General features: G+C 46.8%; 1 protein-coding gene and 1 non-coding gene across 2 annotated transcripts; both read right to left on the reverse strand.

The window, feature by feature from the left end:
• Positions 1-9,562: 9,562 nt before the first annotated feature.
• On the reverse strand, positions 9,563-39,727 carry Fam3d (FAM3 metabolism regulating signaling molecule D). Its single transcript, XM_042679871.1, has 10 exons — positions 39,542-39,727; positions 27,749-27,798; positions 25,155-25,262; positions 21,435-21,458; positions 17,926-18,043; positions 16,163-16,221; positions 13,755-13,805; positions 12,348-12,432; positions 10,909-11,035; positions 9,563-9,923 (listed from the first exon to the last, which is right to left on the reverse strand). Exons 2-10 carry the CDS (start codon positions 27,759-27,761, stop codon positions 9,834-9,836), a joined length of 675 nt encoding a protein of 224 aa, XP_042535805.1. The 5' UTR covers positions 27,762-27,798; positions 39,542-39,727; the 3' UTR covers positions 9,563-9,833.
• LOC122108290 lies at positions 34,016-34,122 on the reverse strand. The gene has a single exon (XR_006147524.1). It is a non-coding gene; the product is annotated as a U6 spliceosomal RNA (small nuclear RNA).
• Positions 39,728-66,012: the final 26,285 nt, after the last annotated feature.

Raw genomic sequence — 66,012 nt, forward strand, 5'->3', positions numbered from 1 at the left:
CTGATTTATTTATTTATTTATATTTATTTATTTATTTTTAAGCCACTACTGGGCTTGAATTCGGGACCTCTGGATCTTGCTTGCCTTTTTTTGCCCCTCAAGGCTGGTCCTCTACCACTTGAGCCACACTTCCATGTCTAGGTTTTTGGTGCTTGATTGAAGAGAAGAGACCCTCAGATTTTTCTGCCCAGGCTGGCTTTAGCTTTGAACCATTATCCTCAGATCTCAGCCTCTGGAGAAGCCAGGATTACAGGCATGAGCTGCTGGTGCCCTGCTCAGCCCTGATGTGTGTGTGTGTGTGTGTGTGTGTGTGTGTGTGTGTGTGTGTGTGTGTGTGTGTGTGTGTGTGTGTGTGTGTGTGTGTGTGTGTGTGTGTGTGTGTGTGTGTGTGTGTGTGTGTGTGTGTGTGTGTGTGTGTGTGTGTGTGTGTGTGTGTGTGTGTGTGTGTGTGTGTGTGTGTGTGTGTGTGTGTGTGTACTGAGCCTGGGGCTTGAATTGAAGGCCTGGGTGTTGTCTCTGAGCTCTTGTGCTCAAAGCTAGCCCTCTACTAGACTTTTGGTGGTTAATTGGAGGTAATCGTCTAATAAACTTCCTTACCCAGGCCGGCTTTAAACTGCGATCCTCAGACCTCAGCCTTCTAGGTAGCTAGGATGACAGGGATGAGCCCCAGTTTGAGGTTGACAGTGCAGCAGTAGTTCCGGGAAGCTTGGGGCTCTGATCAGGCTCTATTCTGGGGTGGGGAGATGGAGTTCCTGGACTCGGCTGGTGTCTGTGGTCTACGAAGGCTGCTTTTTAGGCCCCTTTGCTACCCAAGAAGCTGCAGCCTCACCAACGAGGCTCCTTATCAGGCCATCTGACTTGTACTCATCTCTAGTATCAAGGCATAGCTTCCGGATTGATTTTTGAGCCTTCTAGAACGTTGTAAACCATATTACACACTTGGCCTCCATGTATTAAACACATGATTTGACTGTCGCAGGAGTCAGATTAAAAATACCAAGGCCCAGAGAAGTCGGTAACTTGCCTACGGTACACAGAAGCAAGGAGAGCTGCGTTCTGATTCATGGCTCCAGGCTCTGTGTTGGCTCAGACTTTCCCTGGTCTTCTCTCTTCGCCCACACCTGGCTGGAGAGGCCATGTCTGTGAGCAGCCCTGTCACCATCATCCCCAGAGGAGTGGAGCCAGGCCTCAGGGACGCCAACCTGGGGTCAAGGCTGTGTTCTGATTGGCTCATCCAAACACTTGCTCCCACCTGGCTATGTTCCCATGTGCTTGGCACCCCCCCCCCCATTCCGTGAACAAGGGTGGGTCACCTAACACACTGATCTGCCTTATCACCCTTGCATCCCTCCCCCCCGCCCCGTGCCTCACTTTCCCCACTAGCTCCATGACCCCTTCTAAGCAACCCCTTCTTACCTCTGGGCCCAAGTTCCCTCATCCTTCCCAGAACAGGTCCTTGCAGTGTATTGATTCATATATTGGGGCTCCTCATATGTTGGGGGCCAGAGGACATCAGGCAAGGTGTTAAGTACATCATAGGCTTCCTCTGGTGACCTCCAAGGTGGGGGGCGGGGAGTAACTGGTCAGCTGCCTTTTACAGATAAGAAGCTAAGGTCAGAGGGGTCAAGCCCTCATCGCAGGCCACGGGTCACAGGTGGTGGCTGGGACCTGGCAGCCTGACCATGGTGCTGGGACTACAGCCTGGGACCACGTGGCTGAACAGTGGCCCAGGCAGCATCCCCAGAGAGCTGCCGTGTACATGCCCCACCCCCATCTTAGTCTGATCCAGAAGGTCTGGGTGCCCCCAGACCTGGAGACTTACTTATGCCCTCTGCCCCCAGCATCAAGCCCAGACCTGGAGACTTATGGATAATAGCACGGATATAATTTGAATGGAACAAATGTGTGTCAGACACTTTTCTTTCTTTCTTTCCTATTCCTTTCTTTCTTTCTTTCTTTTTCTTCCTTCCTTCCTCTTTCTCTCTCTCTCCTTCCTTCCTTTTCTCTCTTTTTTTTTTTTTTTGGTCCAGTAGTGGGCCTGAACTCTGGGCCTGGGTGCTGTCCCTCAGCTCTTCAGCTCAAGGCTAGCGCTCTACCACTTAAGCCACAGCGCCACTTCCGGCTTTTTTCTTTTTGCTTATGTGAATCGAACCCAGGGCCTCATGCATGCAAGGCAAGCGCTCTACCACTGAGCCACCTTCCCAGCCCCCTTCCTTCTCTTTTTTTTGTTGGCCATGGGTCTTGAACTCAGGGCCTGGACTCTGTCCCTGAGCTCTTTCACTCCAGGCTAGCATTCTACTACTTAGAACCATAGTGCTACTTCCAGTTTTCTGGTGGTTAACTGGAGCTAAGAGTCTCATGGACTTTGCTGCCCAGGTTGTCTTTGAACTGTGATCCTTAGATCTCAGCCTCCTGAGTAGCTAGGATGATTGGCTTGAGCCACCAGCACCCGGCTGCCAGGCACTTTTCTAAACATTTTTTCATTTGCTTAATTCTCACAATGAGCTTCCTAGGTAGTGATTATGACTTACCCATATTTTGTAGATGAGGGAATAAGGAACAGAAGACTCAAATAATGTGCCCACAGCCCAACATCTGGTAACAGCGGCTCAGTGTAAGAATAATAATAATAATAACAACAATAATAAAGTAATAATAATAATATTATTTTGGCCCAAGTCCCCCTGTGTGAGCCCCTCCCCTGGGGCACAAATAGTGGGTGCCCCAGGTGCCAGAAAGTAGGGGTGTGTATGTTTAAAGACAAGAATCTGGAGAGACGATCAGCCACCAGCTTTGCCCTGAATACCAGCCAGATTTGAGAGACAGCTCTGACTGCGAGCTGGAGGAGGGAGGCCGGTGGGCAGAGCTGGCCGAGGCTGGACCCCTTGCCCCCAACCATGGGTCCACCCCCCCCCCCCTTCCCACGCCCAGGGCCCCAACAAATCAGGCAGGGCCTCCTACCTTCCTCTTCCCCTGGACGGCTCCCATGGCCAGAGCGCGCTGCGGGGCCTGCCAGCTCCTCCCCGGAGCAGCTGCTCTCAGGAGCCAGGGCCTGAGGGGTGTCCGGAGCCGGAGCCCCCCATCTCCTCAACGCTCATTCTCCCGGGCACACAGGCGACGTTCAGAGCAGTTCCCAAGCCTGGAGCGCCTCAGACAGGCTTCCGGTGACTGATGCTCACAGAGGCTGCGCGTCCCCTGCTGGCCCACAGGGCTTCTGAGGGCCCGGTGGTCCTTCCTCTCCCTGCCCCTTGCCTCTCTCAGGAAGGGAAACTGAGGCCACTGGGAGGGTGGAGGGGAAGCAGAGCCGTGGCAGGTGAGCGCAGGGGAGCTGGCCCCGCGGCCAGGACCTGGCCTTCTTGCTTGACTGGGCAGACTGGGGAATTACCCAGGGCGGCCGCGGTGCCTGGCTGGGGCGGGCTTGTGCGGCTCAGCCCTGTTATTAACAGATCACTGAAGAACCCTCTCCCTGGCAGGTGTCCCCATCCATGGGGCAGCTGTGGACAGGACCCGGAGGCTGAGGGGCAAGTTGGCTTGGGCTCAGGCCAGGAAAGTATCTGGAGGCCAAGTTCTCAGTGTGCCCCTGGCGGCCACCACCTCGTCTGAGCACCCCCTGCCTTTGTCATGCCAGCCTGGGGCAGAGATGAAGGCTGGAGTCCCCTTGGGGTTGAATTTGATTCCTCAAACCACACAGCTGTGGAGTCTGAGGGATATAATTTGACCTCTTGGAGCCTCAGTTTCTCCATCTGTGTGTGTGTGTGTGTGTGTGTGTGAAAGAGAGGAAAGAAAGTAGCACACAGGGAGGGAAAGGAGGAGAGGGAAAAGAAGGAAAAGGAGAGGGGCAGAGACAACAGTCAGACGTGCAGACAGACATGCTCATGGGCACAGTGCTGAACCGGTGAGGTGTGTGCTTCTGGAGTGCCCATTTTAGTAAAGTGCAAACGGGGGTCCCATCACTCACTTATAATCTTTTGCTGGACCCAAGGGGGCTCAGGGTGGCCCACCTCATGGGCCCATGGGACAAGGTGAGCTCTGGCAGCGTCTCTCTGTAACAGTGAGGTTCTACCTGGTGACGCAGGTACTGAGAAGGGGAACAAATGCTCTGCTCTTGGACCCTTCCTGTTCGTCTAGCACAGAGCCCGCCTGGAATACATACCCAACGCCGCACATGGGGGAGAACCAACGGAATGACGTGGCTCCTGTTCCCAAGGGCAGAGCTGCCAAGCCCCACTTGCTTTGGGGACCTCCTTTCTCATTCCCTTCTCTTCTAACCGTGCTGAGATCACAAGGTCTTTGCACGTGCTATTCATAGTGCACTGCTCTGCACTATGAATCTTTACATCTTATCTTTTTTTTTTTTTTTAAACTTTTGATCCTTCAGACTCAGTCATGGCTTCTACCGAGAAGCCTTCTGAGACCTTCTGTATTAAAGTGACCTCCTGGGCTCTCTGTTTATTCTCTCCCTGCTACTTGTCCTGGGTCCAGCCCCTGCCAATGCTGCTTCCCATTCTTTTCTTCCCTCTTGCAGCTTGAGTTGATTATGAAGGATGAAATAGACAGTCAGTTGGAGCAATCTAAATGTACGTCAACTCGGAAGGCCACATTATTTCCAGCCAGCCCAGAGTTAGCCACCAGGTTGGCTCTTGGAGGGAGAGAAGAGAGAAAAGGCTCCGTTTCTCTCATCTTCTTGGAGTCCTGCTGACATGTGACTTCCAGGCTGCTTGGTGATAGAGTTCCCGGTGGGTTTCTGAAGCCCAGCTCAGGCAGGACCAAGGTTGGACCACATGGCATGGGCAGAGCTTGTAGGGGTGGCCCTGCGGCCTAGCACAGAGCCTGGCACAGCGAGGGAACGTGAGATACATATAGGTGCCATATGAGATGCCCATGGGTGGTGGAGGGCCAAGATCAGGCCTAGATCCCTCTAGATCCCTCTGTGGGTGTTCTGGGTATCTCTTAGCCTCTCCTACATCTGAAAAGTGCCTACCAGCCTATGGGAGGAGGCCAGGCCTCCAGTGTGAGAGGACTTTCAAGAGTCATTCCACACAGAGTTGGGTGCTGGTAGCTCACACCTGTAATCCTAGTGATTCAGGAGGCTGAGGTCTGAGGCTTGTGTTTCCAAACCAGCTGGGGCAAGAAAGTCTATAGGACTCTTATCTCCAATTAACCAGCAAAATGGTAGCCATGGAGTTCTGGCTTAAGTGGAAGAACACCAGCCTTGAGCAAACAAAGCTAAAAGTCAGAGCCCAGGCCTTGAGTTCAAGGCCCAGTACAAGCATACAAAGACTCACTCGGATTCTCCACAGCTTATCTCCCAGAGCAGACGTGGGGTTGGGGACGTGGGGACACATGGGGCCAGAGGTTAGATGCCATCTTCAGAGGTATGTGGGAAGAGCAGGGTGGAGATGGGTAGAGAAACGGCGTTTGCCTGCCTGCAGTTTTAGGTAGGGCAGGCAAGTATCTCTTGAAGAGTCAATTTGAGGTAGTGTCAGGGGCAGACTGGGATTCCAGTCCTGATTTTCAGATGCCACATCTGCGGGACTTTGGATGAGTCATATGACCTCCCTGGTCTTCTCATATGTAAAAGAGGGCTGAGGTAGCCCCCTACCCTGTGGTGCTATGAGGAGGGAGTATGTCAAGCTCTAGGAGGATCTGGGAAATGGTGATTTCTTACAGCTGGGAAGTGCTGCGGTTACCATGCTGTGACAATACTAAAGCTAACTGCCCGGTCCTTGGTGAGTGCCAGGTTACCAACCTGTTCCACACCACACCCCCTCTCTAGGAGGAGGTGGGGTCTGGGCCACCCTTCCCTGTCTATCTTGTGCTGCCACCTGCTGTTGAGAATAAGAACTGCACCTTCTGAAAAAAACACTGTCACTGAGGGACCCAGGTACCTGCCCTTTACCTCCCCGTGCTGACTATTGGGGTGGCCTGGTAGGCACCAGGGCGGGGAACATGGAGATGAATGCAAGCCCCAAGTTCTGAGGCCACCATGAGTTTGCAGGATTCTTGGAGGCTGTTCTGAGTCGCCATATCCATTTTACCTTCTGAATATTCCTGGGATGGCAGCTTGCTTTGTTTTCCAATGCAACCTCTCTTCCGGATCAAGATTCACTTTCTGCCCCTTAATGGTACAGCAACCTCTCTGCCTCCATTCTCTTCAACATCACGCAGGCTTTGAACTCACCATCCTCCTGTCTCAGCTTCCTTAGTGCTGAGAATAATTATAGGTGTGTACCAGCAGGCCTGGCTCAGCTAGTAGTTTGTGTGTGTGTGTGTGTGTGTGTGTGTGTGTGTGATATTCCTGGGGCCTGAACTCAGGACCTGAGCTTCCCTCCCCTAACCTCCCCCCACACCCAAGGCTAACACTCTACCACTTGAGCCATAGCTCCACTTCTGGCTTTCTGGGGGTAGGTAATTGGAGATAAGAGTCTAGCTAGCCTGGGCTGGCTTCCAACTGCCATCCTCAGATCTCAGCCTCCTGAGAAGCTAGGATTACAGGCATGGGCCACCAGTACTTGTCCTCAGCCAGTAGTTTTTTTTTTTTTTTTAAGTAGATCTTTGTGTTATTCCTTATATTAAATCTCTGTGTGTCTCCACCATCCCAGGACAAAGTCTTTACCCTCTTGTCCAGCTCAGAAGGCCTTCCCATAATTCCCTGCCCACTGTGTCCTGTCTCCTCCCTCCCCGCCCTCCCCTCCTGACATCCCCTCCCCCTCTAGCCCTTGTGTGCTGTTTCCCTGCCTGGCACACCCCTCCTTATCAATTTCTCCCTAAGCCCTCAGCCTTGGGACCTCCTCTGCCCCTCTCGGGCTGCGCCAGGCATGTCTTCTCAGGCTTCATTAGTGCTGGGCCACGCCTCCTCCATGTGTCACCTTTTGTATCCTGGTGGCTTCCTAGGTCCTTTTATTTATTTAGATTTTTTTGTTTTTGTCAGAACTCAGGGCCTGGATACTGTCCTTGAGCTCTATTTTTTTTGCTCAAGGCTAGCCCTCTGCCACTTTGAGTTTTCCACTTCTGGTTTTCGGGAGGTTACTTAGAGATAAGAGTCTCATGGACATTCCTGCCTGGGCTGGCAGATCTTAGCCTCCTGAGCAGCTAGGATTATAGGCGTGAGCCACCAGCTCCTGGCTCCAGAGAGCCTTCCTCCTTGGCCATTGTCTTGCTTGCACAGTCTCTACTGGTTCCTTTAAAATTTTATATGGTGTTCTAGCTTGTCATAAAGAAAACTTTCCAAATGTACAAAAGTGTTTATGGCAACTTCCTGCCACTTGGATTCCAGCATGGCTTCTGGCCAGGTATTTTCCCAGGCATTCACTGACATGGGTGTAAAGTGGTTTTGGGGGAAGGGGCAGGAAACTCCCCATTTGGCCCCTGAAGCTGGTCTAGGGTAGGCTGGGAGGAAGGGGCTTGTGGGATGGCTGGGTGGGAGCTCTTTCTCACTTCTTCTGCTTACATTGCTCATGGCTGCCCCACCAGACTCTGGGCATTGCCCTCCATCCACCCCTCCCCCACCCCGCCCACCCTGGCCAAGAGCATTTAGATCTTATATATATCATTTATATACATACAGATAGATAAATATAGATATAGATTGATTGGTTGTGGGGCTTGAATGCTGGGGCTGGGCGCTGTCTCTCAGCTCTTCAGCTCAAGGCTAGTACTCTACCACTTGAGCCACAGCGCCACTTCCAGTTTTCTGGTGATTAATTGGAGATAAGAGTCTCTCTGACTTTCCTTGCCCAGGCTGGCTTTGAACTGTGATCTTCAGATCTCAGCCTCCTGTGGAGCTAGGATTACAGACATGAGGCACTGGCTAGATCAAATATTTTAATCATTAATATAAAAAATAACATTCTTCTCATTTCATATTTTGCTTTTCAAATCCCCAAAATATCTTCCTTTTGTTATCCTCCTGGCTTCACATCAGGCCTGAGGCCAAGATGGTTATTATCGCTGCTTTATAGATAAGGCACCCAAGGTTACTTTATGTACTGATTTCATTTTGTGTGTGTGTGTGTGTGTGTGTGTGTGTGTGTGTGCCCATATCAGGGCTTAAACTCAGGGCCTCAGTGCTCTCACTCAGTATTTTCAGTCATGGCTGGCACTCTACCACTTGAGCCATGCCTCCTGTTCTGCCTTTTGCTGGGAAACTGCAGATAAGACTCTCTTGATTCTGGGCATTGTTTTTGACCTCACTGCCACTGGAGCCCACGGTGGTCCCTGGTGGGAGGTGCCCACGCTCTGCTTCTCCACCCAAGGCCTCCCTGTCTCTTCTCTACGCAAGGCCTCCCTGTCCCTAGGACTTGGAAGCTGTGCCTCTGCTCCCTGTGGCTGGGGTCCCTTCCCCGTGCTGCTGCCGCCTCCCTGGCACCAGGCTTTCTGCTCCCATAAGCCCCTCTTGGACCCCATCAAGAGCCCCAAGATTCATGGTTGCACCCAGCGCCCACCAGCAGCTGGCGCTGCCAGGGCTTGGCTGGGAGCTCACTGTGAAGCCACAGGTGGGCGCTGTTCTCCGCATGGGGGGCAGACAAGGAGAGCCTAGGAATTCATGTCACCACGTGCCAGCACCCCTGAACAGACGGGGGGGGGGGGGTCCCCAGCGCCCTACAGGCCCTCAGGACGCTTCTGAGGTGTATGCTCTAAACAGATTCCTAGTGGGATTTTGCCTGCGTCTCTGACAGAGGTGCTGGGTTGACAGCATGCCCCTTATTGGCTGCTCCTTTCCTGACGTCATTTCCATGTCTGGTCTCTTATTGGTGTTTCCTGGCCCTTGCCCCTCCCGCCGACCCCCGGCCCCCAGCACAGAATCCTTGACTCAGGCTCTGCTCCCAGGAAGAGGGACTAAGTCAGGCCGCTGTTCCCCCGGACTGCCCCCCATCTGTTCCCTTCCCAGCTCTACCAGCTCCTCCTTCACTTGTTCACACATTGGGTTGGGCCCATGTTCTCTGCATCCGGGCCTCTGATGCCCCTGTTCCCATTCACCTTGCACGGATACAGGGAAGGAAAGATTTAAAAAGCAAAAAACAAAAAACCCACCTAACTGACATTCCTATGACACGCAGCTCCAATCCAGCCACCCTATGCTGACCCCAAGCCTGTCCAAATGCAGGGCCTGCGCTAACTGCGTCTAGAACAATTGCAAATGAGGCAGCTTCATGGTTAGAAAGTCCGTTCAAGCCAGGCACCGACGGCTCACGCCTGTAATCCTAGCTTCTCAGGAAGCGGAGAGCTGAGGATTGTGGTTCAAAGCCAGCCCAGGCAGGAAAGTTCCTGAGATTCGTATTCCAATTAATCACAGGAAAAAAAAAAAAAACAAACAAACCTGGACGTGGCATGGTGGCTCAAGGGGTAGTGTGCTAGCCTTGAGCAAAAAAAAAAAAAAAAAAAAAATGCTCAGGAGACAGCATCCAGGTCATGAGCTCAAGCCCCAGGAAACACACACACACACACACACACACACACACACACACACACACACAGACGTCCATTCAATATCAGCAAAAATAGAATTTAATCTTGCTCAAGTCTGGGCAGCCAGTCCTTCTGGGGGGATGACCACCCACAGTCCCTGACAGAGAACCCCTGTTCTCTCCACAGAGCCCTGACGCTGTCATCGCCAGGCAGAGGGAGGGGGGGCAGGGGACAAAGGACAGGGGACACTTCGTTGTTGCAGAGGGGTGGCCGTTCATATGTGCAGGGCAGCGAGCACTGTCCACACAGCTACTTCCTCCTCTTCCTCCGGATCTGTCCCTGCTGGCGCAGCAGCAGCCCACCCTGAGCTCTGCTCCCAAGTCAGCCAGAAAGTTCTTTGGGCTCCTGGCCCAGGAAGGGCTGGCCTAGAATACCTTCTGGGGCACACAGCCCTCCAGCTCCAGCAGCTCTGGCCATCCCTCATATTTGTTGGTGTCTGGGCTATTCTTCAAGAACTAGAGAGGAGAGAGAGGAAGATGTAGACAATGGCAGAGGCTGGCATTTGCCTGGCTTCTCAACACTTCAATGGATCCCTTGCTTCATCCTCACCACAGCTGCGTATCACAGATAGGGGAAACAGAGGCTCAGAGGGGAGCTACAACTTCTCCAGAGTCTAAGAAATGGGATTAGAGCTCAGTTATGGTTGGTTAGGCTCTGTATGTGTGTGTGTGTGTGTGTGTGTATGTGTGTGTGTGTGTGTGTGAGAGAGAGAGAGAGAGAGAGAGAGAGAGAGAAAGTTAGCTTGTGCTACATCATCTTTCTCTTCCCTCTAGGATACCCCCAGTAGCAATAGTAGCCTGAAAAGAAGAAAAAGACTAGCAATTCGTGAACACTGTTGGATGTCTGGCATAATCCTGAACTCTCTTATATGTTTAATCGGCACAGTGGTTCCAGGAGGTACAAACCGTGCCCACTGCATTATACAAATGGGGAAACTGAGGCCCAGAGAGCCTAAAGTCACTGCCCGTGGTCCTCTGGCAGAGAGGTAGCAGAACCCCTGTGAAATATCAACTCATTACTGCCAAGAAATCCAGACAGAGAACAAAACCAGGTTGTATTTTAAATGCTGGCTCAGGCTTAGTTTATGACACACACACACACACACACACACACACACACACACACACACACACTGAAATAATTGAGCAATGAGGAAACAAAAGATAAATTCTCCAAGCTGCTTCCCTAAGGCCCAGTTTCCTGTGTGTGGGGATATGGCAGCTTGGTCCTGCGAGGGGCTTGGCTACTTCTGATAAGTCTAGACCTTTAGCTAACAAGGAGGAAGAGCACCTGCCCGGCCTGTACAGCTTCGGCCTCAGCCTCTTCCCAGACTCTTGTCCTGGGGTCTCATGGATGCACCATCTTGAGTCACAGTGAAGGCCAGTGGTGGTCCTCGCTACCCCCCACCTCTGGCTGACAGGGAGGCAGCCAGGAACTTACCTGCTCAAAGGGGCTTTTGTTCTTGAGGTCTCTGGCCCCTAAGAAGACCCAGCTATCCCGGAAGCCCAGATTCTTGGCATAGACGCTCCCCAAGTTGGAGAAGAGCTTCCTGATTTCGTCATTCATTCTGGAGAGGAGCAGAGGACATCGACAAAAGGGAGAGGGAGGGGGTGAGCTCAGGGACACCACCTGCTGTAGGAACCCCTGGCCCCCAGATGGAGCCCTGAGTTCATGGGGGTAAAGGAAGGACCAGGAGACTCATTCTAGGTGTCCTTGCTCAGGGTACAGCTGGAGAGGCACAACGCCAGCACTGCTCTGTTTATAGTGATCATACAAGTTCCTCAACAAACACAGGGTATTACCAGGAAGCAGCTCCCCTCCCTTGATGTAAGTGTTGTAAGGATTTTAGTATTAGCATGGTTGTATTACAGTAGGATGGGTTGTGTAAAGTGCATTGTTAGGCATTTACTTAACAGGTGAATATGATAAAGTGTATTTGCACACGCTCAGAGGGCTGCAGTGTCACTACACAGCCTAGCTTTGTGGGACCGCGTTGCATGCAGTTCACTGTTGCATAACGAACTGAGGTCGTACATCTCATGACTGGACATAGTTATTTTTTCTCACTTCACTCTAGAGGTTGAATATTCTTCCAGGTAGATGTTTTCCACGTCATTTGTGTGTGTGTGTGTGTGTGTGGGGGGGGTTATGGATGGGTAGTACTGGGGCTTGAACTCAGAGCCTTGTACTCTTGCTTGCCTTTCTGCTTTCTTGGATAGTGCTGTATCACTTGAGTCTTGCCTCCAGCCTGACATTTGCTGGTTAACTGGAGTCTTGTGGACTTTGTTGTTGTTGTTTTATTTTCTGCTTAAGCTGCCTTTGAATCTCAATCCTCTGGCTCTCAGCCTCTTGAGTAGCTGGGATTACAGAGAGAGCTGATACCTGGCTTTGTTGTTTTTGATGCCTGCCTGCCTGCTTTTCTTTCTTTATCTCTTTCTTTCTTTCTTTCTTTCTTTTCTTTCTTCCTTTTGGTTCAGTTGTTGGGACAGAGCCGGGGCGCTGTCCCTGAGCAATTCAGCTCAAGGCTTAGTGCTCTACCACTTTGAACCACAGCTCCACTTCTGGTTTTCTAGTGGTTTATTGGAGATAAGTGTCTCACAGACTTTCCTGCCCTGGCTGGCTTTGAACCATGAGCCTCAGATCTTAGCCTCCTGAATAAATAGGATTACAGGTGTGAGCCACTGGAACCCAGCTAGTTTATCACTACTTTGATGGAAACTGCGAAGAATCTGTCAGAACATCTCTTTGCACACTCACCCGCTGATTTCTTTAGGATCAGTTGCCAGAGGTCTGGCAGAGGTGGTAAAGGGTGTGCAGGTGTATATAGATATTTGGTGTGCATCACACCGGGGAGCCAGCAGGTGGCGTTGCCCACTTACTTGGTCCCTGGGTCATCATAGGAGGCCACCAGCACCAGCACACCCTCCCGGATTTCTACAAGGAATTTCTGTAGGAGTTTGGGATCTGAGGAGGGGAAAAAAGGGTTGTTACTCAGGGGAAGTGGCTGCTGCTCATTCTCATTTTCTTGTGCTGTCCGGAGGCCGGCAGGCTCGTACCATGCTCAGAATCCACGGGAACATCCTGGGCTCTGCCCAGCCTTGACCTTTTCCTCACAGGTCACTGCTCACATTGTGTTATACTGACTTAGAGGATGTACCAGGTGGCCGTGAACAATTAAAACCCCTAGAACAGAGCCCCAATGTCCTACCCGGAACTGTGTCAACCATTTGTTTGTGTCTTTTTTTTTTTTTTTTTTTTAAGTACTGGAGAATGAGCCCAGGATGGGTGCTTTACCACTTGAGCTCTGACCCCAACCCCACTATTTGTTTTTTAATGCTTCTTGAAACCTATGATCTCACAGAACAGAGAACAGGCCTGGGTCAGATGTGGGTGTGAGCTCTCTGAACTTTGCTGATATGTTTCTATTATGTTTATTTTGCCATCTATCATCCATTCATCCATCCTCCCATCCATGTATTTTTGGTCCAGCAATGGGGCTTGAACCTTTAGTTCTTGTTTGCCATTTTTTTGCTCACAGTTGGAGCTCTACCATTCGAGACATGCCCCTAGTTCTGACTTTTTCCTGGTTAATTGTAATTAAGACTCTCCTGGATTTGTCTGACTACCCAGGTTGGCTTTGAACTGCAATTCTCAGATCTCAGTCTCCTGAGTAGCTAGAATTATAGGGAGACACCTTTCTGGACCCTTTTTTTTTTTTTAGTCAGGTCCTTTCTGGACCTCAGCAGATCCTTTCCTGTTCCTGATTCCACTGTGAATCAGCATGACCTTGGAAGAGACCAGCTTCCCCAGCAGAGCTGAGTGGGGGTACTCGTGCGGACCTACACCCATCTCCTCAGCACATCAGTGAGTGAGTGTCTGGTCCCAATGCAACACTGGACTCTTTGGTCTGGTCTTTCCAGTCCTCCAGAATCCACTGGCCCCTGGAAAACGTCCTGGGAGGTGCTGAGGAGTCAGGATTGTGATTTTCCTAATAGTCCTCAGCGCCTGGCTGGTCTGGGCCATGTCTGAGAAATGTGTGGAACTTGGGATTCAGTGGGAGACTCTGTGTTAGCTTCCTTCTGTTGATCAAACCCCTCCACCCCCATGGACATTTCCTGATACCAGCTCCCCCCTTCCCCAACCATTGTACTTAAATCCTTGTCTCAGGATCTACCACATGGAGATCCTCATAAAGACTACAGGAAGGAATTTCAAAGGCTGCAGGATGACCCAGAGCCCCCCCACGCCTTCCCCACCAAGCTTCCCAGTGCCACAGAGATGCCTACCTCCAGAGTACATGTCGAAGGAGCCCTGTCTCAGCATGTGCCCTGTGCTTCCTAGTGGATAAGAGAGCAGAATGGTTACTTCCTGTAAATGCCACTCATTCTGATGGCCACTGTGCTGAAACCACAACAACAAACAAAACAGGATGAGAATGAATGGAATCGGGTCCTGCAGAGTGCATGTGAGACCAGAGGAGGTACCCAGTAGCTGCTGGGCTGATTCAAGAGCTATAAGAACATGTGCCCAAGGGGCTGGGAAGGTGGCTCAGTGGTAGAGCGCTTGCCTTGCATGCCTGAGGCCCTGGGTTCGATTCCTCAGCACCACATAAGCAAAAAGAAAAAAGCCGGAAGTGGTGCTGTGGCTCAAGTGGTAGAGTGCTAGCCTTGAGATGAAGAACTGTGGGACAGCACCCAGGCCCAGAGTTCAGGCCCCATGACCGGACCAAAAACAAAACAAAAAAAACAAAAACAACAACAACAACAACAAAAAGAACATGTGGCCAAGCATCCAGAATCAAAAAGAATTTAGCCAAGGGACTCTTGTGTGTGAGTTGTCTTGCCTATTGCTAACACGTGACTTACTGTGTGTGTGTGTGTGTGTGTGTGTGTGTGTGTGTGTGTGTGTGTGTGTTTCTGCTCAAGGCTAGTGCTCTAACACTTAAGCCACTTCTGGCTTTTATTTTATTTTTATTTTTTAGTGATTAATTGGAGATAAATGTCTTATGAACTTTCCTACCACGGCTGACTTTAAGCCGTTATCCTCAGAACTCAGTCTCCTGAATATCTAGGATTACAGGTAGGAGCTACCAGTGTCTGGCAAGAACGAGATTTTGAGCAAATAGAAAGATACCTATGGGTACATTTTAGCTGCCAAACAGTAATAAGGACTTTTTGTCATAATTGTCACCACCTAACTAGAAAATCTGCAACTTGAGCCTTGCAACTTTTGAGGGCCAAGGATTTTGCATGGGGTTCAATGGTACCCAGGAGCCCAGAGTGCAGTCACTGAAATTGCTTTTGCAGGTTTTGAGAAAAAGGCTCAAGTCCGTTAGGGCACCTGGTGAGTTGGAGGAAAGGCACAGTTCTCACTTCTCACCACTAGATGGCAATGTTGCAGAAGAGATGGCCCCTCTGTAGCTTTTGGAAGAGGGTGGGTACAGTGGCAAATGGCTGGGCAGGTGCCAGCAGGTTCACTTGGCAGCCCCTTCCAGCTTCATGGAGCTCCATGGAGCTTCACCCAAGGTCTTTGGAAAGCAGTAAAACTACTTTTGTGATTGTGCAGGTCTTTCTGGAATTGGTACGTGGTAACATACAATAAACTTTCTCAGAGGAAGCTTTGCCCACTAAAAGGTTAAGCATCTCACTTAAGCAATGCTTTTGTTGTTCTGGCTCATTATGTAGATGGGATGAGCCTGGGGCCTGGGGATGATTTGTGACACTCCCTGAAACTGTCTCACAGTACTATTTACATGCCCAGAGACTCTTCTAGCCTAAGGAGGTGCTTCACCTGAGTGATTAAGACCCAGAGTCAGCCTGATCTAAGTTCAGTTCTAGGTGATTCTATTGGCTGTGCGACCTTGGGCATGTTGCATAACCTTTCTGAGTCCGATTCTTTCCTGGAAAATGGAGATTTGAAGATACATCCATTCTAGCTAGCCACCTATAAGTGCTCAACATATTTTAGCTGTTACATTATTTAAAAGACAAAAAGTCATGGCTTGGTGAGAGACAGGGCAGGAGAGTTTCTCAGGTGTCCCTTGTTTAGGAGAAGTGGCATTCAACATGTTTTAGCCAGAACCATTTTCTGCCCTCACTGCCAGGAGTCATGGAAACTGAGATCTTCACTGTCCTCTAGGGTCTGGCATACATGGAAGGGTCGACCCTGCAGATTCCCCCAACCCCCAGGCTTGGCAGATTATTGTGACAGTGTTCCAGCCTCCCTGTCGCAAGCCTCTAGTCTGAGATGGAGGGAGGTCTCTAGAATGCTGGGCTGGCACCTCTGCCCTATGCAGAGGCCTGCTGTGTTGATCATCAGAGCCATACTACTTCTGCTAATGCTTGGTTCTGCACCTGCCAGAGCCGGCCTCCTGATCCCCAGGTCTCCCTGCTGCCTGCTTCCTCATCTCAACCCTTTCCTCCTCTCCCTTCTCTCCCCTGCCTCCACTGCTCTCTGAAGTGTTGCAGGAACCTCCCTGATTTTTCTCCTGGCTACCTGAGCTGCCCATCATCAACCCCACCTCTGGAACCTTCCCTGGCTGCCCCTTACATGCTGGCTCCCCTCAGTGCCACACCCACAGGAGCTGCGAAGCCAGGGCCTGCCCTTCTAGTTCATGGCTGTCTCCAGTTCTGGGTAGGGCTTGGCCCACGCTGGTTGCTGAGCACACCTGTTGAATGACTGTGGGACCACTCACCGTTCACCAGAGCGACGTTCAGGCCTCTGCCCACGTTGTTCTTCACAGGACTCATGATACTGAAGGTGGGGAAGAGAAACAGAGTGCAACTGTGGACTTCAAGTGAGGAACAATTACTCGGCTTTTGTCACAGGAACTCTGAGGGGAGGGGGGCCAGGTGGCTCAGGGCAAAAGCTCAAGGAAAACACAGGGAAGATCTGGGCTGTTGGTTTCCTCCTGGAAGCTGGTGGTGGGCCAGATTCTTGGAGCAGTTGTCTCTGAGCAGTGTGCTCAGAGAAGATTCAGGGCCCCTGTCTGGGGACTCCAAGGTGCTGGAGTTAGAGGAGGCCTCCTTCTCCAGACCAGAAAGTTAGTGCCATCTTGGGGTGGCAAGATCCCCTCATGACCACAGCTGTGCTCCTCTTGTTCCAACGTGTACACCCAGTCCTCTGGAAAGTCTATCCTTCTCTACTTGGGATGGTTGGTTCTTGGGATTCACCTGTTCCAGGGCTGGGCAAGCAAAGCCTCCTGGGCCCTTGGTCCCAGTGATTGGAACCCAGGGTAGTCAATGAGATTCACTGGGGGGCTGGGCTGGGCTAATCTGTCATTCCAACCAGTGACTCTGTCTTTTACTGCGCAGAGAAGTCTGTTTTCAGGAGAGAGAAATGAAGATAGAGGAAGTAGAGTTAAAGAGCATGTAAGAGGGAGCCCTCATGAGCTAGATTGAACTTCTGGATCCAGCTGATCCTGAAGCTCATGTCTTTTGGCCTTTTAGATACACGAGTCAGTAAGATCCTCGCTTTGCCTAAACAAATTGTATTTAAGTTCTGAATCTTGACTTTATAAGACTCATCCTTCCTTGTCCCCGGGCCTTTCCTATCATCTGGGTTAGGTAAGGGGTATACCATGGTTCTCCTATGTCTAGGTGGCAGCTCGGCTGCCAGCTTCACCTGGGCTTTTCATGCCTGGGTCTTGATCTGAAACTTTGTTTGTAGGCATCCCTTTCTCTTTTTTTTCAGAAGGCCCAACTTGGCTGTTAGATGGATCTGAGTTAAAAAGTCAGGAACTCTTACGTTTATCTTGGCAGATGACCTTCTCTGAGCCTCATTCTCTTGTTCTTTTTCTTTTCTTTCTTTTACTTTTTACTTCCTCCTCCTCCTCCTCCTCCTCCTCCTCCTCCTCCTCCTCCTCCTCCTCCTCCTCCTCCTCCTCCTCCTCCTCCTCCTCCTCCTCCTCCTCCTCCTCCTCCTCCTCTTCCTCCTCCCCCCCCCCCTTCTCCTTCTCCTTCTTCTTTTTCTGGTCCTAGGTCTTGAACTTAGGGCCCAAGTGCTGTCCTTGAGCCTCTTTGTGCTCAAGGTTGGCATTTTACTACTTGTGCCCCAGCACCACTTCTGGCTTTTTCTGAGTCGTTTATTGGAGGTAAGAGTCTTACAGACTTTTCCTGCCCAGGCTGGCTTCAAACTATGCTCCTCAGATCTCAAGCCTCCTGAGTAGCTAGGATTACAGGTGTGAGCCACCAGCACCTGACTACTTTCCTGTTCTTTACAGCCCTCTCCCAGTATGCTGGGGAGGAAAAGAGACAGTATATTCTGAAGGGCTAAGCAAGGTGGGGCAGGCTGGGCGTTGTCAGGATGATGATGACTTGTGCCACACACCTGTCCCCTGAACTTGCTAATGAATAAATGAATGGAATGGAGGAATGAATGGATGGAAGAAATGCAAAGCTGGAACCGTAGGCCCTCTATGCCTTTCACACCCTTCCCCACCAGCCCCCAGGTACTTACATCTCATTTTCAAAGCATATGGAAGGGCCCACGACGTTGGCAGCCCCACTGCAGATTTTAAACGCAAAGAAGTTGTCTGGGCAGGGCTTGCTGAGCCCACACTTGTTCTTTTCCACCCCTGGGGGAGGGAACAGACCAGCCTTGGTGGGCTGCAGCTTGGGAAAGGCCAAAATCTGGGTGATAGGACCTTTTACTAGTGCCCCTACCAACCCCATCAAAGCACACAGGAGCCCGTGTGTCTGGCCCATCTGGGATTACTTTAGGGGCCACCCATCGTAGCTTCAGTCCTGCAAGAGTGAACACTGGTTGGTAATACCAGGCACCACGAGGTAGGGATTCTCATTAGAAACTCCCTGGGGTCACAGAAACCTTCTGAGTATCCCCAGGGCTCTGGAGACAACCTCGCGGCCCAAGCCAAGATGTGCAGGCCTCTCTTTGACTAGATTCCTTTGAGGGAAGTCTCTAAGTTCCTCCTGCCTCATTTTCTTCATCTATACAATGGGCACTGATGGGCTTTTCCTGGTGGGTTCTTGGGAACCCCTGAGCATGGCTCAGTGGATTGGATGTCAAGAGCCCTTTACAAAGCCAGGGGCTGGTGGCTCAGGCCTGTAATCCTAGCTATTCAGGAGGCTGAGATATGAGAATCGAGGTTCAAAGCCAGCCCTGGGAAGGAAAGTCTGTGAGACTCTTACCTCCAACGAATCACCAGAAAACCAGAGTGGTGTTGTGGCTCAAACTGGTAGAGGGCTAGCCTTCAGCAAAAGAAGCTCAGGGACAGTGCCCAGGCCCTGAGTTCGAGCCCCATGACTGACCCAAACTAAAAAAGCCCTTCATAAATCACTGATTTACTGAGTACCCACTAAGACCAGCACCTAGTGGGGAATGCCCTCCTTAGAGCTCCACACAGCACTTGCAACCCATTGGGTACTCTGAATGCGGCACCATCCACTGAGGCCTGGCACCAGAAGAACACGTGTATAGGGCCCCAAGCTGCAGAGTGAGATGTTTGCGAGCTGGGATGCCACCTGTGCCTCCAGCTTGGAAGGTTCTAGTTTATCCTACTGAGTGCTTTTTAGCACCATGTGGCAGGCCTGTGCAAGGGATTAGCGAATGTCCACCTGTAAGGGACCCAGGGCAGATGCTTTCCCTTGGATCCTGTGCCAGGTATTGAGCCGCTCAGCCAGTGTGGTGTTGGAGCCACTTTCCAGGCTTTCTGGGTGCTAGGTAGGGTGATACGCACTTTATATTTATGACTTCATTAAAGGAACCCAGTAGCTGTCCTGCCTAGCTGGATGAATACATGGCCTTGTGCCAGGTCAGGCCTCGGGCTGGGCCGGATGATATGGCTGACACACAGAGTTCTCTGAGGCAGATCAGGAAACTAGGTTCCTGCAGGGAGGCCCAGCCCATTGGTAAAATAAGGCTGGCAATTTCGTGACACTTCTAGAACCAGGGCAGCCCACGCCCAGCTGCCTGCTGGTTTTGGCTGTCTGGGCTGACCGGCTAGCTGGGATGGTTCAAATGGATTGTCTAGATGGTTCTCTGTCCTCAGTGTCAGCATCTACCTGATGTTGCTCCTGAGCTCAAACCAGGGATAATATTGAGAGGGTAAAGGTAGGGACCCCTGGGAAGGACTGTGGACTGTGTCTGGCTTGCCTTCCCTTCTGCCCAGGCAGAATCCCCAGGCTAGACCCTCCCCCACTTCCCCCCCTCCCCATCCTGCTGATGGTGTTGGGTGGACATGCCACCTCCTCCCCGGGGAGCCTTGGAATCTACCTTATGCACCTGCTCTCCTCCAAGAGAGGCCTTTTCTCTTGAGACCAGGAGTGCTTACCTCTGTAGAGAAGAGGAGTCTGGGGCCCTGGGGCCCTGGGGCCCCCCTTGGAGTTTGCCCAGAGATTCATCAACTTACAGCTAAGTCTGACAAACCTGCTGTCAACAGCTCAGCTTAAGCAGCTTTTCCAGAATTGATTTTCTGACCATCCAGCCTTCATGGTCAAGCTGCTGGATGAAGAGAGGCGATGCCCCGGGGGAGGTAGGGAGAGAACTTAGCCACTTGGAGTCAGGATTTGCTTTCTGAGCTTTGAGAGGCTGCCTGCCCACCGCCCCCCCCCCCCCCGTCCCCCACCTGCCACCAGCTGACCTAAACCCTGGGTCCCACCTCTGTGGGGCTCTAGTGTTGTTGTTCAGGACCTGGATAGAGCCAGCCTGCTGTCATAGCATTGGATGGATGGGGGTGGGGGAGCAGTCAGGAACCTCAGCGGCTCCTCTGCCAATCTGCCGGGCAAACTGCCAGAAATGTTTTCCAACTGTGAAATTGGGGAGTTGGTTTAGATCAGAGTGGTCAAATAGTTTTTCTCTTAAATGTCAGTTTGGACCTACTGCTAGAGGCTTAATGGTGAAGCTTCTGAGGCTGCCTGTGGGCCTGGCTGGAAAGGATGCTGAGATCGATTGGTGATGTCTATTGTGGAGCAGCAGGATGCAAAGTAGCATGTGTGCTTGCATTTGCCATTCTCCTAGAAGATGAGATCTGAGTGCTGTTTTCCCAGATGCTGTGGTTTCTGTGTCTGTACCAGTGTCTGACTGGGAGGCTTTGGGAAGATGGCATTAAGGGCATTAATGGTTTGTCTTCTTCCTTCATGTAGACTTGGCTGAGCTACCATGTCTTTCTTAAGTCTGTAAAACTCTATCCTTGGAGCTGCATGCAGCCTTCTTCAGAGTTATCACCATGTTGGAATGGGGATTGGGGGCTGTGGTCTCTTGCTGAGAGCTGTTAAGGTGCTGGTCTCTGGACTGGCAGCATAGGGGTGTCTGGCCCCCTACTCCCCCTTACAGCTATGTGACCTTGGCCAGGAGGTCTCAGCTCTCTGAGCCCCACTTCCCTCATTTGCAGGGAGGGAATAGTTACAGCACCTACTTAGGAATACATGCAGGATCACATGAGACGTCTTTGAAGTTGGGAATACAACATCTGGCACATGACTGCTACCCTTCCAGAGTTCTGGCCCTATTGATTGTGTGGCTGCTTTTCCCTCCTCTACCCAGGACAGCTGTCAGCCACCTCCTCCCTGAAGCCCTCCGTGGGTGCCTTTCCTGGAAGCCAGACCACTTCCCCCTCATCTCTTGGCACAATTGCTATTTCTACCCCCCCCAAAGACCATCAGTGCCCCTTCTTGCTTGTCTCAGGTATTCCCAGAGTGCTCGATGGATCTCTGGCACTTTGCAGAAGCCGAGTCAAGCCTGAGGTCACCGTGGTAGTGACAAGTAACACAGCTGCCAGCTGGGTGGAGCGGCAGGAGGGGAAGAACTGGTCCAGGGCACCATTAGAGCTAAGTCCCTACTGGTGTGAATGGCTGAATAGGGCCATGCGACCCCAGGGACCAGGGGCTTCAGAAAGCACCGCTGGCCCTGGAGCCATGGGCATATGGATTTCTCTGCAAGCTGCAGGGCTGGGATAGCACCATGCTGCCCAGAGCAGCTGGTACGGGGACAGAGGGAGTGGTACTCACGTATCTCCGGAGGGGCCTTGCCTGCTGGAAAAAGATGATGTGGTTAGACAGTAGGTCTTGGGCCAGTTAGGAAGGAGATGGGGCTAGGGCTGGGGGCTGGGGCTTTACAGGGGCACTGCTGACGTGAACTAGCAGCCCTTCCTCATCTGGGATCCCTTACACAAGCACTCGTGTGCACATACCCACATACACACATGCACACACAGGTACGCACACAGTTCTATGCAAATGTATATACAAGCATAGATGCTCATGCTCATATGCACACAGAGAAACATACATGCACACGCATGTGTACATAAAGCACATATTCACAGACACACACACACACAGGCATGCAAGAGCAGACACCTACACATATACGGGCACAAAGGACTTTGTTTTTAGTCTCCTGGGGTCTGGTCTAGGGCTGCTGCTGCCTAGGGAGGACTCTACCACTCTAGCCTCACCCTTAGATGCCTCACTCTTTTGCTCTAGTTATTTTTCAGGTAGGGTCTCATGTTTTTGCCCAGGGCTGGTTTCAAACCACAGCCCTCCTACATAGATGGTACCACAGGTGCCTCTTACTGATTAAGATGGGGGGAGGGGGTCTTGCTAACTTTTTGCCTGAGCTGACCTCAAATTATAATCCTTTCCATCTCTGCCTTTCAAGTAGATGGGATTATGTGCATGAATGACTGTACCTGGCCTTTTCTCAAAAGAAGCTGTGTTGTGCTGTGAGCCTCTGGAGGTTGAACTCTACCCCTAGTGTGTGATGCTTCACCTTCCCAAACCTTCATTTCCTTGACCATACATGAAGACCATCCTCATTGGGCTTGGAAAGAACCCAGAAGAGCAGGATGGAAGAGGCCTAGCGCACTGTCTGACCCTAGAGAAGGCTGGAATTGCACAGCTGTTTGGCCCCTGTTGAGGTGTCTCTCCTGGCTGCCCATGGTACTGTCTGTGCTGGGTTTTTAGGTGTTGGTCCCATCCTGACATCTTATCCAGTGTCCCAGCTGTCTCTGTTTCTGGGTCACATCTCCCACCATCTTGGAGCAGGTCAGCAGAGGCAGCATTCCTTCTCTGGGAGTGCCACAAATCCACACCATCCATGAGCAAGTGAGAGGGCGGGGCCCAGGGTTTTGCTCCAGATCTTTGGAGTCAGAGCCCCTCCCTGGCTTGATCCTCCTGGGGCTCTGGGAGAGGGGGAGAAGGGCCTTTTTGGAGAAGCTACAAGGATGTATGGGGAACTGAAAATGCCATCATGCCTGCCTTGGAGAGAAGGCTGTCCTTGAAGTAAATTCTAACCTGTTAGGATATTTAGCAACAGACAGAGCTCCAGGATGATCAGTCAGGCTCAGGAAGCACCCTGGGAGGGGCACCTGAGGACCCCTGAAACCGGTATCTCTAGACTTCCCAATTATGTGTACCCAAGGCATCTTGTCTTGTTGAAGCCAGGTGGAGTTGAACTTGTCCTTGTCACACACACCCTAATCTGGAAAAGTCCAGCCTAGCTACCCAGGTAAATCATGCTTTCAGTCTTATTTCTGGGCTACTAGAGCCCTTTGGTGGTTTGGAAAAGCTCATAAGCTTCCTCCAGAAAAATATTCTTCCTCCTCTGGGGATGCTGAGTACTTCTTTCTCTAACAGACTGCAAGTTATTAAACACATAAAACAAAACAGACTGGATTACATAGGGAACCAATTATTGTTATGATTACCTATCAGTGCAATAATAACAAAAATGAAGATCTGCTACAGTAATGTATGTGTTTCAGGGCTACCATGGGATGTGGCAGGGCTGGAGGCTCAGAAGTAAGTGAAAGTGCCTCCCTCTTGTGAATGGGAGACACTCTTGTAAGTGAGTTTTTTTTAACAGCTGCCACTCAGCACACTGCCTGCCACTGCCAGCATGTCTGGCGACCTTGTCTCTGGTCATCCAAACCCTTGTAAATTAAGGCTCTCTCACTCAAACCATGAGCAGGGGACACCTGTTTCTTATTTGGGGGTCCCTGGAACCTTACACAGAGCTTGACACCTGATGATCATGGATTAGAGGTATCGATCTCTCAAAACCCAGGTTGTCGAGTTCTGACAGGACAAGAATTACTAGGGTTTCCTTCCAATGACTGCCCCTCCCCTTGGGCTGTGGCTGCAGGGGATATACCCTGAGCTCCATGCCCACCCTAGGACCCATGCACTTCTGGCTCCATCTCCTCTGAGCCAAAATGATCAGGCCTCTGGGGCTGGGGACCTGGTGGCTGCCTACCACCAAAATGAACTTGTAAGTTATCCCAACCTGGGGGCTGCGGAGGATGGCTGACAAGATGCAGATGTACGAGAGGAATCTCAGGCCCTCCTCTGAGGGACTGTGTTAATTACCAAGTGAGTGCTTTCTCAGTGCCTTACGAAGCAGAAAGCCGGCCTGAGTCATTGCTGATTATGCTGGACCTGGTCTCCCAGCAGTACAAAGACAGAAGTACAAATCCCTCTCTCCTTCCTTTGGTCAAAAAAGATTTGATTACAGAGATCTGGGCTCCCATTTCTCTCAAGGGGGAGCTTGGGTGAATTTACAAAATCTCCCTGAGCTTCTGTTGTCTTAGAGTACATGAAACCATACTACAGATCATGTGTGAGTACACTTCATAACCACACTACCAACCACTACCCAGGGTATCTGCACAGACTAGATGATGTGCAGGTGAAGTGTGATGAGCATCTACCATTCATTTGTTCATGCACTCATTCACGTACCCACATACCCATCCACCTGCCATTCCATTCACCCATTTATTGTTTAGTCATCTATCCTATCTACTTTACCCATTCATCATCTACATATCTCTTTGGTTATTTATCTGTCTACTTACCTATATACTTGTCTTCCTACTTGTCTATCTAGCCATCTAGCCATCATATACTTTTCCTCTTTCTGTGTCTCTCTCTTTTTTTCCTTCCTTCCTTCCTTCCTTCCTTCCTTCCTTCCTTCCTTCCTTCCTTCCTTCCTTCCTTCCTTCCTTCCTTCCTTCCTTCCTTCCTGTCTACCCATCATCATCCAACTATTCATCCATCCAACCATCCATCATCTATTCATTATTATCCACCTGCCTTCCCACTCATCTATCCTTCCATTTTCTTTTATTCATTATTTATTAGGCATCTACTCTAATCCAGAGTTCTACATACACAAGATAAAAGCCTTGCCTTCAGGAAAAATCACATTCTAGGATGTGGAGACAGAGAACAACCAAGGAAACCAATGAATGAACAGCAACACCATGGATATGGTGGGGTTGTGAAGGAAACAGGCTGAGAGGAGAGGTTAAATGAGGACAGGGGTCATGGTTGGAGCTGGAGTCTCCAGGAAAGGGCTCTGAGCAGGTGACCAGAGCAGCCATATGAAGTCTGGGAAATAGCAGGCCCATGGGGTCAGCCTGAGGAGGCTTCCAGGCAGAGGGGGCAGTGAGTACAGGGAACCACTCCTCTTCTGCCCCTTTCTCCTGCCCTCTGATCTTCTTTGGTGCAGGTCTACCTGCACCATGACCTTGGAGCACTTCTCTGTTTTCTATGTCTCCTGCCTCTCAATAGCCTGAGGCGCCTCATACCCTTCCTCATACCCTTTCTACCAAATGGCTGGGGTCAAAGGAACCTGCACACATTGTCACAGCTGGCTCATCCTGGGATGCAGTGCAGTCCCCAGCCCCAGGACATAGACCCTGGCCAGCAGGGGGCCCCTCTCACCCAGCCAGCGTGGCAGACGGATAGTTTTCCGGCTGAAGCTGGAGGAGTTGCGAAGGAAGATCCACAAGGCTACCAGGGCAAAGAGGAGGGCAGAGAGGCGAATCAGACCTGCAGGGCAAGAAGACCGTGCTAGGAGGTCACAGGGCCGGACCACAGCTCAAGGCCAAGTACAAGGCCACCCAGCAAGTCCACACATCAGTTCTATCCACATGCCAACAGTGGCACCACTTGGTGAGACCCCTTGTTGTAGGCATAGACCACACCCACACCAGGATCCAGACTGTGAGGCCACATGGTGAAGCCATGAATCATGTGATAGTCAGATGACGAGTACCACTGGATTCCCTGTGGACCCAGGGATGGTTTTCAGTGCTCTTTCTCGGCCTCTGCTTACATCCCCAGAGGGAATCTCTCCGGATAAGGCCTGGGAATCTGCAATTTTGGTTTGTTTTGTTTTTATGCCAGTCCTGTGCTTTAAACTCAGGGCCTAAGCATTGTCCCTAAGCTTTTTTTTTTTTTTTTTTTTTGGTTCCAGGCTGGCGCTTTGCCACTTGAGCCACTTCTGGCATTTTAAATAGTTAATTCATAAGAGTATCATAGGATTTTCTGCTCTAGCTGGCTTCTAACTGTGATCCTCAGATCTCAGCCTTCTGAGTCGCCAGGATTACAGACGTGAGCTATGGGTGCCCAGCAGAGGAGCGGGTCTGCATTTTTTATATACTCTTCCTCTCAGATGTCAGGTGAAGCCTGGGAATTGCTGTGGTAGAGCAGGAGGCAGTCAAGTCCTCTCCCCAGTCTATCACAGTACTGCATCCATTGCTCAGAGCAGACATTGGTGCTGTGTGACTCTGGCAAAACCTCAGCCTCAGCCTCTGCCAGAGTGGACATGGGAATGCCCTTGCCACTGACATCATGGTTTCTTAGGAGGATCGTTACCGTTACAGTAGCAGGCAGGCTTCCAGAGTTACTTGGGGGTCTGGGGAGGTGCCCCTCCACATTTTCCATCAACTCACAGCCACGACAAACAAGCACATATTGGACTTGTCCAGCAGCTTCAAGATAGGCCACAGCTCCCCAGCCTTCCCTCTCTCACAGATTGCTTCCTAACTGACAACCCTATAATCAGGGAACAATCTTGTATATAGGGTGAACATCTGGAGCTCCCTGTTCCCTTCCTTGCATTACAAGGGCCAGAAAGTGGGTCCCATTTAACTCCTCCCCTGCCTTCTCTATCCTCCAGGCTCAGGCCAAGGTCCTGCATTGTCCTCCAACTCATCTATCAGCATCTGGCCTTGTTCTCTAGCCCTGACTTAGTCTTAGGTACTTGGGGGTTGGGAGGGCATCCTTTAAATTCTGCCAGGTGACACAAGGGTTTGGGAAATCCCTTGTCTTCTAGCATTCACAGCATGGCTCTGGGCACCCAGGATTCCCCTTGGATTCAGCTCATGTTTGTGCCAGACACTGAGCAAACAGCTTTCAAATCCATCATCTTAATCTATCTTCAAACTAACCCTAGATGCTTGATAATATTGGTTACCTCCATTTTACAGATAAGGAAACTGAGTTATAGAGAGGCAGTTTGGTTGGCCATGGGTACCTGGCTAGTCAGTTGTAGAAGTAAGGCTTAAACCCTGAGAGTAGACTCTAAATCGAATGTTTCTGCCTATTGCCTCAGTTTCTCTGTATTTACAAAAGGAATACAATGAGTATGAACTAGACAAGTTCATATACTGTGCCCAGCCCTAGTGTTTTGAGGATTCTAGCTCTCTTTGGAATAGATATTTTGCCTCTATTTTCCGACCAGGGCTAGGTGTTCCCAAGATGGGAGTGAAGCTCTATATAGTTCCATCCAGTGTGGCTTTGGACAGTGGCTTCTCTAGCCCTTTAGACTAGGGCCAGGAGTCAGCTTTTCTTCTCTTCTAGGCTCCCCGCTGGATTGCTTTTTCCTCCTGGAATTTTGGTTTGGTTATTTGACAATTGCTATACCAAACCATTTAAGAGCTGAGGCTGGGCAGAGAATAATGTCAGAAAAGTGATTGTGTAGACGGGAAATAAATATGCTCACAAGTATAGTCCCAGTCTATTAACTAATCCACTTTACTGGCCAGCAAGCTTTCTGTTTATGCAAGTTAAAATTTTTTTCCCTCTTGTTTTCATATTTCCTACCCAAATTCTCTGTGTGAGGAAACTTGGACCGTGTTTACAACTCCAGGCAAGGTCACTACACTCTTCTATTCTCACTGACCACCGGAGTAAGGGAATATTCAGTACAGCAAGGAAAACAACCCTGGAGAGCCATTTCATGCCTGCACAATTAGAAAATAAACAGATCCAAGGCCACCATCTGGCCGGAACTCACCTACATCCACGAGCTCATGCTCCTTGGCTTTTCTGTCATACCTCCCAGGACTAAGTTGGTACTTTTATTTATTTCCCTTGAGAAACAGTATGCATAGTCATCATTTTGCCAGGAAAATTTAATAAACTTTTCCTTCTTTTTCTCCAAGTTGGCAATGAGTTCAGGTTACTACATTTCTGGATCAATTCCCAAGTGAATTTCAGAGACTTTAAGCAGCCATTGAATTTTGACCTACCTGACACTCTCATCCTGTCCAGTGATGGGAGGCGTGGGGTCAGTGGTAACCTGTGGAGAGAAGAAAATCAAATTGAAAACTGGCACTGGGAGACTGAAAATAACACTAGGCATTAGGGACAGGTGTTTTAACTGAGAATTTAATGCTTTTACTTGGGTCCCTTGCTACTTGTCATATGAACAGTAGAGCAACATTCCTCCTTTCCTTTCTGCATCCATCTCTTCCTACTCATACCCTAAGGGTTATATTCAATTCACCACATTTGGAGAAAGTCTGGCAGATACTGGGAATTTATTTGCTCATCCATTCATCCATCCATTCCCCTTATCTATTCATATATAATGCATCCATCTATTTGCTCATCCATCTATATATCCCATCCATCCATCCATCCATCCATCCATCCATCCATCCATCCATCCATCCATCCATCCACTGATCCATCACATCCATCCACTTTCCTATGTGTGGATTCATCATCTTCCCACTTGTCTGTCCATCCTTTCCTCTATTCAGCTGGCTGAGACATCAAGCTAGTAGACACGATAAAACCACCAGAGAGCAGAAGTTCAGGTAATCTTTGTTGATATATTGAAATGTGCAGTAATCAGAACACAACTATCACAGGTGCTTTTGTGTCAGGGGCCATGCATATTCATCATCTCCTTTTAAGAACGAGTAAAGAAGACTCACTATGGTTAAGCCCAGGACTAATTAGCTTGTGAAGGTGAGAGCCAGAATTAGGATGCATGGGTCTAGCTACTGCATTCCAGACCCTTCACACACAACTCTGCCAACAGTGGCCTTTGTCTATAGAGGAGGGCTGACATCAACATTTCTTCCTTTCTCTCTCCACCTGCCCTCCCCAGCAGGGGCTGGGTCATCTTTTCTCTCTTCTGCCTTCTGTGTTATCATCAGGTGCTGGGCAGTTACCAGTGACTGGGCAGTCCCTTAGGGGGGTCTGTGGAGCTGGGTAGGCTGGGGAAGGGCAGGGCAGTGGTACATGTGCTGGGTCCTGGGACCCCTTATAGACTGGTTCCTTTTCCTCAGGCCTTTAGCAACAGGTGGTTTTTCCTGTTTGCTGCGATTTTAGTCCCACCACTCTTCCAATCCCATTCTACCCCAGATAGAGTCTTCCTTCTTCTAAGAATCCATCTCAGCAGATGCCCAACTGCCAAGGATAGGCCTTGGAACAGGAGACATGACTTAACCCTGGCATAGCCCCTGATGGTCTCTTTCCATGGGGACACACTGCCCAGCCTCTGGGGAGCTTCCCATTCTGTATACAGCCCAGAGGCACTTGGGCTGGTCCCATCCTTCACATTCAAACCAGGGCCACAGCAAGTGCAAATCCATAACTTTTGGTTAGAAGCCAGCCCTCCTGACCATCTTAATGTTCTTATCTAGGGCCTTCCATGTCAGAAGTCTGAGCTGCCCCCAGGCTCTATCCACAGATAGGTTCTGTGGAAGTTTAGCATCCTGAAATTCATATTATCAACATTTTTTTCTCAGATACAAAAATATTGAGTGATCACAAATGTTCTTGGAGTGACCCATAGCCCAGGAGCATAGTCTCTGGATGAGACTTGAAGAACATTCTGTGGGATTCCCCCATGGGAGGAGGTACTGGGTTAGCTAGAAGCCAGAGGGAAGGAAGGATGGCCACGGTCAGCCCCAAACAGAAAGTCACAGAGCATGTGCAAAGCAACAGAGCTGATTAAGCCAGGGCAGAATGGAAAGGGTTGGGAGAGGCAGAGAACAAGATAGAAGTAGAGTCAGAAGAAGACAGGAACAAAGAATGACAGAGAAATGAGACAGACATCAGAACTGGTATTCTCCCTCAGCCCCCATACACTCGGTGGCATTCAGACACGTAAGAGAGACCAGGGGCAGAGATGGTGGGTAGGGTCACATATGGAGGCAGAGGCTAGCTAGCCTCTGGCTGTCTGGCACGTGCTGAGCAGTGACTTGCTGCCGGATGTGGGTGAGGAGAAGCAGTGGCTATTCCTAGCCACTGAGCTGTGAGATCTTGCCCGCCTCATAGTCTCCTCTCTGAGTTCTTAGCTGTCCACCTGATACCTGAAAGACTGACTCCCTGATCTTCTGAGTCTCCAACCAGCTTACTGTGGCAACATGGGTGCCCTGGGGTTGGCCTGATGCAGGGAGGGGGAGCAACCCCCTCCCCCCACCTCCCTCCCGAACAGCAACACCAGGTAGGGCAAGAATTCTCTCTGCAGCTACCAAAGCCTGGAAATAATTTCTTTCCTCCTTGTCCCAGCTGGAGATTTGTCACAACCTGTTATTCAGGTTGTAAAGTTTGACAGAGAGAGGAGAGAGAGAGAGAGAGAGAGAGAGAGAGAGAGAGAGAGGAGAAGGAAAGAGGGAGAGAGGGAAAGAGGGAAAGAGAGAAAGAGAGAGAGAGATGGAAAGAGGAAAAGAGGGAAAGAGAGAGAGAGAGAGAAGGGTGGGGGAAGGTGAGGGGGGAGGGGTCCCATGGCTCTGCATGTTGGTTTGGCCTGTTGGGTCCAGACAAGGTAGCTCCTGGGTGCTGTGTGTTCATGTGGGCAGGTAGATATGAGCCTGGAAGAAAGAGGGAGGGGGGAGGGGAGAGCCTGAATTGCAATGAGCTGACCTTTCCTCCCAGACTAGAGAGCCACTGACCACCCTTTCCTCCCCCCACTATGCTATCCTTTCCCATGGTCCCATTTGAATACTGGCTATAGATCGCTCCTGTTTATAAGGCCCTGACCAGGCCTGGTGCCCTACAGGCCCAGGACTAGCTGACTAGTAAGGAAGTGCTCAGCAAGTGTTTGGGGACTGAGGGAATTGAATTCTTATATAGTCTATGAAGGTTAGGGGGATGAAACCACCAGCTGAAAAAGGAAACGGAAGTTTAGAGAAGCCACACAGCCAATTGTGGATTATTCCTGCAGCATTTTCTGAGCATTTGTAGGAGGGTGGGCTGGGTACCAGGCACAGGGGGACGTGGCTGTAAGCCAGGCAGTGCAGTACCCATGGGATTTTGCACTTTCTAGCCCTTCTTGTGAATATTATTCCTCTGTGTTTGGAATACTCCTACTCACCCTAGCAGTCTCAAGGGAGAAACACTTCCTCTGGGAAGCCTTCTCTGGTCTCTTAAGTAAAGATTTCAACACTACATGTGGCCCTGGATGGAGGCATATCTATCTATCATAGGACCCCCAACTCTGGCCATAAAGGGGCTGGCCAATCAGGACTTTGTGATTTCCTTGTGATTGGCTTGGAAGTGAGCATGTGACCCAAGCAAGGGCCAATCAGCATTTTCCCCAGATGAATACATAGCAAGGGGGGAAAACAAGCTCCTTACCACCCTTACCCCCAGATGCTGAGCTTGATGTCCGTAAGTCTGAGCTGCAGAAAGGGGTGCCTTTCTTAGCTGCTTCTCAGTCTCCTGGGGTAGACATGGCTTGGTATGTGTTCTTGGGCACATGTCTCCAGGACTCCATTTGTCCCTTTGTCCTTGGAGAATGATGGGTGGTGAGAACTTGTCCAGTTGGATTTGCTGGCATGACAGCACATGCACATCTCCCTCCTGTTTGAGGGGGCCATTCACTATGGCTGGCCCTGTTAACTCCCATACAGATGTTTGTTCTTTCAGCAGAATACAGTGCTATCACAGTCTCTGTCTGCGGGGCTGTGACATTTCTTTACCTTTCTTTTATTTGGATTGGATTCAGGGCACGTTAAGCACGTGTTCTAGTATTGAGCTACTCTTCACTTGCCCAAGCCATTGTGACATCTCTTCATGGTCCTCCAGGAGCCCAGGTGTCAACTTCTTCATGTTTCCCAGAGCCCTCTGTATACACGTGTCTGTCCCAGAACCAAGATGGACTGAGAAAAGGTTGCAATCTCTTTGGAATTAAATCCTGGCTTCTGGCCCTTCTCTACAGTGCAAGGCCCCCCTCCATTAGGGTGCCTCATCCTGCTCTGCAATCAGCCCTGACTTTTGAGCCATCTTCTTCCACTGGGAGTGGCTCTCAAGGGTCTTCTTCATCTGTGCCTTGATGCAGGTAGTAAATGCTGCTGGAGGGACTTTGTTGGGAAAATGAGCTTGTGGGAAAGAGACCAAAGGCTTCTCCCTCCACCTGAATTTCTTCTTCCTTTTCACTTCGTGTGGAACATGTTTCCTCTAAAACCAGATCCTGCCCAGAGCCAATGTCCAGGCTTCAGAGTCTAACTAGCATCTGGAAACTCAAGCCATTTCTTCATCATCCCCAAGAATTCTGTAGGTTGAGTGTGGTCACCAGAGGCAGGGAGTGTTATCTCTTCTTCCAGGCTTCTTGTGGTTCCATCTATCCTTATCAGCAAGCCTGTGGGCAGGGAGCCATTGCCAAGGACAAAGTCTGCATTCTTCAGGTAAGGGAGATGGAAACCCCATTCAGGTAGAAACAGGGCTTGAAGGAGGCAACCTCAGGAGGAAAGAATAAAACTCAGGTAGGGAGAACACAAAAAGAGATACAAAAAGTGACGTATATGTTGACAGACACCTGGACTGCACACACATGTACAAACATAGATCAGGGGCTGCTGAGGCGCCTTCCAAGGCTCAGTCTCTGTCCAGGCCCAGGTTCCCCTAAGTTTCTTTTTTTTTTCTTTTTTAAATATATTTTTATTGTAAAAATACTGTACAGAGGGGTTACAGTTACATGAGTAAGGTAATGAGAACATTTCTTTTTTTTATTGTGAAAATACTGTTCAGAGGGATTACAATTACATGGGCAAGATAAGGAGTACATTTCTTATCAAGCATTGTAGCCTCCTCCTTTGTTTCCCCTTCCCATCCCATCCTCCCCGCTCCCCCCCAACCCTCCCCCCCACCAAAGTTGTAAAGTTCATTTTCCACATAAGACTTGTCCGTCTCATTGTTGCAATGGGTCCACCTGTATCCCTATTTAAACGATTTGTTTTTTCCCTTCCCCTCCCCAAATTATAACAACATCAAATACAGTGAAAGCAGGGCTTATACTGTGGGGGAGGGACATACAAAGCAACAAAGAAATAATCCTATAAATGTGTTAGAAATAATCGCATGAAAGAAAAAAACATTTGAATACATCTCTTAGGGTTCATTTCCCTAACATCAACTTATCTGACCTTTTCTGCTTGACTCAGACATATACTAGAAATTGCAAATAAGGGAAACCATGGGACCTATGTTTCTTTGGGCCTCGCTTACTTCACTCAATATAATTTTTTCCAAGTCTTTCCATTTCCTAACAAATGGGGCAATGTCATTCTTTCTGATGGAGGCATAGAATTCCATTGTGTATATATACCACATTTTCTTGATCCATTCATCTACTGAGGGGCAACTGGGTTGGTTCCATATCTTAGCTATGGTAAATAAGGCTGCAAAAAACATAGTCGTGCTGGTAGCTTTAGTGTGGTCTTGTTTATAAACATTTGGGTAAATGCCCAAAAGTGGGATTGCTGGGTCATAGGGGAGCTCTATGTGGAGTCTTTTGAGGAACCTCCATACTACTTTCCAAAGTGGTTGAACAAGTTTACACTCCCACCAACAGTGCAGTAAGGTTCCCTTCTGTCCACATCCCCTTCAGCATCTGTTGTTATTAGAGTTCTTGATTTTAGCCATTCTAACTGGAGTGCGATGGTATCTCAATGTTGTTTTAATTTGGATTTCTTTTATGGCTAGAGAGATTGAGCATTTCTTCACGTGTCTATTGGCCATCCTTCTTTCCTCTTCAGAGAAGTTTCTCTTTAAGTCTTTAGCCCACTTATTTATTGGGCAGTTGTTTCTTTGAAGATTTGTTGTTGGGGGATTTAATTTTTTGAGTTCCAAGTATATTTTAAATATGAGACCCTTGTCCGTTGTATGGCTAGTGAAGATCTTCTCTTTCTATTGATCTTGCTAGCTATTTCCTTTGCCATGCAGAAGCTCTGCAATTTCATGCAATCCCATTTGTCCAACCTTTCTTTGATTTGTTGTGTTTCTGGGACTCTATTAAGAAAATTTTGGCCTGTGCCAAGGAGACCTAGGGTTTCTCCTATTCCATCCTGTAATGTTTTCAGAGTGTCTGCTTTGACTCCAAGGTCTTTGATCCATTTGGAGTTGATTCTGGTGCAGGGTGATATAGAAGGATCTAGCTTTAGTTTTCTACAAGTAGTTAACCAATTTTGCCAACACCATTTACTGAAGAGGCTGTCTTTCTTCCATTCTATTTTTTAGCTCCCTTATCAAAGATTAGATGGCTATAGGTCTGTAGTTTCAAAAATATGGAACACTTCACAAATTTGCATGTCATTCTTGTGCAGGGGCCATGCTAATCTTCTCTGTATTGTTCCAATTTTAGTATATGTGCTGCCTAAGTGAGCACTCCCTAAGTTTCTAGTCATCTCCTAAACCCATCCTGGGCCCCTGTGTTTGGGACCCAGTCCTATGTGAAGTGTGAATACACCCCTCTCCCTCACCCCCCCTTAACTCTCCCCAGTACTTCCAAGCAACTATTGATTATGTCACTAACACAGAGAGTAAACAGCAAATAAATCCGTGAGCAATAAGGCTGGCAGTAGGGATAATTTGTTCCAATGACATTTGTTTTCCATTATGCCACATTCTCATTTTACTTGGCTTTAATGGTTTTCTCCAGCTTGACCAATGGTAGCCTTGCTGGGCCTGCAGGGCTCTGAGGACCTTTACTCCCCAAGTTCTGGAATGTTTCCAAGAATAGGAGGACAAATAGCCCGTGTCAGGTACTATTCTGCAATTCCTCATTATTTTATTTTATTTTTTAAAATTTATTTTATTGTAAAGATGCTGTGCAGAGCGGCTACAGTTGCATGAGTACGGCAATGAGTGCATGACTTGTCGATCATTCTTACCCCTTCCCTTGCTGTCATCCCACTATCCCTTCCCTCCTCCACCTCCCCACTTCCCCCTCCAAAGCTGTAAAGTTCATTTCCAATATACTTTCGCGTGGGAATCATTGTTGCAATGGGTCATCCTGTGTCCTTGTTTCACTGTTTTGTTATTCCCCTTCCCCTCCCCAGATTAGACAAATGTATATACAAGATGCAGGGTACTAAAATCAAGTACAGTGACAACAGGAGATATACCATAGGGGGAAGAACATACAAAGGAAACAAAAAGACCTCGTGTCCATATCTTGAGGTTCATTTCACTTAGCATCATTTTAAATGATCATATATAGCGTTTGAGCTTTTCAGCTCATCTGATAAGATTATCCTATATGTATGCTAATTATTGCAAGTAAGAGAAACCATGGGACCTAAATTTTTTTGGGACTGGCTTGTTCATTATTTTAATGAATTAAATTATGCAGCAACTCAGTGAGGAAGCTGGGGAAACTGAGGCACAGGGTAGTAAGCTATGAATAAGAGGAAGAAAAGACTGCAGAGGTAAACCTAGGCAGTCTGTTTCAGAGATCCACATTCTTTGTAATTTTTTTTGTACTGGAACTGGGACTTGATCTCAGGGCCTGAGTGCTATCTCTTTGCTTTTTTGCTCAATTATAGTGCTCTAGTATTAAGGCCTACTTCCATTTCCAGATTTTTGGTAGTTAACTGGAAAAAAGAGTCTCATGGACTTTCCTGCCTGGGCTGTCTTCCTTTGACCCTCAGATCTCAGCCTCCTGAGTAGCTTGGATTACAGGTGTGTATGCCCCTGTGCATGGCCAAGAGCCCATGTAGATTGGCATTTTTCTGTAAAGGGTCAGACAGTAAATATTTTGGGCTTTGTGGGCCATTTGTTCTGTCATGACTATTCAGTTCTGCCACTGGTACAGAAAAGCAGCTGTAGATAAATGGGAAAATGTGGTGTGTTCCAATAAAACTTTATTTGTAAGTACAAGTGATCAAAGGCAAGAATGTACCCCAAACATAGCACCTGGCACCGTAGAAGGGCTCCATTAGTGAAAGGTATTGTTAGTGAAGCCAGCCTCCTTACTCTTTCCCCTGGAAATGCCCCTTATGCCTTCAACTGTCTCTCACAAATCCTGCTAAGTTAGAAGAGGAGGATGTGTGTTCTCTGAATTGAAAATTGGTACTTCCAGATACCACAAAAGCAGCTAGAAAAAAGGGGAAGACATTGCTTCTTCTCTCCATTGTCTGAGGAGGCAGAGTGAACTCAGGGGCTAGATTCTTCAGATCCATTAGTGCCAGAGGTCCGTGTGAGTTACCGAGTTCTCTTTGCTGAGAGCCTGGTTGTGAGTCAAGAGAGAACTAACTGGGGCAGGGCGGGGCTTCCCACTACATCTGAGGTCATTCCCTGGCCACAGGACGCCTGCTGTTGGCCTTTCTAAATAATGTCATCAGGTCAAACATGAAAACATACACCCACCTAGTGGGTAATTCTGTCCCTTCCCATCAGAAGCAATTAGAACTTAACTTTTTTGATTAAAAAAGTTATGGCTTTGTTATGGCTGCCTCCATAACAAAGACTCTGGAATAAGTTAAGAGATAACATTTCACCTAGAGTCTATAGGATTCAGGTTTCACTGAGGAAGGAACCTTACCAGTAATCCCAGTAGTGATTTGCTACTTTTGATCCCTACATTTAATTGAAGTTACCCAACTGTCTTATCAGGTAGATGTGTTTTTGTTTTTTTTTCCGGAACTGTATTTAGTAGGGAGGAAACTGAGGCCTGGAAAGAATAAGCATTCTCTGGCTTCAGGAGTGGTCTCCTGGCCAGGCCTCTCTGAGGAGTGTGCTCTTTCTTTTGATCACAGAGACAGAATCAGATGTGGGCAAGTGGCTCATTCTAGAAAGATCAGATCTCTCTCCTGAAACTTTTAGGGACATGCAAGGAAAGAGAAGCTGTGCTCCTGCTGGGCTTATTCAAGATTCAAAAGTAGGGACATTGATGCGTATTGCTGCTATTATGTGAAGAAAACCTGCCTGCTTCTCAGAGATGGAGACAGAAGTGGCCATGTCATTTGAGCCCCAGGAACTATCCATGCTTAAAATCATAATTATGTATGTTCTTTTTTTTTGTTGGACTAGTTTGAGTTATTTTTTCTTAGTGGTATCCAGAAGAGTTGTTCCTGATATGCAGGGAGTTTTCCATCTCAAACCACAGTTACCTGTGCAAGAAAGTCTCACACTACCCTTTCTCTCTTGAGGTTTGATCACCATGTTTAGTCAGCCTTCCATATGCACTGCCTATTATGTTGATTGCTGTTTGGATGGAGTATATTAGAAGTTGTACACATCTCTTGTGGTTTGGATCTGAAATGTCTCACGAAAGCTCAGGTATTGAATGAAATCTAAAGCAGCTGTGTTCAGAGGTGAGACCTTTAGGAAATGAGCAGATCCTAAAGGCTCTAACCTCATCAGTGGATTAACTCAATGATGAACTCAGTTGAATGGGTTATTGGGAGGCGGTAGAAACTTTCAGAGGTGGAGGCTAGTGGGAGGAAGTGGGTCACTGAGTATGCCCTTGAAGGTTTAGCTTATCTCTAGCACCTTCCCCTTGCCCTCAGTCTTTGCTTCCCAGCCACTATGAGGTGAAGAGCTCTACTCCAGCACACATACCCTGCCAAGATGTTCAGCCTCCCTACAGGCCCAGAAACCTTGGAGCTTAATGACCATGGACTAAAGCCTCTGAAACCATGAGCCAAACCAAACTTTTCCTTCTTTTAAGTTGATTTTTTGGCATTTTGCTCCAGCAATGGAAAACTTGTTAAGAGTGTCTCCCTCCCTCCCAACCCCCCTGTGGCACCCTGTGAGCTTCCCGAGGTAATGCTTCATTGTTTCTAAAAGCTCCAGTAGGCACTCAGCTTTTGACAACAGCACGGTTCCATAGTCTTCACCTATTATGCATTGTCCTTTTCAAAGTCCACATTAGTCAAACCCCCACATTTATGAATACTCCTATTCTATTGGGATAAGGGAGTTTAGATATAACCACAAGATGAGGCAACTGACCCAAGGAGACACAGCTGAGCAAAACACAGACACCAAAAAGTAGGGTTGTTTCCCCCACAATCTCTTTAGTCTCCCCAGGCTATGCCCTGAAGTAGCAAACTTTGGCGTTTTCACTCTGCCTTCCAGAGCCTTGAACGTGAGGGACTGGTGCCAGTCAAAGAAAGCATGGGCACAGACTTCAAAGGGCCTGCCCTATGGGATTTCAGTCTTGACAGGGCTTTCAGCCTGTCTGCTGCCCACCAGAAGCCACACCAGGATGGTCAGTATTAGATGGGCTGGTTTCGCTTCAGGTGGATCGTTCCCATTACCCAAGGAAATGTTGGCAACTCATGACTTTATGGGTCCTCTATCCAGGAAAACTAGTGAGGAGGTTAGGTGCCTCAGCTCTGCAGGCTCCAAGGCTCCTATTAGAATGTAATTGTTGAGTAAACAACTGGACCGGTGTGCAAACATAGAGTGGAGCTCAGAAACAGCTGTGTAAATAATGACTGGAAAACAGAAGCCCCTAAACCTCCAGGTATACAATAGCAGGCAAACCGATGACAGACTGGGCAAAGCCAATCCCCATCCACAGCTGAGCTTGCCAGGGCAGGACAGTCCCCTGACCTCACCTTCTGCCAACATCTCCTTCCTAGTCTGGTTGGATTACCCTCTTTCTTCCCTCCTTCCTCTTCCATTTAGATTCTCTACTGTGCTCTCCAATCCTGTCCTTTCTCCTCCTGTTCCCAGAGGTCCTAGATGGGCTTAGCAGATTTCATCTCCTAGGAAGCATCTGCTCCGACTCTTAGCCAGCCCATGTCTAAGGCCTATGACAAACTGACCTGGCAATGTTTATCTGGGCAAGTTGTGTTTTGCTTGCTGGCTACAACTATGTATGCATGTTACTGCCTTGTTAACCACTTATCCCTATTTACCTGACACGTAGCAAGTGCTCAATGAATGTCCAGTGAATGAATCATCTTCAAGGACACGCCAGTACCCAGGCTGCTTGCTTCCAGCCATGGACTTGGTTTCTGGTCAAGACACCTCACTCTACAGCCATGCTGCCTGGCAATAACAATACATCTTCCCCACTGAGGTGATAGGAAAGTGACATGTATTATGATGGAGAATATTTGGCATACATTAGGTTCTATTTTATGCATTTTTGTGATTATGATCATACATGCCTGGACAGAAATGGACATACTGATACAAGATGTTTAAACTGTCAGACTGTCACTCTTATTCTACAGATGAGAAAACTGATTCTTAGTGAAAGGAAGGGACCAGCCCAATACGACACAGGTAGAAAACCTCAAGACTATGCACCTTTGCCATAACTTTTCAGATCATTATTTTCAGAGGAAAAATAAGATTTGTAGCCAAAGAGGAACCTCCCTCATTTATTCATCATTCAAATATTTGTGTGGCAAACAAACACACTGTGTTTTTTTTTTTAGTGAATAGATGAATGAATGGCAAAATGTTGAGAGACCCCGTGGTTAAAGAAGAAAGAAAGGAAGCCCACAGTGCGGGTTATCAGATCCTTTTGTGTGCCCCACATCTTATCTTTGTGCTAATGGCAAACATAACTAATCAATCGTGGCATGCCTTTGCACTGAGCCTGAACTCAGCCTTTGAAGGCTTCATATCACAGCCCAGCTCAACTGATCATAGTTGGGCCCTCAGCTGAAATGTATTTGCTTTCCTTAGTCTGCTCTCAGAAATCTCTTTGGTTATGTGGTTTTCTTCCTCCTTTTATCTATGTCTCTCAGGCTCACCCCCCATTTCCCACCCTCCCTGTTTCCATCGTTCTTTCAATAGTATAGACCCAGGGTAAAACACTTTCCAATACAGCAGACACATACCTGAGGGCTCAGGGCTCCTATTTCTTTGCTTCAGTGGAGAAGGTGAGATGGTTCGTCTGGTGCCTTGAGTCTTTACCTAGCCAATGGTCACCTTGGCCCTGCTGCTCCTGGTTTAGCCTCCTGGTTCTCAGAGGGGTGGAAGCCTTCCTGGTACCTCTACCATATGTGACAGCCCGGAAGGAGAGATCGGGCAGCTCATGGGCCCTTGATGGGGCAGCTATTCCAGGCCCTGCCCAGGTATGGCCCTCCTTAAAGAAGGCTTGTCACAAACTCTCCCTGCTTGTTAAACAATCTCACCAGGAAGGAGGAAGTTTAATCTTAAGAGCTCACAGAGGAGGAAATGAGTCTAAAGTCTTGTAGGGCTGGCAGAGCATGGTGAGGGCTGGGCCTGTTTTCTTTCCTATATTACTCCCCAGCTGTTCCAGGGGATGCTTGAGTAAGGGGTTAAACAACTCAGTCAAGAGTGAGGTACCATGATCTGCCTAAAAAAAGTAAAAGTAAACTCCAGAAAATTGTCAGCCCTGTGCTAACACCTCTCTAGGTCCTGGGGTAGAAGTGGTAGGAAGAACAAGTTGATGTAGGCTCTGACATCATTTGTCACCTAGGAAGGTCAGAGGTTGCTGGACACAGAGATGGGAGGTAAGCCTGGGTAAGATAAAGGTCAGCCAAGGAAGGGGTGTTCAAAGATGATGCTAAGATGTGGAACTTTCTGAATTGATAATGAAGAAGAGAGGGAAAAGGAGTTGGTTTGAAGAAATGATTCTAGACTTGGGTTGGAATGCCTTGAGTGAGAAATTATAGCTGGAGGAAGAAGAAGAGAAGGGGAAAAGAGAGATGGAGGATTTTGATGGATCTTTAGTGAGCACAGTGCTCCTCCCAGGACTAGCTGCGTCAGTAAGTGCCCAGCATCCCCTGCCCCGTCTCCCCAACCTCCATCAGCTTTATTGCTAATCATGACCTTTCTTCCCGAGCCTTCTTCCCTTATGTGAAGTTGCTATGCCAAAGACACTTGAGACCTTGGGTTTGCAGGGTCTATTGACCCTGCCTATTTCCACAAAAAGGATATGTTTTCCCTTTGCAATGAATATCTTGGGATATGACATCCAACAGCTCGTGAGGGAAGAGCAGGCCAGGGCTCCAGCCTGGGATGGCCCTCATTGCTGCTGCTCTAGGGTAGGCAGGTGGCCCTTCGGAGTGCAGTGCTGTCTGGCTCCTTCCCTCTTACTCTTTGCTGGGATTGGTGTCCTCAAGGCTGTAACCTTCTTATTATTCAGATCTGCCCTTTAGTGTCACCACCTCTAGGAAGGCTCCTCTCCTGTCCCCTCCCAAGTAACAAGCAGGTCCTTTAAAAGTGCCACAGGTTCTGGAGTGCTGGCCTCGCATGCACAAGGCCCAGGCAGGGTTCAATGCTGGGGGTGGTGATTTGGCAGGGGTAGGTAACAAGGTGACAAGTACTGAAGGACCTATGAAGGAGACTACCTGAAGACAAGAACTTCCACAGGTTGAGTTTTTCAGGGTGTTGTATTGAACTACCACAAATGTGGTAGTTCAAAGCAACTCATAGTTATTATTGTACAGTTCTGGGGGCTGGGAGAACGCCATGGGTCTTGCTAGGCTAGAATCAAGTGTGAGCAGGGCCACATCCTTTTTTGGAGACTCCAGAGGAAAATCCTGCTTCTTTTCTAGAAGCAGCTGTGAATTCTTTGGCTTGTGGCTCCTTTCTTCCATCTTTCTTCCTTTACCATTTTAACTCTCCCATAGCCTTCCCTCTTTCATTTGAAGAAACTTATAATTACTCAGAATCCACCTGAAGAATCCAGGCTACTCCCCTTGTCTTAAGATCAGCAGATGAGCGAGCTGACTTCTGTCTGCTCCCTTAATTACCCTTTGCCCGGAAATTGTATCATCTGTTCACTGGCCAGGGGTTAGTATAAGGACAGCTTTGAGTCATTTTTCTATTAATCACAAATGTGACCTTCATTTATCCTGCTAAGTTATTTCCTGACTACAGTAGAGGCAGAAAAGGGATGATGGTGTTCTTTTTCCCGCCCACCATAAAGGTCATGTCAGACACACTTATAACCAAAGACAAATTAACCAGAGAAAGCATAACCAATTTATTAACCTACACATGAAAACTAGGACCATATAAACTCTGAAAACTAAAAGGGCCAGAGGGTTAAAGCTTTAATCCCTCTTATTGAAGAGAGGGAAAGGGCCAGGGTGGGGGGAGGCTGTTACAGGTGAGGAAGGAATCCAGGGTATTTCTCAACCTTGGCCTTAGAAGCAATAGCCAGGTATGGCAATGATTTTCGATTCATCCCTTTTCTCCCAGAGTTCAGCATTTCTTTTTATTTGATGGGATTCCTGGGGAATTTAAGACAATTAGTGTGTGTGTGTGTGTGTGTGTGTGTGTGTGTGTGTGTGTGTGTGTGTGAAATTTTGTCAGATGAAGGGACTTCAGTGATTCCTGCTTCACCTATTTACTTGGGGGATAATACAAGATCAGTGCTCTCTGGAATCTGAAAGTGTTCTTCCACTCCGCATGTGAGAACGCCACAGGTTGGGATGTGATTTTATGAGCCCCAATGCTGTTCTTTCCTTGTTGCTTGTCCTGCTCTGTTGGAAAATGAAGCCCAGGAGGCAGGGAGCCCACTGATATAGTTCACTGGAACAGTGCCCACGACTCAGCAGGTGCTGGGTGAAGACTTGTTGAATAATGACTGAAGCACGAACAAGTTCCAGGTCATTCTGGTACCAGTGTCCACACAGGGGGCCTGGGTGTGGGAGCCAGGAGCTGCCAGTCCCATGCCACCTACAAAGACCCATGATCTGGGGCGTCCTGCCTCTTCCCTGGTAGGAAAGGAGGACACGGGTGAGCCCCCTGAGGACTTCACACCTTGAAGTTCTTTAGCATCATGAGGTCACCTGCTGCTTCCCTCTCAATGGCTACTGTCCATCTAAGGGAACATTAGCCACAGTGTTTTCTCATAGAGGAATCAGCTGGGTTGGCATTGCTGCTGCTTCCAGTATACATCTTACCAGAAGTTCATCACTGCCTTGGTAGAGAACATGGGCCCTGGGTCACACAGGCCTGGGTGTGTGACTTGATTGACCCTGCTGTTTTGTTGCTGGGCTGCCTGGAGTGATGGCTTCTTTACATATCCTTCTATGAGGTGGGGGTAGTCCTTAAATGATTATCTGGGGAAGAAAGTAAGAGTGTATTAGAAGGCCTGGCACATAGTAGAAGCTCACTAAATGTTGACTATAATCATCACTTCTTATGGGTGAATTTGACTTCCCTGCTGAGAGGGACGCTGTATATAGACCACCAAGTCTGTGTACATGGTTTGGCAGACACAGAAGACATGTAATAGTTATAATAATGGTTGATTTCTCATCAACCCTGGGCTGAGTTTGGTGGCAAAAGCTAAGTTCGGGGTGAGAAGAAAGGGTAACCGCCACCATGCTTCATGTGGCCAGTTGACCTGGGACACTGTTGCCACTGCCAGCCAGTCGCATATGCTCAGGGAAGACATTGAATGTAAAAGCTTCTTTCTATTACCTAATTTATGCAAATAATTCAGTCTCACCATGAACATTTTGGAAAATGCTTGGTGCTTGTGGTTCATGTTGGTTCAAAGCCAGCCCAGGCAGAAAAGTCCATGAGACTCTTATTTTCAATTAACCATCCAAAAAGCCTAAAGTGAAGATGTGGCTCAAGTCCTAGAGCTCTAGCCTGGAGTGAAAAAGTCAAGTGAGAACAGGAGGCCCTGAGTTCAAACCCCAGTACTGGCACATACACAACAATTTGGAAAACTCCGAACAGTGTGAAGGGAAAGGCATCAGGCAAGTGTCCACTGGGAAGGATGAGTCTGCCTTGACCCGATGGCAGACGCTTTTCCTGGGCATCCACACTGTAGCAGTCTCTTCTCATCGTTCCTTATGGCCGAGGCACTGTGCCATTAGAAATGTGGACATGCAATTTCCTAATGGCTGCACACAATCACACTCAGCAAAGCACCATCTTTATCTACTTTCCCAAAGGCTGGGCATTTAAATGCTTTTGTGTGTGAGTATGTACAGGGTGTGAGTTTACAAATACCCTGCAGTGAATTTTTGGCAGGCCTCTCATATGATGTGTCTCTGTGTGTATTTATTTATTTCAGTGGTTATTCCAGTATCCCACAACATGTTCATAAGGGTCAAGAAAGAAAAGAAGCAAAGTGTCAAGGTGCTTTGAAAACCATGGGGGAAATGAACCTTCCAAGTGGAAAGTCAGATTGTGGTGGTGGTGTATGTGTGTGTGTGCTTCAACAGCAGGAAGATGAAAAAATTGTGGAACTATGAATATCAACATTCAAAATTCACAGAGTACTCTATTATACAAAATGTATGCACAGCGCTGGGAAGGTGGCTCAGTGGTAGAGCGCTTGCCTTGCATGCATGAGGCCCTGGGTTTGATTCCCCAGCACCACATAAGCAAAAAGAAAAAAAGCTGGAAGTGGCACTGTGGCTCAAGTGGTAGAGTGCTAGCCTTAGAGCTGAAGAGCTGAGGGACAGTGCCCAGGCCCAGAGTTCAGGCCCCACGACCAGACTCCCCTCCGCCAAAAAAATGTATGCATAAACATTACTACATCCTAGCTACAACCTCTGCTAAGAGAAGTACTCCTCCTCCTCACAACTTAGAAATGGGGAAGCTGAGGCCTAGGGTTAAGTACTTTGCCCATGGTGACAAAGCTATCCAGTGGAAAACACACACACACACACACACACACACACACACACACACACACACACACACACACACACACACACACACACACACACACACACACACACACACACACACACACACAGAACCTAGGAGCTGCAATCAGGACTCCAGAACATGGCAGCCATCAGCGGTTTCCCTGTGGTGTCCAGAGTTTCCTGAAGTGAGATACTGTCTGTTTTTGTTTCAGGTTTTTATAGTTTTATTTTCTATTGAGCATAGGCCAGCTTTCCTGTCAAACAGACAAAGTATTGGCAAGGTTGTTTATTTCCCCAAAGCTGGTATAATTTCTAAATTTAAAGGAAAAAGTACAGAGGGTCAAATCCCTCCACTGGCCTGTCTGAGCGCAAGGGGCAAAGAGAAACTAACCCCTGTGCACCTGAGTGCGGCTCCCTGCAGCCGGCATGTGTGAGATGTGGGTGTGCACATGTGTGTGAATACACATAGAGACACAGATGTGTGTGTTTGACCTGGGGCCCAGACATGGGAGAGTTGGCTCATTAATGTGGCCCAAACACCAATGTCTCTAGTTCTAACTGTAATGAGAAGCTGGTCCAGGACACAGACAGGCTTTGTGAACATTCATATCAAATGATCTTTTTTTCATAGTATCTGGGGGCCTCAATATCAAAAGGAAGCTAAGGGGGGAGGCCCAGGGAGGAAGGCACAGTACATTGCTTCACCATGTAGGGCCGTCAATAAATCATCAAGTTACAGTTTTCTCACTTTACTAACTGACCTCATCCAGCATGGCCACATATGCTTTATGCCCTGATTTGTTCCATAATAAAATTATGGCCTTGGTATGAGGGATATAGTTAGGGATAGAATACTAATCAAGTTAAAGTTTTCTCTTGCAAGCACTAATAACTTATCCCTCCATTCAGTGCTTTTGGTGGTACTGCATGGTTCCTTCGATAGTAGTCAACAGGAAAAACAACTTTGTCTTTTCCAGCTTCTAGGTCTCTCTTCTTGGGATGTGGCCCCTTCTGCCATCTTCAGCATAGCTAGTGTAGTTGCCTCTGACCATTTTTCCTTCCTCACCTCTCCCTCTATTCCTCCCTTCTACTTTTCGGATGCGGTCACTGCACTGGGCCCATATGGATAATCCAGGCTCCTCTTGTCCTAACATCCATTGATGAGCTGAAACCCCTCTGCTATCTTTATTATGGTTTAAATGTGAAATGTCCCCAAGGCTTATATGCTGAATGCTTGGTTCCCAGCTGGCAGTGCTGTTTTGAGAGGAGGTGATGCTTTAGGAGATGTGACCTAGTTGGAGGAAGTAGGCCTCTGGGGACGGCCTTTGCTTCTTCTCTCTGCTTCCTGGCTGCCGTGATGTGAGCCTCGAGCTGCTTTGCTCCACCACAGCATCCCCGTCATGATGGACTGAAACCTCTGAAGCCATGAGCAAAGTAAATCCTTCCTCCAAGTTGGTTGTCTCAGGTGTTTGCTCACAGTGGCAATGAAATGAGCCACATGCCTACTTTCCCTCTGCTCTGAAACATGACATTTGCATCATTATGAAGTGGGAAAAAAAATCACTGTAGAAGTATAAAAGAATTATATAAGAATTAAAGAGATGGGCTGGGAAGGTGGCTCAGTGGTAGAGCGCTTGCCTTGCATGCCTGAGGCCCTGGGTTCGATTCCTCAGCACCACATAAGCAAAAAGAAAAAAGCCGGAAGTGGTGCTGTGGCTCAAGTGGTAGAGCGCTCGCCTTGAGCTGAAGAGCTGAGGGACAGCGCCCAGGCCCAGAGTTCAGAGCCCACGACCGGACCCCCCCCCCCAAAAAAAAATTAAAAAGATGATGCTTGTTCATGATAAAATATTTATAACAGTGCAGCACTATAAAATACCAAAATGTCCATTTTCCCCTCTATCTCCGAGGTGGAACCAGTGTGTAGTTTTTAAGTATCCTAGAATTGTCTCTGCATGTATAATCATACATATGTATGTCTCCTCTCTTTCTTTTTCTCTTTCTCTTTCTTGTTCTCGTTCTATTACTCTTTCTTGCCAAAGTTTTACCCATCCATCTATTTATCTGGATAAGTTTCACTCTACACCGTAGATCTAAGATATGTCATAGTTCTTATTTGTCTAGATCAAGTCAATTTTCATTCAAACCTCTACATGCCTGGGCAGGGAGAACTTCAGTATCCATCGTAGTTTAATTTCAGATTTAATCATAATTTCAGAGCTTCCTTCAGTCTTTATGGGATGGATGAGAGGGACTTAATGAAGTTTGGAAACAAGAGCCTCTCATCTCGTCTCGTCTTGTCTCCTCTCCTATTCTTTCTGAAACAAATTTCTAAGTAGCATCTGTGAATAATTCCATTGAAAACAAAGTGAATAACACACATAGAGATGATTGGAAATGGGATTGTGGTGATTTTAATTCTTCCCTCTCCCCGCCCATCCCTTCCCATCTCTTCCCCTCCTCTATCCTCCTCCCCTGTCCTTCCCTTTCTTTCTCTCCCCTCCCTTCCTCTTGGCACTGGAATAGATCTCAGGGCTTGTACATGCTAGGCAAACACTTGAACACTGAGGTACATTTCCAGCTGATTTCCCTTTTTATACTACTCTTCCTGTTTTTATAGTGAACAGACATTACTTTATAATCATCATCATCATCATCATCATCAAGTTCATTTGAAATACTCTGTCACTTCTCTAACTGCCTTTCCCTCCAGCTGAGTGTTTGGCAGGCTCCCCACAGGCTGAACCTTCCTGGGTGTAGGTACGGATTTAACCATGTGGCTGGTTTTTTTGAATGTGAACTGGACACAACTCTTTCTCTTACCTAACCACTCCCTTTCTGGGCTTTGGGGGAGGGGTTGGGTGGGTCAAGGATACGGATGGTCTGGAAAGGAAGTAGCTAGTTTTTATGGCCGCCTTATAAGTTTTTTTAATTGGGGGTCATATCTGTTATCCTTTCATTCCACTGGAGAGGCCTCACCCTTCCCAGCTTCTAGGCAAACAGGCTGTCTCTAGTCTGGCCTTCCACAGTGGTATCACAGGCTTAAGATAGATTCAAGGGACTGGGAAGGTGGCTCAGTGGTAGAGCGCTTGCCTTGCATGCAGGAGGCCCTGGGTTTGATTCCTCAGCACCACATAAGCAAAAAGAAAAAAGCCGGAAGTGGCGCTGTGGCTCAAGTGGTAGAGCGCTAGCCTTGAGCTGAAGAGCTGAGGGAGAGCGCCCAGGCCCAGAGTTCAGGCTCCATGACCGGACACCCCCCCCCCCAAAAAAAAAAAGATAGATTCAAATGGGTGTCCCAGCACTTCCTTCTTAGCAACTGGGCCCTGAGTAGGTGGGCCAGTCGGGGATGTGGGCTGGTGCCTCTTCTGGTGCCTGTGGAAAACACTTCAGCTTTTCCTTATCCTGGTTGTCTTATCTGACCAGAGAAGAGAGGCTGGTATTTGAGTCTGACCGATCCTAATGGCATTCATCTGTCCAGCTGTTCATCAATAAATATTTACTTATTTTTAATTTTCTAACTTTTAATTTTTTAGATTAAAATTTTTTTTGTTGTAAAGGAGATGTACAGAGAGGTTACAGTTATATAAGTCAGGTAATAAGTACATTTCCTTTTGAACAGTGTCACCTTCTCCCTCATTCATCAATAGATATTTAATGAACACCTTCTCTGGGCTAGAAACCAGGCTGTGGTCTGTGAAAGCATTGAGAAGCTGACACAGCCCTGCTTCCTGATGGATCAGAGGTGGATGCCAGCAGAGGGTCTTTGCCATCTGTTTCCTCTTGTCTGTCTTGAGTGTTGGTGTCTCCCCTTGTCTATAGTTTCTCTTTGAGGCTTCAGTTACCAATGGTTATTCTTAGTTTCAAAAATCCTTAAATGGAAACAGATATTGAGAGAGAGAGAGAGAGAAGAGAGAAAGTGTGTGTGTGTATGAGAGAGATCATAGTCACATGACTTTTACTATATAGCGCTGTCATAATTGTTCTTTATTATATTTATTTTTGGCAGTCATAGGGTCTGAACTCAGAACCTTGTACTTGTTCAGCAAGAACTCTGCCACTTGACTCATACCTTTAGCCCTTTTTGCTTTAAGAAAATTTCAAATCGAATCTCACATTTATGCCTGGGCTGGCCTGGACCATGATTCTCCTATTAGACTTCCTGCTTATCTGAGACAGCAGGTATATGCCACCCTATCCAGCTTTTATTGATTGAAATGGGTATTTTTATATACATACATAAGTATGGTATGATCTAAATGACATGTAGCAAATCCACATGCATAATTTAAATAATAATGAATTATACACACAAAATTCCACCTAATCAATTGACTTACAGCATCATTTATTTCTTGTAGAATCCATTGTATGGTTGCAATTTAATCTTAATTTGACAAAATTAGACTATGAATACATATTAATTAGGTTCTGATCCAGCACAGAAGTCTCCTATACCATTACACGACTTTGTGTAGTGCTGTCATGAATACTGGTTAATAAATTTGTGTGTGTGTGTGTGTGTGTGTGTATGTGTGATATATATAGGTATATATATCACATGGTATATATACACAATGGAATTCTGTGCTTCCATCAGAAAGAATGACATTATCCCATTTGTAAGGAAATGGAAAGATGTGGAAAAAATGATATTAAGTGAAGCAAGCCAGGCCCAAAGAAACACAGCCTGCATTGTTTCCCTGGTTTGTAATAATTAGAATATGTCTGTGATATTCTTAGCAGAGGATCAGAATAGCTCAATAGCTAGGTGCATAAGACCATATAAAATGAAGCTTATTGAAATGAACTCCAAGAAACTAGAGGGTTTTATAATGTACTGTTTGCAGTTATTTCTTTTTTTCTTTTTTCCCTTTGGTTTATGCCTTGTTGTCACTGGTTTCTGTACTCTATATCTTTTTTTTCCTTTTATTTTTTTAAAATATATTTTTTATTGTGAAAATACCGTACAGAGCGGTTACAATTACATGGGCAAGATAATGAGTATATTTCTTATCAAGCATTGTTGCCTCCTCTTTGTTTCCCTTTCCCATCCCTACCCATCTCCCACGCCACTCTATGTCTTATGTATAAGTTTATCTGATTTTCAGAAGGGAAGGGGAATCACAGAAACATCAGGACAAAGGGTGAACCAATGTAACAGTGACACTCACAAGACATTATGTTGGAAATGAACTTTACAATTTGGAGGGGGAAGGGAGTTGGGGGGAAAGTAGGAGAAAATGAAGGGGGATAACACTGTTCAAAAAGAAATGCATTCACTACCTTATATAAGTGTAACTCCTCTGTACATCACCTGTACAATAACAAAAGAAAAAAAGATAAATTTGTTTGAGTAAGATGACAGGAAAATGAGAAAGACATGTCATAGCTCCATTCTATGTTCAATGGCATGAGTGAATCAGGTAACAGTTTTTAAATACTAGGAGAGTATTTTCAATGTCTTTTTGTGTTCACAAAATGGTTATGGACATATTTGTGTGTTTAATCCGCACTGCTAATGTTTTCTTCATCACTTTCTTTATATCTTTCTTCTCTTTCCTCCCCTCCCCCTCCCTTCCCTTCCCTTCCTCCTTCCTCAACTTTATCTTTCTTTTTCTGTTCCTCCCTCTCTCTCTGTCTCTGTCTCTGTCTGTCTCTGTCTCTGTCTGTCTGTCTGTCTGTCTGTCTCTCTCTCTCACGCACACACACACACACACTCACATACTATGTAACCCTGGCTGGCCTTGAACTATTGTTTAGGCATGTGCCACCACACCTGACGTCTATCACTTCCTAGTCTAAGGTTTAGACAGCCAAAAAGCAATAAATGCAGCTCAGAATTGTAGCGTTTGACCCTTTCTGTGGCGTGAATACACACACTAGGGCTGATTTCAGGCTACCATTGAGAAGTCACTAAATGTGCAGTTGGGAAGACAAGTGAAGTAGCATTCCATTCTATGGTATTTATTATCATAACTACACAATATACATAAGAAACTTTAAGAGCTCAGGGAAGAGCAAAATATACACAATTAGGAGCTGACAGCTTTGGCGTATTACCTTTGCATTTGAATATATTTTGTTTCCTTATAAACTTTACATAATTTCACTTCTCACAATGGCTGTGTGTAAGAGGTATCTGAAGCTTCCTGGAGATTGAACAACAGGCTCTGTTGAGCTGGTCTGAGCTGATTCACACAGGCCGCTGAGGCTCTTCCCAGTGTGACTGATACACAACTGAGCAGGTCTTTCTCCTTTGGTCACAGTGCATAGCACAGGGCATGCCACACAGGCAGCCAGGTGGAAATCTGTGCTAATGAGGGAGCAGTGGGAATCAGCTGTGGGCTGTGTGCCCTCCTGACCTCCAAGCTCCTAAGAAGAAACAGCGTGTTCAAGTCATTTAGTCTTCAACACAGGGTCTGAGCAGTGTAGGTGCTTAGTAAAGTGACAAAGAATCTTTTTTTTTTTTTTTTTGGATCCGGTCATGGGGCCTGAACTCTGGGCCTGGGCACTGTCCCTCAGCTCTTCAGCTCAAGGCTAGCGCTCTACCACTTGAGCTACAGCGCCACTTCCGGCTTTTTTCTTATGTGGTGCTGAGGAATCGAACCCAGGGCCTTGAGCATGCAAGGCAAGCGCTCTACCACTGAGCCACCTTCCCAGCCCCACAAAGAATCATTTTTATACCCTGAAGTGCTTGTGTGGGAGCCAAGACCTACAACGGTTGCAAGTATCATGGAGGCTGGGTGTGGATCAATCTCTGGGTGCAGTTTCTTCCCTTATTCTCCCTGGGATCAACTCATGTCACTGTCTGCTTTGCTTGTCTGTTGCCATCTAACAAACTGCTGCACTTTTTTTTTTTTTTTTTTCCAGTTCTAAGAACTGAACTCTGGGCTTTGACCCTATGAGGTAAACACTCTTACCACTTGAGCCATGCCTCCAGTCCCTTGCCTTTAGCGTGTTTTTCAGAGAGGAGGGTCTCACACATTTGATGAGGTAGTCATGGACTAGGATGATTTTCCTACCTCTGCCTCCTGAGTAAGATAGAATTATAGGTATGAACTACCACACCCGGCTCTAAGCTCTTTATACATTTATGCTCTCTTGGGCCTGATGTTGAGGTAAATCCTGACATGCAGTATGTGACTAAGGACTCTCATGTCTTGTGGCCACTGGCTGGAGGTCACTAGTTGAACGCCAGCCTCAGACTCTAGAGGCTGCGACGTTAGTTCTAGGCCTGTACACAGGCTCCTCACAGGCCTACTGACTTCATCCAACCAGCAAGGAACACGTCTGTCTTAAGGAGAGTGCAGTCCCTCTGTGAAGGGCATTCCCCAAGGAATTCAGGCCCACTGTACCAGCTTGTTTGGAACTAAATCCAAATAACCAGATATGGATGGTAAATTGGAAAAAGAAAGCTTCATTTCTGCATATTCATTTATCTAGAAGCAATTACCAGCTTCCACCCACACACGGGGGAGTGGGTTATAGTGACTGAGTACACAGTAGAGGGGATTATATTGATGTGTACACAGCGGAGGAGCTTATATTGAATGTGTGCCCGAGGTGGCAGAGATCTTTAGAGGCCACCTCAGGGTCTGTTTGCCACATTTCTTCACATCCTGTCTCCCATCATGTCTGATGGTAGCCATAGCTTTAGCTCTTGAGCAGAGTCAGTCAGCGATGTCTGTGTGCCCTTAGCTTAGGACAATTTGTTTTTTCCCCTTGTTGAAGTCATTGACCTGAATTATTTAGATATTTATCTAATGCTGACATTGGACTAGTGGCAGAGGCTAAGTGGGGTCCTAGGTGCCAAAATGATGTTTGTTTTGAGTCAGGTCCTGACTGTCCTATGATGTCTGGCAACCTCAGGGATAAAAGAGAGATCACCCAAACCAAACACCCCAGAGGCAGCACTGGAGGCATGCTGGTTGGAACTGCAGGCTGGCTCTGCCCCCTGATTTTATCTGGGATTGTCATAGGAATCAGAAGGAATGGTAGGGCAAGGAGATAGAAAAAGTGGGCTTGGTTTCATGGCTAGATCTCCTTTGGTATGTATTCCATTATCAGCAAAAGAGGGGTTTTTCATACTACTTCCATAGAGATACCATAAAAGGCCTCATGGTGGTACCAGGGCAATTATTCATATTGAGTTCAATTTGCTTAATGTCTTCCTCTTTCCTTTTCTCCCTCCCCTTTCCCTCCTTCTACTTTCTCTTCCTTCCTTCCTCCTTTTTTTTCCTTTCTTCTTTTCTTCTCTCTTTCTGATTTAGACTCTAAAAGCAAAGGTTATAGGCATGCACTCCCATGCCTGGCTGCTTAAGATTTATGTGTGTGTGTGCATGCATGCGCGTGCCTGCACATGCATGCATGCCAATACTAGCAGTTGAACTTAGGGCCTTGCTTGACTTTTTATTGCCACACTCTCAGTTCAAGTTTTTGTTAGTTAATTAGAGGTAAGAGTCTCAGACTTTTCTGCCCAGACAAGCTTCAAACCCAGATCCTGAGATTTCAAATTTCTGAGTAGCTAGAATTACAGGCACAAGCTATAGGTACTCAGCTTGCTTGGGCTTTTTATAGTAAAAATTTCCAACTTAAGGAGCCCTTGTTCTAAAAAAAAAAAAACAAAAAACACAACAAAAAATGATGAGTGGATGCCTGGTATCACTCTAACTGCAGAAGTGGGGAATTGACTCTTTTATCTTAAAAAAATTTTTTTTTTAAAGTTTTAAAATTTTATTGTAAAGGGGACATACAGAGGGGTTACAGTTACATAAGTCAGGTAATGAGAGTACATTTCTCTTCGAACAGGGTCACCCCTCCCTCATTCTCTCCGAGAATTTCCCCTCCTGACTTCTCCACCCCCAGGTGATGTATATATATATATATATAATTTTATAATATAGTTCATTTTCAACAGTGTCTAGTGAGTATCACTGCTGAATTAGTTCCCCCCTTTTCCTACCATATCTGTGCTTCCCTCCCCTCCCCAAATCAGATAAACTTATATACTAGACAAAGGGTACAGAAATAAAAAACAGTGACAGAAGGGAGTAAACCAAAGAAAAAAGGAAAGAAAACAAAAGGAACCACAAACAGTACAATTTAAAAAAACCTCTTGCTTCCATTTCTTGTAGTTCATTTTGATAAGCATCATTTGATATGATCATATGCACATACCTATTGATCCCTTGTGATCCTCTCCTAAGAATATCCTCCTTTGTTCTGAGTGAATGTTTAGACTGCTGTTTGATTAATCATGTCCAAGTGTAATTATTTGTCTTTTACTATCCATTGGGCTTATAGGCACTTTCTATATTACAAATGAGGAAAACTATGCAGTCTGTTTCGTTGGGTATGTTACTTATTATAATTTTTCCCAAAGTCTTTCCATGGGTTGCCTCTTTACTGGTCAACTTTTGGTGTCATTGTAACAAAAATACCTGAGAAAAGTGACTTAGAGGAAGAAAGATTGATTTTGGCTCATGGTTTCAGAGGGCCAAGTCGATCATTGTGGGGCCAGTATGGTGGATCAGAGAGAACAATTCACATCATGGCAGCCAGGAAGCAGAGCCAAGACAATATAGGAAAATATACGCTAGAACACATATAGGCCCTAAGGCTTTGTTTTTCTAACTAGGCTCTATCTCCTACCTTTCACTACCTCTTAATAATGCCACCACATTATTAATTCATCAAGGAATTAATTTAATCAATATATTAGCTCAGAAGCCTCATGATCTAATTGTCTCTGGAAACACTCTGACAGATATACCCAGAAGTATGCTTTTGTAATCTCCTAGGCCTTTCTTAATTCAGGCAATTGGACAAGATTACCCACTACATCCATTTCTAAAGCAAACGCTTATTGATTCCCTCGCTATGTGTCAAGCCCCAGGGATTGGGTAATAGGATAGACACCAAGCTTGCTCTCAGAGTTTCCAGTCTAAAGAGTTTCCAGGTAGGAAAACAACAAAGAAATGATAACAAATGAACTCCAAAGTGTGAAACAGTGCTTTGAAGGAAACAAAATGACAAAGGAAAATAATATAGAGTATGCTACTTTAGGTGGCATAGTCATGGAAGTCTTCAAGGGAAAAGACACTGCAGTTGAGAAAGGTGAGAAGACCTGAGCCACTCTTCCTGGCTCGGGGAGAACATTGTAGGAGAATGCTCTCGTATATGTCAAGTCTAAGACCGGAGAAGTCCTTGGTGGGGTTTCAGCATTGTGCCTAAGAAGGAAAAGGAGACACATGGAACACATCTATTTGGGAGACAGAACTGGGGAGATTTGATGGATTGATTTTAGAAGATGAGGGGAAGGCAGGCCTTCTCAAGTACTCAGATTATCATTTGGGAGCTAGGAAGAGCCACTGGGATTGCTTCTGAGAGCCACCCCAAATCCCTGAAACTTTCCTTTGGTACAAGCCAATAGCATGCAGAGCCAAATAGGCTCCTCCTCTTTCCCCCAAAGACTTGATTTGTAGCATTTATTGATTTCTGCTCAGCTAATAGTCTTGGCATGGCTAAGTTCAAACCATCAGTCAGTTCTCAGAAACTCCGCATAGTTCATCAGCTCTCGTGACTCGGTAGGACCCAGCTCTCGAACAAAAGTCACTGCAGCATCTCAGCACATTCCTTTCTCAGGAGCCTTGGCCAGAAGGTGGCATTGGCATCTGAGAGTTCCTTCTCTACCTTGTTTCTCCTCCTCCCCCAGCCACCTTGGGTGACAGCCACAAAGGAAAACACAGTGTCTCACTGCTAACTGCTCGCAGGGAGCTTGTTCCATAGGTTTTTAATGACAATTGTCTAATTATATCTTTGGAGCTCATTCTAGAAAAAGCTGATAGTCAAATTAGTGCAATTAATTGGTCTTTATAAACCATTTAGGAAAAATCAGCCTGTCATAAGAAGCCTTAATTGAAAGCGCACATCTAGTGGAACCTGTTGTGAATGGAGAGAGCAGAAAAGAGTTGCATGCAGCCCAGAGGGTGGCTCTGGGCTGCCCAGGCCAGCTTTTAATTCATGTTCCTGTGGGACCTCTGCCTCATTGTACCTCATGTCAGACCATAAGCACCACCCACATATCCGTTTCTTCTTAGACATTTCCATTCCCTGAGGATACTATCATTGTCCCAGTCTCTCAACCTCAAAGCCTGTAGACAACTTTATCCCAGCCCCTTTCTTGTCTGCCATGTACAAATCAGTAGATCTGGATGTATCCCATATGGTATTTTTTTTATCCCTCACACACCCACACACATGCACACACACACACACACGTGTGTGCATGTGTGCGTGTGTGTGTGTGTGTGTGTGTGTGTGTGTTAGGCTTGAACTCAGGACCTGTGCTCTAGTTTGGCTTTCTCTGCTCAAGGGTTGTATTCTACCACCTGAGACGCACCTCTACTCCTAGCTCTTTGCTGGTTAATTGGAGATCAAAGTCTTGATTTGTCTGCCCCGGCTGGGGGCTGGTATCAAACTATGATGCTCGCATCTCAGCTTCCTGGGTATCTAAGATTACAAGTGTGAATCATCAGTCCAGGCCTGATCCCTGCTTTTTTATATATATGTTCACTGTCTCTTTTATTACTTTGAATCTCTAGCATTTGTTACTTGGTCTATCACCCTTTCTGTTCATTTCTGAGTGGAAAGAACAGTTCAGGATCCTTCCAGGGACTTCAGGGAAGACATTCAAGTCACTGGCCCCTGGAACTTTTGCCCCAGCCTGGGGAAGTCCTGGGCTCCTGCAAGGCACCATGCATGTTCTCTCTTACCAGTGTGCTTTCTTTTTTTCCTAGAAGAGTTGTTCTTTCCTATTGGATTAGTCAGAATCAGGTCTGTTGAGTGGTGGTAATAAACTGACCCCCAGATTTCAGCCACTTAACACAATCATGACTGTGAGGTCCAGTGTGGATTGGGTGGTTTTTCTCCATGTGGCCATATCTTACCCAAGATCATTGCTGCAGAGGCAAAGAGGAAAGAGCAGGGACCTTAACCACCACTGACTCAGCCTGGAAGTGGAACGTTTCCCAGAATTGGTCACATGGCGCCAAGATCCTCACCAGGGAGGCTGGGTAATACTGTATATAGACACACATGGAATGTTTGGTGGGTGAGCTCCACTGCCAGCACTGTGTTGTTCTCTTCTTCTCACCCATTCTGCAGGTCTCTGTGAGAACACCACTTCCGATGAGAAACCCTCCTCCCGCTTAGTCAAGGGTTCACTTGTGTCCTAGGTGGGCCCTATGCACACTGGGTCCTGGCAGCTGCTGATACCCTGCTCAGTGCTGCCATCCCCTCAGGAGACTATGGCATCTGGCGTGAGCCAGGGCTTAGGAGACCATTCCTTACTCTGGCAATCAGCACTCTCTACACATTTGGACCTACTCCCATACTCCCAGTCCTCTCAGATGCTCCGGAGTTTCATGTTTTATGCATAATGGATTTTGGTCATGGAGCTCTGTATTTGATTGTCAGGTTGTCCCAGAATCCTAGGCAAATTGTTTCCCTAACTGGAAAATGAATTCTACAATGAAATAGTTATTTCATTGTAGGGATTTTTTTTTTTTTTTTTTTTTTTGTCGGTCGTGGGGCTTGAACTCTGGGCCTGGGCGCTGTCCCTCAGCTCTTCAGCTCAAGGCGAGCGCTCTACCACTTGAGCTACAGCGCCACTTCCGGTTTTCTGGTGGTTTATTGGAGATAGGAGTCTCACGGTCTCTCCTGCCCGGGCTGGCTTTGAACCACGATCCTCAGATCTCAGCCTCCTGAGTAGCTGGGATTACAGGCGTGAGCCACCAGCGCCCGGCTTCATTGTAGGGATTTAAAGAAAAGAAAAGCTTGCTTTTACTATGATTATAGAATATGGTAAGAACCATTTTTTTAAACTTTTTCTTCTTGGTTTTTGGTGCTGGCTGATACCGAGGCTGAAACTCAGTGCCTCACACTCTTTTTCTACCTTTCTTTCTCGCAGCTGGTGACCTACCATTCGAGCTATGCCCCTAGTAAAGCATTTCATTGGTTAATTTGAGATAGAGTCTCACAGACATTTATGCTCCAGCTGGCTTCAAACTCTGATCCTCCGTTCTCAGCCTCTTGAGCAGCTAGGATTTCATGCATAAGCCATCATTCGCTAGCTTCTTTCTTATCTCTTTAACATATCTGTAATTGTGATGTGGCTTATTGCTGTTAAGAAAGCACTGTGCCATTTTTCAATTATTGGCTCTTTTGAGGGGGGGTAGTATGTTAATTAATTATGTGACCTAGATTGCATGACACATGAGTTAAAAACTGGTCATTTATATCAGTTGTTTTGTTTTTAACCACCTCTTAAAATGTCTTCCTCTTCTGATATATTTTCCTCTACAGACACTTCAGTCCTTTCAAGCTTTGTGATGGGAATGAGTGTGAAAATTCAAGATCCTCCCATCAGCGCCTATGGCAATGGACAGACATTCGTATTCATGTGTATCTCTTTACTCACGAGGCTCCTCTGCCCCATCTCATACCTATTGCCTCTCCTATGAATTTCTCCCAATGTAAACCTATCCAGAGTGTACCTTGGACATTTCAAAGAATTAATTTCCTTAAAATCCATCACATTCAATTTGAGAGGGGCTGAAAATCTGCAGGCAGTCTTCAATGGGCTTTACATCTTCACAATGGGCTTTTCAATCTTCACAATCTTTGAGAAAGTTATTCTTTGTAAGTAGAGGACATTGAGGTATAAGGTATAAGTGGAGAAGCTAAGACCTAAGTGGCCTGTGTCTACTAGGCTATTGTTCCAAATAGCTTGTATATAATATCACACAGGCAGGGCTCTTGAGAGCTTATTTGCTGCGAACAGGAACTTAGAGGGACACTTTGGTACCATTAGCAAGGATATCAATGGTGGTTTCATTTTTCATATCAAAAATCTTATTAGATTCTCCAAGGAGAAAAGTCCTACTATTTATCACACCCCTTGCCCTACCCACCGTCATCCTGCTCCAATCTTCCATCCTTGTCATTTGAATAGCCCCCCCTCCCCAACTACAGCTCATGTGCAACAGATCAGCTGCTTCAGTTTTTGTGAAGTCCACTCAGCTGTTTCTGAAGCATCTCCAAGAGGCAGCTGGTACTGTTGGATGGCTGCCCAATAGCACAATAAAGCCAGGGCACACTTCAGAAAGCACTGAGACTTGTCACTCCCGCCCCTAAATCCAGCCTCACCAGACTCATGAGGGCAGAGCCAGGAAGAGGGACCTGGAGGGAAAATGCCAACATCAAGTTCTTGTTCTCTGTAACTCTGGTTTCCAGAGGCAGTTCTGTGGAGGCTGTAGTGGGCTTTGGGTCTTTTAAATTTGATCTTCTGTTCCCTTCATGTTCGTCAACCCACCCACGGATGATCTTTCATCAAGCTCTATTGGAGATGAGTGCTTCTGTCTTTCCATTCTTGATAAATACTGTTGTTGACTCCTCTGATTGGCCACCCTTCCCCTCTTCTATCCAAGGTAGATTCTGCCATCAGTGCCCAGTTCCTCAGAGCTTTTGTTATACACAGTCAGGAGAGAAAACGGAGGACTTATTTGGAAAGGCTGAGCTGAAATTGGATACAAGGTCTAGAGATGAGGGTGGAAGAGTGAGAAGGGAAGAAGTCCTTGAGGTCAGGGGTGAAGAGAGTTGGGAATGTGTTGTCTAGAGAGGCTTCTGCTGGATGAGAAAATTGGGGAGAAGAGCAGAGAGTATTTGAGGGATATTAACAGGCTCCCCTTGAGAAACTCAAGTAGAAATGGGAAGGGGGGAGGGAGAGGGAGAGGGAAAGGGAGAGAGGGAGAGTACCAGTACTGGGGCTTGAACTCAGGGCTTGGGAGCTGTCCCTTAGCTTTTTCACTCAAGGCTTGTGCTCTACCACTTGAGTCACAGATCTACTTCCAGCTTTTTTTGGGTATTTAATTAGATTTAAGAGTCTCACAGACTGGGCTGGCTTTTAATCTTGATTCTCAGATCTCAGAATCCCCAGTAGCTAGGATTATAAGCTTGAGTCACTAGTGCTAGGCAAAACTAGAATTACAAAAAACAAAACAAAAACAAAAAACAAGGAACAACCCAGCCATTTTCTCTTTTATGCTGGACCACAGTTATTTGAACATGACCTCAAAGATCAAGTCTAGGATGGTTTCTTAATCCGTTAAATTGTACAACATTCTGCCCTCTGCTGGAGCAAAAATGAGTGAGAGACCATGTGGTGATGGACTTATGGAGTTCCATGAATCTATTGGGTGGATTCTTAGATTATTATTTCAGAATTCCATTTTGCTGCAGTTCTCTACCCCGTTGAGATTTCCAAATCTTGAGTCAAGGGCAGATTTGTGTGTGTGTGTGTGGGGGGGGGGGGGGGGGGGAATGGCAATCTGTGACTTATCTTCTCTCTATGTGGAAGAGTCTGGGCTCTGGCTATGTCCCTAGAAGCAAACCTTGGCGAGAGTCCCAAATCAATGCAGAGAAGACAGTCCCTTGGAGAAAAAGCTCAGAGTGGTAGGCCCATCCTTCTGGCTCAATTTCTCATCTATCTTTCACCCCTGGCTTCTATCTCTAATCACATTTGGTCATATGTACGGGGTCCCTGTTTAAAGGACAATGGCTTGGTAGCTTAACTAAGCCCTTGTACTTTGATGAGAACTGGTATTCAGAGAGAATATCAGGTGAGGTCTTGTCTTTATCAGGAGTTGTAAGCCTATATAATTTGTTCTCATCTGTCTGATCATCTTTATCCCCCAGAGGCCAACGGAAGTGTCCAAGATCACAGCAGACAGAGAAATAGGGCCTGATTGAATGCATATACTAACAATCTGTTTGGGCTTAGTATTAATTAGTCCCTTATACTTAGCTTTCACTCATCTGCCAATATTTTGGTCTACATCATCTTGCCTATATATTTTTTTTATTATTTTAGTTTTTATTTCTTTGGTGCTGGAGACTGAATGCAGGATTTTTCTTGCTGATATGTTTGTGTACAAACTCTATACTTCGGACTGCTAGTAAAGAATGTATGGTGTATTGCTTTATCATCCTATTAGATATAATAACTATGATGATGATGATGATGGCAATACAATATTACACTGTATCTGATCTATTACACTACACCCTGAAGTTGACCTAGTGGTTTCATTTGTATTAATCTTTTTTTTGGGGGGGGGTCCGGTCGTGGGGCCTGAACTCTGGGCCTAGGCACTGTCTTTCAGCTCTTCAGCTCAAGGCTAGCGCTCTACCACCTGAGCCACGGCACCATTTCCGGCTTTTTTCTTTTTTGCTTATGTGGTGCTGAGGAATCGAACCCAGGGCCTCAGGCATGCAAGGCAAGCACTCTACCACTGAGCCACCTTCCCTGCCTCTCATTTTTATTAATCTTAAGACAGTATAGTCTAGTAGTTAGGAGTATATGTATTGGAGTCAGAGACCTGAGCCAAATCCCAGACTAGTTTGATTAGCTGTCCAGGTAAGTTATTTAACTTTCTTAACAGCTCTTAGGGCTGTGGGAATTAAACAACTGCCTGATCTATGGTTAATGATCAAAATATAGCAGTGTACTGTATATTGTATAATGATTCTTGTTCCTGTTTTACAGATAAGGCACAAAGAAGTTAAGAGTTGCTCATAATCATGTACTTCTACTCCTGGTACTTCCGTTGTATGAGGCTACGTGGATTTCCCCCACCAGTGTATCTGGAGGCCTGAATTCTCTTGCCATGAAAGAGGTTAGTACTCACCAAATGTTATGGAAGAACCAAATGTCATGTGTTGAATGGAATTTGTCTCTTTCTGCTCTTGGTCAGTGGTTAGAACTTGTTCTTATCTCTTGCCACACTAACCAAAGCTAACCAGTGCTTGGCTGAGACCCATCCCATGTGCCATGACTGGAAGTGAGTTCTCTAGCCTCTTTCTTTGCTTTTCTCTGTCCACACCCACAAAATTTATACATGGAAAACAAACATTTGCCAGGATGCTTGTTCAATGAGTTACAGTGAATACTCATAATCCTTGTCACATATATATTTCTGGCTTAATTTCCTTCTACTGACATGTTTTATTGCTGGCTATACTTTGTTCACACACAACCCACCTTTGTCAAGACCATGGCTTATCCAGATTTTCACAAGGCCTTAGCCCTCTGCCCACAGGTGCCAGTGCAGAGCTGGAACAGAACTGGGCAGGAGAATATGAGCTGTTTGGACAAGGGGAGGGTTTCATTGTGGTTTAAAAAGGCTGCACTCTTCCAGAGGGCTAGGAGGCTTTAAAGGCCAGGTGTCCTGGCTGAGAACATTGGAGGAAACTTCCAGACCTTTCATGTTGCCTAGTAAGGAGAGTGCCAATGCTCTTGGGCTGTTCCCATCACCTCTCCTCCTCTCACCGTCTCTGGCCATCTCAGAGGCCCAACACTGAGTTCAAGGTACTTGACACAAACCAACTTTATTGTGAATTTTGAGATCTGCACACCAGGAAAACACAAAGAGCAAGCACCCCAAGTTTGTTATACTCAGACTTCAGAGTTACTATGAGTGTTTTCTGCAATGTATCCTACCATTTCCTGCCAGGAGCAAGTTGGCAGGTGATAAGAGCTAGAAGGTATGATGCACACAAGGCACTCACCTATCCTTTTCCTACTGGTTTAATTAATGGACCACTTGGTGAATCAACTTTGCTGTTGCCGTTATCTATTGCTGTGTAGCAAAGTACCTGAAAACTTAGTGGCTTCAGAAGACAATATGTATTTATTAACTCTCTCTGTATGGTTAGGAACTTAGCTGTGTAATTCAGGCTCAGAGCAAGAGGGTCTGAAATGAACTTGTAGGTTAAATGTTAGTTGGGGCTAAATCTGAAGATGTGATTAGGGATCACATACCTGGACAACGTGGGCTTCTTACTGGTGGAAGGAATCAGTTCTGCATTAGGGTCACTCTAGATTGTGCCTTCGTGTCTCTATGACATGGCATGGTAAGAGGTCTCTACAGAGAGACTGATTGAAAGAGAGCAATGTGCAAGCCATGATGTCTTTTAGCCTTCAAGGTCACATGCCATCATTACTGTAGTGCATGACAGTGTCACAGGTCAGCCCTAGTTAGAATGCAAGAGACATACACCTGGGTGTGGATTTCAAGAGACAAACATCACTGGGGACTGCCTTTGTAGCTTACTACCACACTAGCTCTGAACACTTTAACAAGAGCTGTCTTCTCCATCTTCTCATTGGCTTACTGAAGAGTGAAAGACTTGTATTGGATTATACCTCACAGACTTTCCTACTGAGGACTCTCTTAGCACTGCAGGATTTGTAAAAGAATTGAAAACGTGTCTGCTCTCTTCAATGTGGACATCTCCAGGTTTCCTTGCTGACTTATTTGTTGATGATGGAGGCATGTTATAGATCTCCAAGAAAAAACGAAAGACTATGACATTGCCTTACCATTTTTGCATATAGAAGCTTTTCTTTGCTCCTTTGAGTACACCACATTGAGAAACATTGAGCTAAATCACTCCTCACAGAAGAAAGGAGCCATTTAATTATTTTCACTTTGGAAGCAGATGTTTTGCTTCAGGTACTGGATTGGCTCAGCCTTTTGTAAGGAACTTAGTGGAAGAATAGAAATCATGTTGGAGAGGGGGTGGATGACGTTTATATCCTTTGGATTTTTCACTTCGGAGAGAGTTCTTCCTCTTCTCTTCCTCCATTCCTGAGGGTTGGGATGCTGTTGATCAGAAGTGTTTTAGCTTTGGGTTGTGCTGTCTCAGGAAACTGGGATCTTCTGAGGGGGTCTGGGCCACGAACATTCTAAGATGTATCTCCAACTTGTACGACATGTTAAAAAAAACACCCGCAAACCTTCCCTGTTCCCCATGTGGACCTCATATAAAGCTGCTGGAATGTTCTCCCCATACGGCATCCAGACTTCTTCCCCAAGTAAGTTATCTTAGTCATTTCTACAATATTTTATGGGTCACACTATCTCCAGTCATCCCCCACCAGGATATAAAACTGATTGGAGGGTCACTTTGGAAATCGGCTTCCACGAGTGACTTAGACAAGAATGAAATGAAAACTTTTAACTTTAGCGATACACACTCTCAAATGGCTAAAGACACAGCTGTTCTCTAGAGAGTGTCTCACTGTCTTTCTTACATTAAAAGAAGCATAATAGAAAAAGCAGGCCACAGTCCCAGTTTGCACATTCTTTCTGCAAATGTTTATCAACTTTCTTAGTTAAGTAGTTGTACAAAGGGGTTTCAATTGAACATGTCAGGATCAAATGTTTATTGTGTACCTGTGAAGCCCGGGTGGCTTTGTCCTCTTCCTGTGGGACCCCTCTAGGGAAAGTATTCTAGAAGCACAAGCAAGAAACAGACATGGCACGACTTCTTCCTGCCTTGATTTATAACTAGCCCTGAATATTTGTCATTCGTCCTAATAATTCTTTTAAGTAGAGGCCTCAAGTAATGGCGCCAGTCTGAACATCACTTGTGCCCTTTGTTTGTTTGTTGGATAATGACTTCATTTCACGTGTTCTGGTAAATGGATCGTCTGCCCTCTCCCACCTCTCTCTCTCTGCTCATAATTCTTCCTGTTCCCATTTCATTTGGAGACAGGTGCCCTCCAAACCACATGCCCCACATTTATCAAAGCTAAATAGCTTCCTGCCGCCAGCCCCCATATTTCTAAAAGCAAACTCCTCTTAGCTTACACAGAGAGCCTAACATGAGATGGAAACTTGATTAATATACAATTTATCTCTTCTCCGAGGTTATTTATGTCTTAGTCAAAATTCTCAGTTGCCAGCAAGAAACAGATACTGACCATCCTAGGCAGAAGAGAATTTATCTGCAGTACAAGAGAATTCTCAGAATTGGGAGGTGGCTTAGAAATAGGCGATAACTCAGGGCTTTTGTGATAATGCACTTCACCTGTAATTCTTGAGCTCAACTTGAACCCTTAAGACCCACAGTCTTGGACCTGGCCTTTTTTTTGATTACCTCCATCCTGAGAAAAAGCAAATATCTTTCATGTTTCTTAATTCCCGAAATTGCTCTTGATTTGTCATTTGTCACCATGTCCTTCAAACGGTACCTTTGCATTACTCAATAAGGACTCATTTACATCTTGGTGCTCAGGATCTACCTATCAACAAGCTTCTATCCATAAACAAGCTTCCTAAACTGACCAAGGCATACAGGAAGTGCTTCTTTTGGATAGGCTGTTCATGTCCTAATTTTCTTCAAATGCCATTTATTACAGAAAATTAGATGAATTTAGTGCCAGCAGGAAAATATTGATTGCTGCTGCCTGGGTTTTTAATATAAGCATTCAATTTGTAAATTTGTTAATTAGGGCAGCAATGTAGTCTGCCAACCTGAGTGCTGAGGATTATTGTGACTTTCTCGCCAGCTGTTTTAGGTAATAATTCATTAAAATGAATGTCTTCTTGGGTCCAGTTTTATGTCTTGTTCTAGCAAGCAGCCCCATTGCATGCTGGAGTGGTGAGTGTCTTTTTAGTTTTATGTTTCAGTCCCTTTTTTTTTTTTTTTTCTGATCCTGGGGCTTGAACTCTGGGCCTGAGCACTGTCCCTGAACTTCTTTTGCTCAAGGCCAGCTAGTGCTCTACCCCTTGAGTCACAACACCACTTCTGGCTTTTTTGAGTAGTTTATTGGGATATTTTTTGAGTATTATTGAGTATTTGATATTATTATTGAGTATTTGATATTATTTTTTGAGTAGTTTATTGGGATATGAGTCTCACAGACTTTGCCGAGACTGGCTTCAAACTGTGATCCTCAGCTCTCAGACTACTGAGTAGCTAGGATTACAAGCCTGAGCCACCAGCACCCAGCTCAGTCCTTCATTTTTAAACACCCTGCTTGATCTGTTTGATCTGTACCTTGCTCTGAGATCCTATAACTTCTTTCCAAAGAGCATGGCATTCTAGTTGACTCTAGGGCCTCTGGTTGTCCAAATATCTGTCCTCAAAATATAATCTCTGGCTACCTAGTAAATAGCAGGAACACAAAAATTACTTACTAATATTAAAAGAATGAGAAAATGATCAGACTGTCTTAGTCTGTTTGAGCTGCTATAACAAAATACTATAGCTGCATAGCTCTGAAACAATAGCAAATTATTGCTCACAGCTCTGGATCACTGATTTCTTTGCCCCCCAAGTACTTTGTGTGTGTGTGTGTGTGTGTGTGTGTGTGTGTGTGTGTGTGTGTGTGTGCGTTAGGGAGAAGAGGGTTGAACTCAGGGACTTGGTACTTGCTTAGGCAGGTATTCTATCTTGAAGGCATGCCTCCAGTCCTTCTTTGAACTGGCTATTTGTGAGAAAGGGTCCTTTACTACTTCTCTGGGTCTGGACCTGGACCAGGATCTGCCTATTTTATGTTTATGTCATAGCTGAGATAACCGTGTGGGCTGCCACACCCAGCTCCTTCCATTAATATAGAGTCTGTCAGATTTTTTTTTCTGTATGAGCTGGCTTGGAATCCTGGTTCTTCAGAACTCAGCCTTCCACATAGCTAGGTTAACAGGTACTTGCCACTGCAAAGCTATTATGGAGAAGGGGGCCTTGTGTTTGTGTCCAGGCTGATCTGGAACCATACTTCTTCCAGTCTCAACCTTCCAAGTAGCTAGGATTACAGGTGTGAGTCATTGATGCCCAGTGGCCACTGGGTCTTAATAGCGGTGAGTTTGCCCCTC

The sequence above is a fragment of the Dipodomys spectabilis genome, unplaced genomic scaffold (assembly GCF_019054845.1).
Source record: "Dipodomys spectabilis isolate Male_0828 unplaced genomic scaffold, ASM1905484v1 ptg000054l, whole genome shotgun sequence".
In the NCBI taxonomy this organism is placed as follows: Eukaryota; Metazoa; Chordata; class Mammalia; order Rodentia; family Heteromyidae; genus Dipodomys; species Dipodomys spectabilis.

What these genes read in the sequence shown, in the direction of transcription:
- Fam3d (XM_042679871.1), bottom strand. An exon ending in CCGTCTGCCACGCTGGCTGG is followed by an intron (nt 21,459 to 25,154) that starts GTGAGAGGGGCC and finishes ATCTTTTTCCAG; the next exon opens with CAGGCAAGGCCCCTCCGGAG. An exon ending in ATATGCTTTGAAAATGAGAT is followed by an intron (nt 16,222 to 17,925) that starts GTAAGTACCTGG and finishes CCCCACCTTCAG; the next exon opens with TATCATGAGTCCTGTGAAGA.